Source organism: Cricetulus griseus, chromosome 4, assembly GCF_003668045.3.
Source record: "Cricetulus griseus strain 17A/GY chromosome 4, alternate assembly CriGri-PICRH-1.0, whole genome shotgun sequence".
Taxonomy (NCBI): Eukaryota; Metazoa; Chordata; class Mammalia; order Rodentia; family Cricetidae; genus Cricetulus; species Cricetulus griseus.
Window position 1 is genome coordinate 109476591 of NC_048597.1, and position 72089 is coordinate 109548679.

Sequence of the window (72089 nt, forward strand, 5' to 3'; positions counted from 1 at the left end):
CTTGCCTTTCCTAAAGGAGATTCTATCTATCCAACCAAATGTAAAGAAAATCCATGCATTTCTTTCCTTGCCTTGCCTTGTCTTGCCTTGCCTTTCCTAAAGGAGATTCAATCTCCCCAATCAAATCTAAAGAAAATCGAAGCCTTTCCTTGTCTTGAATTTCCTTGACTTCCCTTGCCTAAATGAGTTCTATCCTGCAACCATATCTAAAGAAATCATTGTCTTGCCTTGCCTTGCTTTGAATTGCTGTGCATTGACTTGCCTAAAATAGACTCTATGTCCCCAACCAAATCAGAAGAAATCCAGACCTTGCCTTGCCTTGTCTGGCCTTGCCCTCCCTTGGGAAATGTGATTCTTTCACAAAACCAAATCTAAAGATAATTCAAGCCTTGCCTTGCCTTGCCTAAATGAGATACTATCTCAGCAACGAAATCTAAAGGAAATCCATGCCTTGTCTTGCCTTGCCTTGCCTTACCTTGCCTTGCCTTGCCTTGCCTAAATGAGATTCTATCCCCAACCAAATCAAAAAAAAATCCAAGCTTTTCCTTGCCTTGCCTAATTGATTTTCTATCTCCACAACCAAATCGGAAGAAAATCTATGCATTGCCTTGCCTTGCCTTGTCTTGTCTTGCCTTTCCTAAATGTTATTCTATCACCCAAACAAATCTAAAGATAATACATGCCTTGCCTTGCTTGATTTGCCTTGCCTATCCCTGCCTTGCCTAAATGAGATTTTATCTACCCAAAAGATCTAAAGAAAATCCATGATTTGTCTTGCCGTGCCTTGCCAAAATGAGATTCTATTTCTTCAACCAAATCTAAAGAAAATCCATAATTGGCCTTGACTACTCTTGCCTAAATGAGATTCTATCTACCCAACCAAATCTAAAGATAATACATGCCTTTCCTTGCCTTGATTTGCCTTGCCTATCCCTGACTTTCCTAAATGAAATTATATCTACCCAAAAAAATCTAAAGAAAATCCATGATTTGCTTGCCTTGCCTTGCCTAAATGAGATTCTATCTACTCAACCAAATCTAAAGAAAATCCATGTCTTGCCTTGCCTTGCCAAAATGAGATTCTATCTCCTCAATGAAATCTAAAGAAAATCCATGTCTTGCCTTTCCTTGCCTTGTCTTGCCTTGCCTTGCATAAAAGAGATTCTATCTCCCAAATCAAATCTAAAGGAAATGCATGCCTTGCCATGACTGCCCTAGCCTTGTATTGACTATCTTTGTGTTGCCAAAATGTGATTCTATCTCCTCAATGAAATCTAAAGAAAATACACGCCTTGCCTTGCCTTGCCTTATCTTGCATTGCCTTGCCTTCCCTTGCATAAATGAGATTCAATCTGCCAAACCAAATCTATTGGAAATACATACATCTTTGTGTTACCAAAATGAGTCTCTATCTCCTCAATGAAATCTAAAGAAAATCCATGCCTTGCATTGCCTTGCCGTACCTTGCCAAAATGAGATTCTACATCCACAACCAAATCTAAAGAAAAGCCATACCTTGCCTTGCCTTGACTTGCCTTGCCTTGACGTGCCTAAATGAGATTCTACCTCCACAACCAAATCTAAATAAAATCTAGGCCTTGTCTTGCTTAGCCTAATTGAGTTTCTCTCTCCACAACCAAATCTGAAGAAAACCAATGCCTTGCCTGAATGTTATTCTATCACCCAAACAATTCTAAAGTAATACTTACCTTGCCTTGTCTTGATTTGCCTTGCCTATCCCTGACTTGCCTAAATGAGATTCTATCTACCCAACCAAATCTAAAGAAAATCCATGCCTTTCCTTGCCTTTCCTTGTCTTGCCTTGTCTTGCCTAGCCTCGCATAAATGAAATTCTATCTCACAAATCAAATCTAAGGAAATACATGCCTTGCCATGACTGTCCTTTCCTTGCCTTGCCTATCCTTGCATTGCCTAAATGAGATTCTATCTCCCAAACCAAATCTAAAGAAAATCCATGCTTTGCCTTGCCATGCCATGCCTTCCCAAAATGAGATTCTACCTCTCCAACAAAATCTAAAAAAAATCCATGCCGTTCCTTGCCTTGCCTTGTCTTGCCTTGCCTTTCCTAAAGGAGATTCAATCTCCCCAATCAAATCTAAAGAAAATCGAAGCCTTTCCTTGTCTTGAATTTCCTTGACTTCCCTTGCCTAAATGAGTTCTATCCTGCAACCATATCTAAAGAAATCATTGTCTTGCCTTGCCTTGCTTTGAATTGCTGTGCATTGACTTGCCTAAAATAGACTCTATGTCCCCAACCAAATCAGAAGAAATCCAGACCTTGCCTTGCCTTGTCTGGCCTTGCCCTCCCTTGGGAAATGTGATTCTTTCACAAAACCAAATCTAAAGATAATTCAAGCCTTGCCTTGCCTTGCCTAAATGAGATACTATCTCAGCAACGAAATCTAAAGGAAATCCATGCCTTGTCTTGCCTTGCCTTGCCTTACCTTGCCTTGCCTTGCCTTGCCTTGCCTTGCCTAAATGAGATTCTATCCCCAACCAAATCAAAAAAAAATCCAAGCTTTTCCTTGCCTTGCCTAATTGATTTTCTATCTCCACAACCAAATCGGAAGAAAATCTATGCATTGCCTTGCCTTGCCTTGTCTTGTCTTGCCTTTCCTAAATGTTATTCTATCACCCAAACAAATCTAAAGATAATACATGCCTTGCCTTGCTTGATTTGCCTTGCCTATCCCTGCCTTGCCTAAATGAGATTTTATCTACCCAAAAGATCTAAAGAAAATCCATGATTTGTCTTGCCGTGCCTTGCCAAAATGAGATTCTATTTCTTCAACCAAATCTAAAGAAAATCCATAATTGGCCTTGACTACTCTTGCCTAAATGAGATTCTATCTACCCAACCAAATCTAAAGATAATACATGCCTTTCCTTGCCTTGATTTGCCTTGCCTATCCCTGACTTTCCTAAATGAAATTATATCTACCCAAAAAAATCTAAAGAAAATCCATGATTTGCTTGCCTTGCCTTGCCTAAATGAGATTCTATCTACTCAACCAAATCTAAAGAAAATCCATGTCTTGCCTTGCCTTGCCAAAATGAGATTCTATCTCCTCAATGAAATCTAAAGAAAATCCATGTCTTGCCTTTCCTTGCCTTGTCTTGCCTTGCCTTGCATAAAAGAGATTCTATCTCCCAAATCAAATCTAAAGGAAATGCATGCCTTGCCATGACTGCCCTAGCCTTGTATTGACTATCTTTGTGTTGCCAAAATGTGATTCTATCTCCTCAATGAAATCTAAAGAAAATACACGCCTTGCCTTGCCTTGCCTTATCTTGCATTGCCTTGCCTTCCCTTGCATAAATGAGATTCAATCTGCCAAACCAAATCTATTGGAAATACATACATCTTTGTGTTACCAAAATGAGTCTCTATCTCCTCAATGAAATCTAAAGAAAATCCATGCCTTGCATTGCCTTGCCGTACCTTGCCAAAATGAGATTCTACATCCACAACCAAATCTAAAGAAAAGCCATACCTTGCCTTGCCTTGACTTGCCTTGCCTTGACGTGCCTAAATGAGATTCTACCTCCACAACCAAATCTAAATAAAATCTAGGCCTTGTCTTGCTTAGCCTAATTGAGTTTCTCTCTCCACAACCAAATCTGAAGAAAACCAATGCCTTGCCTGAATGTTATTCTATCACCCAAACAATTCTAAAGTAATACTTACCTTGCCTTGTCTTGATTTGCCTTGCCTATCCCTGACTTGCCTAAATGAGATTCTATCTACCCAACCAAATCTAAAGAAAATCCATGCCTTTCCTTGCCTTTCCTTGTCTTGCCTTGTCTTGCCTAGCCTCGCATAAATGAAATTCTATCTCACAAATCAAATCTAAGGAAATACATGCCTTGCCATGACTGTCCTTTCCTTGCCTTGCCTATCCTTGCATTGCCTAAATGAGATTCTATCTCCCAAACCAAATCTAAAGAAAATCCATGCTTTGCCTTGCCATGCCATGCCTTCCCAAAATGAGATTCTACCTCTCCAACAAAATCTAAAAAAAATCCATGCCGTTCCTTGCCTTGCCTTGTCTTGCCTTGACTTGCCTTGCGTTGCCTAAATGAGATTCTATCTCCCCAACCAAATTTAAAGAAAATCCAGGCCTTGCCTTGCCTTGCCTAAATGAGTTGCTATCTTCTCAACCAAATCTGAAGATAATGCATGCCTTGCCTTGCATTGTCTTTCCATGTCTTGCCTTGCATAAATGTCATTTTGTCACCCAACCAAATCTAAAGATGATACATGCCTTCCCTTGCCTTGCCTTGCCTTGCCTTACCTATCCGTGCCTTGCCTAAATGATATTTTATCTACCCAAAATAATCTAAAGAAAATCCTTGCTTGGCCTTGCCTTGCCATGGCAAAATGAGATTCTATCTCCCCAAGCAAATATAAACAAAATCCATGCATTTCCTTGCCTTGCCTTGCCTTGTCTTGCCTTAATGAGATTCTATGTCCCCCCAAAATATTAAGAAAATCTATGCCTTGTGGTGTCTTCTCTTCCCTTGCCTTGCATTGCAGTCCCTTGCTTTGCCTTCCCTTCCTTTGCCATTCCTAAAGGAGATTCTATCTCCCCAATTAAGTCTAAAGAAAATCCATGCATTGCCTTGCCTTGCCTTGCCTTCTCTTGCCTAAATGAGAGTCTATCTCCCCAACCAAATCTAAAGAAAATCCACAATTGGCGTTGACCTCTCTTGCCTAAATGAGATTCTATCTACCCAACCAAATCTAAAGATAATACATGCCTTTCCTTGCCTTGATTTGCCTTGCCTATCCCTGACTTTCCTAAATGAAATTACATCTACCCAAAAAAATCTAAAGAAAATCCATGCTTTGCTTGCCTTGCCTTGCCTAAATGAGATTCTATCTACTCAACCAAATCTAAAGAAAATCCATGTCTTCCCTTGCCTTGCCAAAATGAGATTCTATCTCCTCAATGAAATCTAAAGAAAATCCATGTCTTGCCTTTCCTTGCCTTGTCTTGCCTTGCCTTGCCTTCCCTTGCATAAATGAGATTCAATCTGCCAAACCAAATCTATTGGAAATACACACATCTTTGTGTTGCCAAAATGAGACTCTATCTCCTCAATGAAATCTAAAGAAAATCCATGCCTTGCATTGCCTTGCCGTACCTTGCCAAAATGAGATTCTACATCCACAACCAAATCTAAAGAAAAGCCATACCTTGCCTTGCCTTGACTTGCCTTGCCTTTCCTTGCTTAAATGAGATACTACCTCCACAACCAAATCTAAATAAAATCTAGGCCTTGTCTTGCTTAGCCTAATTGAGTTTCTCTCTCCACAACCAAATCTGAAGAAAACCAATGCCTTGCCTGTATGTTATTCTATCACCCAAACAAATCTAAAGTAATACTTACCTTGCCTTGTCTTGATTTGCCTTGCCTATCCCTGACTTGCCTAAATGAGATTCTATCTACCCAACCAAATCTAAATAAAATCCTTGCTTTGCCTTGCCTGGCCTTGCCAAAATGATATTCTATCTCCCCAAGCAAATCTAAAGAAAATCCATACTTTGCCTTGACTTCTCTTGCCTAAATGAGATTCTATCTACCCAACCAAATCTAAGAAAATCCATGCCTTTCCTTGCCTTTCCTTGTCTTGCCTTGTCTTGCCTAGCCTCGCATAAATGAAATTCTATCTCACAAATCAAATCTAAGGAAATACATGCCTTGCCATGACTGTCCTTTCCTTGCCTTGCCTATCCTTGCATTGCCTAAATGAGATTCTATCTCCCAAACCAAATCTAAAGAAAATCCATGCTTTGCCTTGCCATGCCATGCCTTGCCAAAATGAGATTCTATCTCTCCAACAAAATCTAAAAAAAATCCATGCCTTTCCTTGCCTTGCCTTGTCTTGCCTTGACTTGCCTTGCGTTGCCTAAATGAGATTCTATCTCCCCAACCAAATCTAAAGAAAACCCAAGCCTTGCCTTGCCTTGCCTAAATGAGTTGCTATCTTCTCAACCAAATCTGAAGATAATGCATGCCTTGCCTTGCATTGTCTTTGGATGTCTTGCCTTGCATAAATGTCATTTTGTCACCCAACCAAATAAAAAAGATGATAGATGCCTTCCCTTGCCTTGCCTTGCCTTGCCTTGCCTTACCTATCCGTGCCTTGCCTAAATGATATTTTATCTACCCAAAATAATCTAAAGAAAATCCATGCTTGGCCTTGCCTTGCCATGGCAAAATGAGATTCTATCTCCCTAAGCAAATAGAAAGAAAATCCATGCATTTCCTTGCCTTGCCTTGCCTTGTCTTGCCTTAATGAGATTCTACCTCCCCAAAAAATATAAAGAAAATCTATGCCTTGTGGTGCCTTCTCTTCCCTTGCCTTGCATTGCCGTTCCTTGCTTTGCCTTCACTTCCTTTGCCATTCCTAAAGGAAATTCTATCTCCCCAATCAAATCTAAAGAAAATCCATGCATTGCCTTGCCTTGCCTTGCCTTACCTTGCCTTGCCTTGCTTAAATGAGACTCTATCTCCCCAACCAATAAGAAAGAATATTCCTGCCTTGCTTTGCCTTGCATTGCATTGCCTTGAGTAAATGAGATTCTCTATCTCCTCAACCAAATCTTAAGAAAATCCATGCCTTCCCTTGCCTTGCATTACCTTGTCTTGCCATGCCTAGCCTTCCTTGCCTAAATGAGATTCTTTATCCTCAACAAAATATAAAGAAAATCTATGGCTTGTGTTGCCTTGCCTGCCCTTGCCTTGCCTTTCCTTGCCTTGATATGCCTTGTCTTGTCTTTCCTAAAAGAGGTTCTAACTCCCCAATCAAATCTAAAGAAAATATATGACTTTCCTTGCCTTGCCTTGCCTTGCCTAAATGAGATTCTACACTACAGACACCGCACACACACCACACTAATATACAACACTACACACACCGCATACATACGTACACTACACACACAACACACAATCACAGATATAAACTAAACTACTTACACCAAACACACACACCACACACATACACTACACAAATACACTACACAATCACCAAACGAACACACCGCAACACACGCCACAAACATAAACAACCCTACACACACCAAAAACACACTCCACACACATATACTAGAAACATACACTACACGGACATCAGACACATTCTCCACAAACATTCACTACAATACTCCCACCAAACACACGTACAACACACATGTACTACAAACATACACTACAGCAAAATAAAACACACACATACTATAAACACAAATATAACAAACACACACACAACACACATACACTACACACAAACACATCACACACATACACTACAAACACATACAACGCACACACGCTACAAACACAAACACCAAACACACACACCGCATACATACACTACACTACACACACCACACACACACTTCACAGATATAAACTAATCTACATACACCAAACACACACACCACACACATACACTACACAAATACACTACACAATCACCAAACGAACACACCGCAACACACGCCACAAACATAAACTACCCTACACACACCAAAAACACACTCCACACACTTACACTAGAAACATACACTACACGGACACCAGACACATTCTCCACAAACATTCACTACAATACTCCCACCAAACACACGTACAACACACATGTACTACAAACATACACTACAGCAACACAAAACACACACATACTATAAACACAAATATAACAAACACACACCCCACACACATACACTACACACAAACACACCACACACATACACTACAAACACGTACAACGCACACACGCTACAAAGACAAACACCAAACACACACACACCACATACATACACTACACTACACACACCGCACATATACACTACACTAAACAAAACAAAAACGTACACCACACACATACACTATACACATATACTACGCACACACAGCAAACAAACACAAATCACACATACCTCAAACATACACTAAACTACACACATCAATAACACAACCCAAGCACATACACTACAAACACACACACTGCACAAGTACACTACAATCACAAACACCGCACACACACACCGCATACATACATTACACTACACACACCGCATACACACACACACATACACTACACTAAACAAAACAAAAACACACCACACACATACACTGTACACATATACTACACACACACAGCAAACACACCGCACACATACCTCAAACATACACTAAATTACACACATCAATGACACACCCCAAGCACATACACTACAAACACACACACTGCACAAGTCCACTACAATCACAAACACCGCACACACACACCGCATACATACATTACACTACACACACCGCATACACATACACACATACACTACACTAAACAAAACAAAAACACACCACACACATACACTGTACACATATACTACGCACACACAGCAAACACACCGCACACATACCTCAAATATACACTAAACTACACACATCAATGACACACCCCAAGCACATACACTACAAACACACACACTGCACAAGTCCACTACAATCACAAACACCGCACACACACACCTCATATATACACTACACTACACACACCGCATACACACACCACACACATACATTACACTAAACACACTAAAAACGCACAGCACACACATACCCTATCCACATACACTATACACACACACCAAACAAACACACCGCACACATACACTACAAACATATACGCCGCACACTAACACTACAAACACATACACCAAACACACACAATAAAAACACAAACACCGCACCCACACACTGCATACATACACTACACTACAGACACCACACACAATCACAGATATAAACTAAACTACATACACCAAACACACACACCACACACATGCACTACACAAATACACTACACAATCACGAAAGGAACACACCGCAACACACGCCACAAACATAAACTACTCTACACACACCAAAAACACACTCCACACACATACACTAGAAACATACACTACACGGACACCAGACACATTCTCCACAAACATTCACTACAATACTCCCACCAAACACACGTACAACACACATGTACTACAAACATACACTACAGCAACACAAAACACACACATAGTATAAACACAAATACAACAAACACACACAACACACAAATACACTACACACAAACACACCACACACATACACTACAAACGCGTACAACGCACACACGCTACAAACACAAACACCAAACACACACACCGCATATATACACTACACTACACACACCGCACACACACCACACATATATACTACACTACACACACCGCATACACACACCACACACATACACTACACTAAACAAAACAAAAACACACACCACACACATACACTATACACATATACTACGCACACACAGCAAACAAACACACCGCACACATACCTCAAACATACACTAAACTACACACATCAATAACACACCCCAAGCACATACACTACAAACACACACACTGCACAAGTACACTACAATCACAAACCCCGCACACACACCACATACATACACTACACTACACACACCGCATACACACACCACACATATACACTATATTAAACAGACCAAAAACACACACCACACAAATACACAAACACACCTCACACATACACTACAAACACGTATAACGCACACAAACTACAAACACAAACACCGCACACACACACAGCATACATACACTACACACACACACACCGCATACGCACACCACACACATGCACTACCCTATATACAACAAACACACACCATACATATACACTACACATATACGCCACACACACACACACCAAACAAACACACCACACACATACATGAATACATACACTACACACACACAACACACACATACAAACACACCAAAAGACACACCACACACACAGTACAAAAACATACAGCACACCCACACTACAAACACACACCCCGCACACATACACTACAAACACTTACAATGCACACACACTACGAACACAAACACAGCACACACACACCGCATACATATACTACACTACAAACACCACACTAATATACTACACTACACACACCGCATACACCCACCACACACATACATTACACTAAACACACCAAAAACACAGAGCACACACATACACTATACACATACACTATACACACACACCAAAAAAACACACCGCACACACACACTACAAATATAAACACCGAACTCACACACCGCATACATACATACTATACACACCGCACACAACACCACACATATATACTAAACTACATACACCAAACACACACACCACACACATACACTACACACATAATCACCAAACAAGCACAGCGCACACATAAGCCACAAACATAAACTATGCTACAAACACCCAAAACACACACCACACACATACACTAGAAACATACACTACACGCACACCACACACATACTCCACATTCACTACAATACTCCCACCAATCACACATACAACACACATGTACTACAAACATACACTACAGCAACACAAAACACACACATACTATAAACACAAATACAACAAACACACACTACACACAAACACACCACACACATACACTACAAACGCGTACAACGCACACACGCTACAAACTCAAACACCAAACACACACACCGCATACATACACTACACTACACACCCCGCACACACACCACACATATATACTACACTACACATACCGCATACACACACCACACACATACATTACACTAAACACACCAAAAACAGAGAGCACACACATACACTGTACACATATACTATACACACACCAAACAAACACACCGCACACACACACTACAAACATAAACACCGAACTCACACACCGCATACATACATACACTACACTATACACACCGCACACAACACCACACATATATACTAAACTACATACACCAAACACACACACCACAAACATACACTACACACATAATCACCAAACAAACACAGCGCACACATAAGCCACAAACATAAACTATGCTACAAACACCCAAAACACACACCACACACATACACTACAGGCACACCACACACATACTCCACATTCACTACGATACTCCTACCAATCACACATACAACACACATGTACTACAAACATACACTACACCAACAGAAAACACACGCATACTATAAACACAAACACAACAAACACACAACACACATATACACTACACACAAACACAACGCACACATACACTACAAACACGTACAACACACACACACTACAAACACAAACACCAAACACACACACCGGATACATACACTACAGTACACACACCGCACACACACCACACATATATACTACACTACACACAACGCATACACACACCTCACACATACACTACATTAAACACACCAAAAATACACACCACACACATACACTACACACAAACACACCGCACACATACACTACAAACATGTACAACGCACACACACTACAAACACAAACAACGCACACACACACCGCATACATACACTACACAATCACACACCACATACGCACACCGCACACATGCACTACCCTATATACAACAAACACACACACCATACATATACACTACACACATACACCACACACACACACACCAAACACACAACACACACATACACGAATACGTACACCACACACACACAACACACACATACAAACACACCATGAGACCCACCACACACACACTACAAAAACATACAGCACACACTACAAACACACACCCCGCACACATACACTACAAAAACTTACAATGCACACACACTACAAACACAAACACAGCACATACACACCGCATACATACACTACACTAAACACACCGCATACACACACCACAAGCCTGGAGGCACACCAATCCTGAGCCTGTGCGTACCCCTAGACACTCCCCTTACGCTGCCCTATAAGATCTCTCGGGAGCCCCTAGGAGCCATCTTTTCTAGCCATCCGCCATGGCGGGTGGGTGAAAGACCCGAGCTATCATGGGGTTAGCTCGTTAAATTACAATAAAGCCTCGTGCATTTTGCAGCAAGCTGGTTATTTCGTCTGGTGATTGGGGTGACCTCGAACGTGGCCTGGGACCCTGGATACTTGAGTTTTCAGGGGTCTAACAGTCTCTCTAGCTCTTACAACTTCTATTGAAAGACCCCCGAAGAGGCACTTTCGTAGAGGGAGACCCACACACCCAGGAATCAGCGAGGCCACGAACTGGATGCAAAAAACAAGAGGCTTTATTGGAGACGCGGGTACCCGGGGCGACTTAGCCTTTGTGTGGCTAAGCGCCCCGAGCCAAGGGAAAGGGGTCCTTATATAGGGAAAAAGGCGCAAGCTAGGAGCAGGGATTCTATTGGATAATTCTAATGAGGCATTATACAGAGCTATTCCCATTGGTCAATGTATATGAGGCGCTATACAGGGTTATTCAAATGAGGCAAAGTACAGAGTTATTCAAATGAGGTGAAACACAGAGTCTTTCAAATGAGGCGAAATACAGAATCATTTCCATTGGATGGTTCAAATGAGACACAGAGCCATTCCAGATCAGCATATTCTCAAGGTCTGGTGTCTGGTACAGCAGACTCAATCCCCCCCCCTTCCTGATGGCTGACCTTGGGGGCGGAGACCTTGGGACGGAGTGTTTCTCTTCGGGCGGGGCGGGGGCTCAGGGGCAGGGCTCCAGGCCGGCTCCCTTGGTGTTCGTTCTCGTGCCGGCCCACCTGGTGCTCGCCCTCGTGCCGGCCCACCTGGTGCTCGCCCTCGTGCCGGCCCACCTGGTGCTCGTTGCTCGGCCCCAGCCTACCTGGTGCTCGTTCTCGGGCCTGCCCATCTGGTGCTCGTTGCTCGGCCCCAGCCCCGAGGCTCGGTGCCAGGCGGGGCGGGCCGGGGGCGCGAGCCCTGCCGGGGTGAAGGCTTGGGAGGCCCCGGCAGCTTCGGGGCAGGGGGCTCAGGGGCATTTCGAGCGGGTCTTTCACTATTAACCTACTTCTCTTCATCTACACTTTGCCTTTCTTACTTTCCTTCTCTATGTCCTACTTTCCTGCTTCCTCTGTGTCTGGCTGGCTAGCAGCTCCATGACCCAGGGAGTCTCTCTCTCCAGCCTCGATTCCTCCTCCTTCATATTCTCTATGACTGTCAGTCCCACTTATCTCTCTACTGTCTAGCTATTGGCAGTTCCGCTTTTTATTAGACCAATCAGGCAGACAAGGTGAAACAGCAACACATGTCTACATAGTTAAACAATTATTCTGAAACCCAAATGTAGCACATCTTTACTCTGCTACACAGAGATTCTTTTCCCAAAACATTAGCATCTCCATAATAGCAGTTAGGATATACTTTTCAGAGAGTGGAGTGAAGAAAACAGGAGGTTAGGTTTGACTACACAGTTTATGGCAAAAATACCCCGCCCCCCAATGTAACAAGTTCCTTCAAAGTAAAAGCCAGAAGACGCCCTTGATATCAGCATCTTTACAAAGGACCAGACATGCTTTCTGTTTGGAAGTGTGGTCTCTGATTTGTTCTTTTGTATAAGGATTTGTTTATTTTTCATTTATTTGCTTACTTCCAGGGTGTGGGCACTCCTCCCCTTATACTCACTACTCCCCTTATAGTCACATCTGGAAAACCTTACCCAGTAGGGACAAGGGCTGCAGTTACCACATGGATGAAGACCCCACCCCACAGCACATCCCCCAACCCCTTTTGTGGCCAACTACAAAAGCCCTGAGTGGATGCATAAACAGCAGGGGAAGTCCTAGGTGAAGGTAGATGTAGGCATGGCTTCAGGCCCAACAATGGCAAAGCCTTCTCTGGGGTGAGTCTCAGAGGAATAGCAAGGCCTTCCTCTGGAGTGTGAATGTGGACAGTTTGTACAAATCCCAATTAAGGATTAATTAGGGAGGGCCGGTTATGTGGGCAAATGCTCATGACAGCTGCAGCTTCCTCCACCTAGATGTTTACAACCTGACACTGTTCAAATCCAGACACCGAGAGTAGCTAATGTCTCCTGTTGTGTTCATAACAAGCTGAGGTTCTTGGTTGTTTCTGTAGTTGATGCCATTTCAAGAGGGCCCATGGCTGCCTGACTCCAGCATTTCAGTACATGAGTCTCTCCTTTCTTCTTTCCCTGGTTGCTCCTAGTCAGGTTCAGTCCCAGCTTAGCTGGATGCTGTGCCTTCTGGTTTTTTTTGTGCGTGATGTGTGTGTGTGGGGGGGTGTCTGTGTGGGTGTGTGCCTGTGTGTGTGTGTGATATGTGTGGGATGTGATGTGTGTGTCTGTGTGATGTGTGTTTGTGTCTGTGTGTGTGATGTGTGTGTGCATGTGGTGTGTGTGTTTGTGTATGATGTGTGTGTGTGTCTCTGTGTGTGTGGAGTGTGTATGTGTGTGTGTGTGTGTGTGGTGTGGTTTCGTGTGTGTCTGTGTGTGTGAGTGTGTGTGTGTTTGTGTCTGTCTGTCTGTGTGTGTGTTGTGTGTGTATGTGTGTGTCTGTGTGTGTGTGTGATATGTGTGGGATGTGATGTGTGATGTGTGTCTGTGTGATGTGTGTTTGTGTCTGTATGTGTGATGTGTGTGTGCATGTGGTCTTGTGTTTGTGTATGATGTGTGTTGTGTGACTGTGTGTGTTGTGTGTGTGTGTGTGTGTGGTGTGGTGTCCTGTGTGTGTGTGTGTGTGTGTGTGTGTGTGTGTGATGTGTGATGTGTGTTTGTGTGTATGTGTGTGTGATGTGTGTGGGGTCATCCGTAAACACTCCAGCACTTCTCTCAGGTCAGGTCAAGTGCAGGGTGATTTCAAGGCCAGCTCATAAACAATCTTGTGGCAGGCCTGTATGCCATAGACAACCCTGGGACCTGTCTGTCACTACGGTCTCCCCCATGCCCACCTTCCAATCATATCAGACTGTGATGTCCAGCTCCTGCCAGTGGGAAAAGACACAGTTACTGCCTTATGGGGAGCAGAGGACACACTCCCCACGTGAAGTCCTGTGTGAATGTGTGCTGTGAATTCAGGCATAGCCATGCCAAGTACCCTGGGGCTGATGGGAAGCTTCCCTTCAGGTCCACGTGTGTTGAAAGATATGCAGAACATGTCCGCAGCAACTTCTGGCCTGCCCTGTATTTGCAGCCTGAAGGCTGGTCCCCTCATAGGCTTTTCATACTGAGATCAGCTAAACCTGTCTCCTCCATCCCGATGCATCCCATTAACCCTGCCTCCCTGTTGGACTAAAGCAGAAACACATGGGCACTTCTAGAGTACAGCAGGCTTCCAACAAGGTGGCCCAGCTTTCTGTGCCTGGGTGCATCTGTTTGTCAAAGTCATTCTCAGGAATGTCTAGGGGTTACACACATCACTATCTTCTCAGCTGTCCTGCTGCTGTCTGAGGGCCCAGCCTCCAGCAGCACATGGCTGTGAATGGAATCCAAGGGCGTCACTAAGCTAAACTTTTTTGATGAGGGTGGGGCCGATTAGAAAGGAAATTCTCATGCACTCCCTTGATGGCTTCCTTCTGTGGTGATATATTGTTTAGGATTTATTAAAGTCCCTGGAGATCAAAATGGCAAAGAAGCCCTACTAGTTAACTCCAGAAGCTAGAAAATGGTGCTGCACATGTTTAATCCCAGGATTCAGGATTAAGAGGTATATGGACCTCTTTGAGGTTGAGACCATCCTGACTTACACAAAAGCGAAGAGCAACAGAGCTCACACCTTTGATCCTAGTCCTTAGCATCACGGGCCTTCAGTCCCAGCATTAGGGAGGTAGAGCCAGGATTCTGTGGCTGGTTGGAAAAAGGGTTAAAATGGGGAGGAGGAGACAAGAAGTCAGAGCCTTTTGCCTCTGATGATTTGTGGAGATGGGATTACCATTTCAGCTGGATGTAGGTAAGAGCTCTTGGCTGCTTTGCTTCTCTGATCCTCAGTGTGAGCTTGAATCCCACTCAAATCAGACTCTGGGTCTTTTATTTTCCTTATGACAGCCTCCTTTTTTATTTTTATTTTTCTAGAATAAGTTTTCCATCAAACGTATCAAAAGCACATGGGGTCCCTAGGGTCCAAGAAGTCGGTGGAAACAAAAACAAGAAATCCTTGCCAGGGAAAGCAGTCCATACAGAGAGAGAAACAGTTCCCATCCTTTCTGATGGGCTGGGTTCCGAGGGGGCCGTGGCTCGCAGAGTGGCCTGTGCCTGTCTGCTGGAGGATGCTGAGGGAGGGGTCCCCCTCACCCCCCACCCCCCACCCCCCCATCCCCGGGACAGGGAGCTGTCCTGGGACAGTCCTGGCCCACTGTGCTGCGGGGTGTCACCGGCGGTACCGGAGGCGCTTCAGTTGGAACCACAGCTGGAAGATGCCATTGGCGAACTGGCAGCGGAAGCCGCGGCGGGGAGAACAGTCCCATTCTCCGCTGACGATCTTGAAGGCAATGTCCTCGTAGGGCGGCCCGGAGTGGAAGCGCAGGATGGCGAAGTCGCGGTTGTCCTCACAGGCCTCCAGGAAGTACTCTGGCGTGGCACGCTTGCAGATGAGGTCCGGGTAGAAGATGGTGAATTTGTAGCCCTGCACCATCTTGGGCGGCGGGTTGTCCACGTCGTAGTGCGTGCGGTTGTACTGGTTCCAATGGAAGCCCGTGTGCACGCGGTTGAAGAAGCGCGGCTTGCGCGGCCGGTATTTGTCCGCCCACAGGTAGGCGCGCCCGTGCAGTGGCATCTCCACGCTGAAGGGCGCCTCGTCCTGCCCCAGGCCCTCTCGCGCTCACCGCGAGAACACGGCTTCCACACTGTCACTGTCTCTCCCGTCGTCTGTGGCCTGGAGCTGTTGGCGCCACAGCTGCAGGCGCTGCAGGTCCTCGTGCTGCTGGAACACGTGCGCGTCCACCGGCAGCTCGTGTGCCCTGAGCTTCTGAGGCCTGTAGCGGCCAGCCTTGTAGCCATCGCCGGCGGCAGCGGCGGCAGCGGCGGCGTCATCATCATAGTCTGCTGGGCTCTGCTGGATCATGTTCTCCTCCATAGGCACCTCCACTCGGTCCGAGTCCGCCCCTTTCGCTTTCGCTTTCGCTTTCGCTTTCGCTTTCGCTTTCGCTTTCGCTTTCCAGCAGGAAAGCAGGTCTTCCAGGTCCGCCACTGTGAGGCCACTGAGCAAGGTGTAGGGCTCGCGCAGCTGCACGGCCAGGTCGTCTTCCTCTGCACTGATGTAGCTGGCCAGCAGGTCGATGGGCTTAGCCCGCCCTTCTCGGATGCGGATCTTGGAGCGCAGCTTGGCCTGCAGCAGGTGGAAGCTGCCTTCCTGCTCCTGCCAGGTCTTGAAGTGCTCCGCCTCCTTCTCTCGCTGCAGCAGCTCCAGTTCCCGCTCCCGCAGGGCCTTCTCCCTCTCCCGGTCCAACCACCGCTGCTTCAGCTTCTGGAGCTCCAGCCGGTTGTTCTCCTGGATTCTTTTGTGGTGTTCCTTCAGCTCTTTTCCTCCCAGGGGACTGATGCCCTTCTTTTCCAGTGCCTTCACCCAAATAAAGGTGCCCCCCATGGCGTCCTCGCTCCAGCCCATCTTCTTCTGCCTCTTGTGCTCCTTAGCTTGCTTCTTGGCCAGTCTCCGTGCCAGCTTCTCCTCGGGCGTCTCCAAGGCCTTGAGCAGCTCTTCGTGCTGCCTGTGCTTCTCACGCAGCCACAGGCGCTCCTGCAGCTCGCTGCTCCCATGGTTCTGACTTGGACTTCTCTGCCTCTGTTCCCTGCTCCCTGAGGGCCCTGAGCACCAGTGAGTGTCACCACCCATTTGGCCAATGGCTTCCTTCTTGAGTCTCAGTTCTCTCGTGTTCTGTCTCTGTTCTTTCTGCTGGATCCTTTTTTCTACACTTTACTGCAGTGCAATCCTAATTAGTCTTTATGAGAAAAACCCGCAGTCAGATATTAGGGGGTGAAAAAGGAGGGATCGGAGAAACAGAACGGCCAGCCGCTAGAGAGACCTTTGACCTCTTCAGAATCCTCAGAGCGAAGGTGCGAAGGTGCGACCCGGACCCTGTCTCTAGGAATCGGCACACAAAATGCTCTGAGTCCTGTCTCCTCTGGCCTTATATAGGTCTGTGCTCCCAGCCTTAATTAAAGGCGTGGCGGAAACCCAAGGCCAGGATCAAAGGCGGGAGCTGTTTGTTTCTCTCTGGGACTTTGGAGGCTGTCCTGCAACTAGGTCTTTAGACAAACCAGTCTCTAAATCACAGAGATTCTCCTGCCTCTGCCTCCGGGGTGCCGGGACTAAAGGCGTGCCCCTCATGCCCTCTGCCCCGGCCAATAAAAACATTTTATGAGCACTAAAATTCCTTAGTCCTAGAAATGTAATTTCCAATCTCTCAGTTGTTGGGCCCTTCCCCCATAGGGATCTGCTGACCAGGTTGTGACTAGGAGCTTACTCCTTGTTTTCCTCCTTCCTATAAGGCCAGAACATAAGTTCCCATTATCTGCCTAGCCTTATCGCTGGAGGGACTTGGGAATGTCAACTTCTGACCGGGGTAGTTTTCCACGGTGCCTGCTGACTGGCATACAAGGCTTCCCTCCTTGAAATGAAGGGCATTCTCCTTGCACAATGACCTGCTGTCTTGTCTTTATTTCAATCCTCAGGTCCCTTGCCTGAAGCCGTGAGAAGTTTTGTAGCACTGGCGCTACAAGTGGAGGGCCCGCCAAGATGGGGAAAGAAGGCTAAACGCCAAGGATCACCTGGGAAGCCTGGCCAGCATTCTCATTAAGTTAAGGAGTCCATATATTGGACATTGGTGCCTCAACTCCTGAGAGACTTGGATTGCAAATAGAGAAGCACTGTCTCAATCAGAAAACGAAAAGTTAAAAAAAAAAAAAAAAGGACAAGGAAAAGAAAACCAGAAAAGCAGAAAATGAATATAGAAAAATAGAAAATGAGAAAAATAGAATAATAAAAAAGGAAAATACACAGAGAGTCCAGATACTGAATGCTATTATTGTGCTGTCTTTGAGCTGTTCAGTATTTAAGGGAAGAAAATTTAAGGTAGGTTTTTGTGTTTTGTCATCGGCCCCAAGGTATTTCAGGGCCCCCAAGTAGTTTGGAGACAACAATACCCACATTCCCAAATATTGTTTATAAATGTGTTTTTATTTGAATGGGGTTGGCTATAAATGGTAGTATCCAGGGCCAGAGGGCAAAGGCAAGGAAGACCAAGGCCAAACCTAGGAAACTCACGGCCTTGAGTGCTGGTGCTGCAGCTCACTCCCAGCCAAATGTATAGAAAATGTTTTTAATACAACCAGTCAAAACTGTTTAAAACCTTTGAGAGACAGTACATCAACATAGAAAAATTTGGATTTATTCAAATTTTGGATGCTCTTTATTCAAGGATTGGAATTAGCTACAGAGTTTTCAATTAAAGAAGTTTCATTTCCAGGGGCATTAGTGGCACATGCCTTTAATCCCAGCACTGGGGAGGCAGAGGCAGATGGATCTTATGAGTCAAGGCCAGCTTTGTCTACAGAGTGAATTCCGGGACAAACTCCAAACTATACAGAGAAACCTTGTCTCTAAAATAATAAATAAATATATAAATAAATAAATTTCATTTGAACAAACTAATCATAACCCAGGCAAAATGTGAGATTAGAGAGAGATGTGTGCATGTTCCTTGTGTAAGGTGTGACCACACTGCTATGTTTAGACTATGATTTGGAATGCCTGAATGTTGACAAAAGAAACTGCTTAAATTGCCTTGGATGTGAATCAAAGGATACTTAAATTGCTTTGAATATGGTTTAAAAGAGCATCCAGTCAGTCAGTGTCTTAACAGGAAAAAGGTTAGTGATTCGAGCCCTCAGACTCAGTTGATTGGAAAATAGCAGAAACTTACAGCACTGACTTCAGAGCAAAGGGCGTCTATATGGATGAATCTAGAGAGTTTAGCAGAGGAGAGGATACAGAGTTCCTCCTAAATTTTTAGGGTTCACAAAGAAAAAAAGTAGAAAAAATCTAGAAAGAAGTTAGTGCATGATTTGAAAATGGTTTTTAAGAAGAAGCCTCATGATACAGCAGCCCTGTTAGGCCCCCAATTGGAATGGTTTCAGTATAGATCAAATTAGGCCTTGACAGTTAAGAAGCAAATGAGGCCTTGTCGGGAGTGTGATCTTCACAGGTTGGAGAAAGGACTACTCGAAAACTTCAAGTAATTTTCAAAAGTTGTTTAAGACATAGCCTAAAGATATTAAGCTTCAAACATTAGAAATTAGAAAGGATAATTTGCAATCTTTGAGTGGTTTTCCTTTGTTGTGGGGAAATATTCACATGTTACGTCCTTTTTTAGAGCTCATACTGGTGGTTTAATACCTTTAAAATGAGAATCTAAAAGGAGATGGTTATCCCAGTTCGCCTAGACTGTTAACAAAAGAGGGTAGACAAGGGGAAGGGTTTCTAGGTGACCATGAAATGTATCTTTCCTTCTACAAGCTACTTCATATGTCCAGATATTATGTATCAGGGAGCAAAGGAGTGAATGCAGCTATTCTTTTAACATAATGAGTTATTCTTAAAATGCTGGCAGGTTCTGCGCAGTTCTCTGTAAAGTTCCAACATTACTTTTGCCATTGTTCCCGACATCTCCCCCTTTTTTATTTTCTTCAATGGAGAAGGAGGCAGGTGCTCAATCCTTCTGTGGAAGAGTGGTGGGCATTGCACCAAGAGGGTCTCCTGCCAAGCTGGTTGGGTCAAGCGATCCTCGACCTCCAGGATGTCTGTTTGGGATGGGAGGTGATGTTATGGACATCAAACCTCCCTGCAACGGAGCATGCACTCCAAGAGATTCAGGTTAGTTAACTTTATTATAAGCATTCCTCTGTTGTCTGTAAGCAGTCACTTTCCTGAAATGAGCTGGACGGCAGTCATGCCTGGAAAATGTCAGCACCAAGAGAGGGCCTGTTGAAAGTGTCCCCCTAAGCCTGGGTGGAGATGGGACATGATGAGTTGGAATCCTGGCCGACCATCTGAGTCCTCCATGGCTAAGCGATGATAATGGACCTGACTGGGCTTAGCAATGAGAGTATCTATCTGTTGTTTAATGAAGCCAGTTAAGCGATTAAATGCCCAGGGGCCAAAAGAAATTAACAACAAAAGTCCTATAAAAGGGCCTAAAATTGAGGGCAGGAGAGTTGTCACCCAGGGAGAAGTAGAGAGCCAGTCTTTGTACCAGCTTTTATTTTTGGCCCTCTCTCGTTTTCTTCTTTCCAATCCTTTCTAACCTCTTTCATTGCATCCTTTATTAATCCTGTCTTATCTACCTAGAAGCAACATTCTTCCTTCAGGGCAGCACAGAGACCACCTTGTTGAAGGAGAAGTAGATCTAATCCCCTGTGGTTTTGAAGGACTACCTTACTTAGGGACTGTAGGGAGTCTGCAAGGTCAGTTATTCCTGCCTGTATTTTCTGGACATCCCAGCCAATAGTGGAGCTAATTTCATCATAGCTTTTGGAGGCGAGAACAAGGGATGATATCCTTGTTCCTGCTCCAGCAGCCCCTAGACCAAGTAAGACTGCCACAGTTAGTGCAGAGATGGGTTCCCTGCGAGTGCAGAGGGGGGCAGAGGTAAAGAGAGGGAAAATTTCCTCTGAGGGGTAGTAGGAAAGTTGTGGCATCAGCTGGACAAGAGCACATATCTCACCCTGTTGGAAGAAAGGGTTATAAATGCAGGGGGTGAGGCCATCAGAACAGACCCACCAGGCATTGTTAAGAGGAATCAGCAGGGGACAGCATAGGGTTGCAGAGTTGATAAATGGCCAAGGGAATTTGAAAGTGGAGGTGCCACACAGAGTCCGGAACCCATGAGCTGGCTAAGGGTGAGTTTGCACGTGGGTTTTTAGGAGGAGGAGAGGGATGGCTATTTTATCCCAGCATGCCAGTTTTCCTCTTCTCCAGGAATCGCACCAAATGGTCCAGCAGCCATCTTGTTTTATTGTTTCCCTGCAATAAAACACAAACATTTCCTCCACCCCAAATTGGATCTTTTTTACTGTTTAGTGTATAGGTTGGTTGTTTTTATTACCTTTGGAACTCCCATGTAAGGAAAACATCATTGAATAGTTAGTTGTCATACATTTAGAAATTTAAATATCTATCAATTGCCATGTGTATATATTTTAATTTGTCAAATTTTGTAATATGAGTAACATCCATTTGCCATGGATGACTAAGAAGTGGACCTCTAGGGTTCATTCCTAAATTAGTTACAGATAAAATTGTGGGTACACCTTATTGTTTGGCAATTTTGAGGAACAGTATCTTTAGTTAAATCAAATTGTTTTCTTAGAGCCTTTGTTATTTTAATGGTGAAAGTTGTGAGACTGTAGAGTTCTCTCTATCTAAGACAAATCCACCAATTTTATAAATCAATCTATTGACTGGTTCCCTTTAGCCAGTAGGCAGGGAAAAACAATTTTATGTGACCCATGAATCATGGCAATTTTTATAGGTGACTAGCATTTTGAATTTGTTTAGATAACATTTTTAAGCTGATCATTATAGTTTTATGCATAGAATTGTCTCCATTACTTAAAGAGCCTTAAAAACATGATTATTAGTATACAAATTAAATGAATCATTTTATTAGACGGTGAAAGACCATTGTAACAGCTTGTAACTTGATGACCTGAGCTGTGGTTGGTGTAGTCTGTTCTGTATATTTTTTACCATTTATAATATAAGTGGCTATTATATTAGAAGAACCATCAGTAAAAATTGACATAGTGTTTTTATGAAATTGTTTCTTATTATTTTGGGGAATGTGAAAAAATGTACTGGCACAAACTGTAACAGTCTATGAGCTGTAATTAATTATCAATGTACCCTGAAAATTTAGCAAAAACAATTGCCCACTGAATCACTATTTAGAAACAACCAATGAATTTGTTGTTTGACATAGTAACATAATTTTTATCTGTAAGCCTTAGAATTTAGCATATGTCCCAAACAATTTTTGAAAATTACTTTAAGTTTTTGAGCAGCCTTAACTAATCCAACCTGTTAAGTTCTTATTACTCATTTGCATCTTAGCTGACATGGTCTAATTTGCATCCAACAGGCAGCTGTCTCCTGAGGCTCCTTCTCAAAAACCTTTTTTCTTTTTTAAATTAGGTATTAACTTTTATTTTTTAGATTTTTTTAATCCAATTAAAAATTTAGGAGGATTTTTGTATCCTCTCCTCTGTCAAATTTTATAGAATTATCCATACAAATTTCCCTTTGCCCCTAAGTCAACGGGGCTGATCAGATGCTCTTTTTGAGTATATTTAAGGCAATTTAGGTGGCTTTTTAACCATACCTGAAGCAATTTATGAATTGTATATATTGTATACATTGTATACAATATATTGTATATATATTATACAATTTATAAATTGTATATATTGTAAATCATATCCAAGGCAATTTAAGCAGTTTCTTTTGTCAACATTCATGCATTCACAATCACATATCATGCATTCAGCTGTGGCCACACCGTACACACAGAACAAGCACACATTTTTCATCTCTCCTTTTGCCTAGGTTATGACCAGTCTGTTGAAATGAAAAATGGACCAAGCTGGGGTCCAAGATCTGCATCTGAGATGGGCGGGCTAAGCCCTTATGGGAGAAGTAGGCTCTGGAAAAACGAAGTGGCTCCCTTGACTCTTCCCCCACACTTTGTTTCCAGGGAGAACTGAGTGGGCAGAAAGGCCTCGTGCCTTCCAACTTCCTGGAAGACGTGCCTGATGATGTGGAGGTCCACCTTTCTGATGCTCCGTCCCACTACTCCCACGACCCACCCATGCGCTCCAAGGCCAAAAGGGTAAGCCAGCCCCCTTAGCCTGCCTCCCTCTTCCCCTCTCTGAGGTGCAATCTTTGCATTGCTGCTTTCGTGACTTGGGCCCCCCCAGCATCTGCCCTGATTTCCTCCTCCCCCCTCCCCATCCTTCTTTGGGCATTGTGCCCGCAAATGCTTAGCTCCAACTTGTAATTTGGTGTCCCACAGAAGGACCCTTTGGTTTCCAAGGCCTTCCTTGGCCTCCACAATAGGTGCACAGTTTTCAGATGACAGTGAGAGAGTGAGGTTCGGGGACCCAAATGCCACTGGCTTCCCCCTTAGGGTTGTAGATGGCAGGGCTGAGACTGCATTCTCTTGAGTGTCTCATCTTTACGTTTCGCCATCACTGCGAGTTCTTATCTGTTGTATTTTACGTGTATGTTTTTATCTCTTTGCTCATCTGCTTGGACATAGAAGAAGAGTGTTCATTTCACACCCTAATCAGGCATGTAGCCTTCATGTAAGTGAACAACCAAAGCACCTTAGAGAGATACCGGCTTAAGCTACCCTAAGCAGACAGCGCGGTAGTCTTAAGACTTCAATGTGGGCTTAAAGAAAAAGAGAAAAGAAATATGTCTCAAAAACCCATTGGACCTAAAGTATTGTAGACTATCTCACCTGGTCTCAGTTGCCAGACAACTGGATTCATAGTGAAATGAATCATCTCGAACAATCATTTTTAAATATGTCCATTGAGAATATGGGAAAGGCCAACCTTGGGAACATAGTTTTTAAATTTTTTTTATTTGAATTAGAAACAAGATTGCTTACATGTCAATCCCAGTTCCCTCTCCCTCTCCTCCTCCCCTACCACTCCCCCAACTAAAACCCTACCTATCACATATGTCCCGCGCGATAGTCTTGCCGGCAAGAACCACATAGGACATTCGGATCCTTCTGCAGTAAAGCTTTAATGCGTCTTGAGAGGAGAGCATAAGCTTACCAGAGTGGAGACCCCGAGCCAAGAATCCCGTCCCCTAATAAAGGCTCACAAACTCTGAGCGATGCGTGTACAGCTGGGATAGGTGGATGCCATGGAATAGGCGGGGCTAGGCAGTGGAAAAACACTGAGCACATGGATACCAACGTTGTTTACTTGATCCGGCAGCAGATGTCAGCGCCATCTTGTAATGGCGAATGTGAGTGCGGCTCCTCACACACATATCCTTTCTCCTCCCTAGGAAGGGTGAGGCCTTCCATAGGGGGTCATCAGAGTCTGTCATATCCTTTGGGACAGGGCCTAGGCCCACCACCGTGTGTCTAGGCTCAGGGAGTATCCCTGTATGTGGAATGGGCTCCCAAAGTCCACACCTATGCTAGGGATAAGTACTGATCTACTATAGGAGGTCCATAGATTTCTGAGGTTTCCTCACTGACATCCATGTTCCTGGGATCTGGATCAATCCCATGCTAGTTTCCCAGCTATCAGTCTGGGGACCAAGAGCTCCCCATTTTTCAGGTCAGCTGTTTCTGTGGGTTTCACCACCCTGGCCTGGACCCCTTTGCTCATCATTCGTCCTTCTCTGCAACTGGATTCCAGTTCAGATCAGTGTTTTGCTGTGGGTGTCTGCTTCTACTTCCACAAGCTGCTGGATGAAGGCTATAGAATGGCAAATAAGTCAGTCATCAATCTCATTATCAGGGGAGGGCATTTAAGGTAGCCTCTCCTCTGTTGCTTAGATTATTAGCTGGTGTCATCTTTGTAAATCTCCAGACATTTCCCTAGTGCCTGATTTCTCTGTAAACCTAAAATGTCTCCCTCTATTATGGTATCTCCATTCTTGTTCTCTTCTATTCTTCCCTCGACTCAACCTTTCTGCTCCCTCATGTCCTCCTCACCCCTCCTCTTCTCCCCTTCTCATTCTCCTAGCTCCTTCCCCCCTCCTCCCATGCTCCCAATTTGCTCAGGAGATCGTGTCCCTTTCCTTTTCTCCAGGGGACCATGTATGTCTCTCTTAGGGTCCTCCTTGTTTACTAGCTTCTCTGGCAGTGTGGATTGTATGCTGGTAATCCTTTACTGTGTGTCTAAAATCCACATATGTGTGAGTACATACCATGTTTGTCTTTTTGTGACTGGGTTACCTCGTTCAGAATGGTTTCTTCTAGGGAACATATTTCTTAAAGCCATTTGTTTACACAGAATGCACCAGCATGTACTCAAAAGGAAAGCTCCCTATTGCATTGTTAGCCACCCTCAGTAAAAGCACAACCCCACAACCCGATCCACGTGTTTACTGTAAGCAAGTTTGACTCAGACTAATAGCCAAGATAAAACTTTGATCCCAGATCAAGCCCTGAAGGGCAGCCTTGGCTCTGGGAATGCCAAAGCTTGCGGGAACACCCAGCTACAGCACCTTGGTCTTAGGAGCAGGTGTTCCCTCTCCTCAAAGCACAACCATTCAGAGCTCATGGAGGTGAGAGGGGCACTGGCATGCCAATGCAATACTGTCTCCCGACTTGGCAGCTCCCATGATTGCACTAGCTGGCCCCATGGTATCTTCAGGTGTGCTTTGGGGTGAGCCCTAGGTGTCCTCCATTAGACCTTGATTTTTAAATCTAAGCAAGCTTGTGGCCCCTTTGTCTTGTATGGTCTGTATGCCCACCGAGGGCCCAGCTCTCACTTGCCAAGTTTTGCTCTGGGGAGTTAAGAGAACCAGAGGCCTGGTGATTACTGGCCATGCTCAGGTGTCAGAGTCAAGTAAAATTGGTACTCTGCCCGTGAATCAAATTCCACCCCTCCAAAGCACAACATGTTGGTTTTTTTCCACTTAAAAGTCTCTCAAAACCCACCATGTGCTGGGGAAAACAAACTGCTCTATTTGGAAATGGTCAGAGTGTTCAAGAAGGGCCTTTGAGCTTCCTTAGATTGTGATTAAGGTTCATTTCAGTTTTTTTTTTCTTTCAAACAGTGTGCCATCCCCAAAGTTTCTGTAGGACTCTACCTGACCCAAGGGCTCACTCCACTATGGCAGGGTCTTATCGACTCACCTAGTTCATGACCCATCCAAATTCCCATTGAGAGCTTTTGCTTTATGATGATTGATGGGTACTCGGCCACCTTGCCTAATCCATGTGATTGACAATAACTCCCCCTCCTTTTAGTCTGGATTTTCAGAGTAACTTATGACCTGGCTTTCTTTGCCAAAGCAATGGCCACCCTGTCTCCCAAGACAAAGACAGTGAAAGCCCATGGAGGCCAGCCTCTCTCTCAGAGGGGCCTTGGGAGCGGGCGTGTGCTTCTCATGGCATACTTTAAAAATTGAAAGAAGAAACGAACCACCCACCCTTTCCCCTGGCTGGCGGGAGATGGGGCAGTATGCGCGTTACCGAGTGAATTGTTGTTGGCACTGACACACTCAATAAAACTGTCACAATGTACCTACTAGGTTCCTCCCGAGGGTTCAGAGACAGCAAGGAGAGCTCCATCCCCCACAGCCCATCTCCATTTGGGGTCACCTACATCATCTATGGGTTCTGGTAGTCCTGGGAGAGGCAGGGAAATGTCCTCGAAAAAGAAAAAAAGGGCTGCTCTCCAGAGGCAAGAAACTGCTGACAAGGCTGGATGCGGTGAAGTGACCTGTGAGCCTCCGGACAATTCCAAATCCATGTCACTTGCTTTAATTCCAAACTAGGGCTTTCATGACTCCCAAAACCCAACCTTGACCTCCCTCACCCCCTGCCAAAGCAGTAGAGAGATGCTCTCTTACACTACCATACACATAATACCATTGGAGAGAGAAGGGAGAGGCTGCATTGTGGTCCCCTCCTTCTCCACTCCCAAGGTTCTATTCAAGGTCTGGGGCGGGAGGTGGGAGGGGCAGCTGGCTGAGCAGCAGGGGAGGGTGGGCTCTCTACAGCGCCCCCTACCTGCAGTTCCAGCCTGTACACACTTGACATCAGCTCTTACAGGATTTCTGACCTCCCCCACTTCTCAAGATGCTTGCCTCGTTATGCATTACTGTCATTTCCACTCTGGTCTTGAAATTCCTAGTTTAATTCGCCTTGATGTTCTGCCTTATAACTGCACAGTGGTTTGTACTGTCGAATAAAAACACCGTGTGTACTTCGCATGTGTTGTGCATTCCTGGGCTTCATCCTCACTGACACAGTGGCTTCACAACACAGTGGCCCCGGGCCCTACATTTTCAGATGCCTGCCTTGGTCTTTCAAAGCCAGCCAGCACCACACAGGACATGTTTACTTATCCCACCACACAAAAGAGCCAAGGAGAGCCGGAGAGACTGGCAGCATGCATGTACCCTAGCCAGCCAGAGAGCTGACAATCTTTGCGTTCAGTGTCCCATCCTGTGGCTTTTAGATTTCTGTTACTTTCACTGTTTGTTGAAATGCTTTGCCCTGATACACCACCAACAGCACACATAGCAAAGCCACCACACGCTTCATTAGTCAGACCAGGCTAGCCTAAATTGAAATCTCACAAACACAGCCCCACACTCACCTTCATCATTAGCCTTGAACAGCAGACCTCCTGAGATGCTGGCAGGTGTGTGACAGTCACTACTTTGTAATTCCTGTCCACTGTAAATGGTTATACTCTTTATACACACTTTTCAGACTGCCTTTTGAATTTCTGGAATGTTTATAAATGAATGACAAAGCTTTCTTCATTGTGTCTTCAAAAACTATATTGTAAATTGTAATATAATTGTATGTGGTAGATTGATTAAAAGGCTGTTCCTCGGGCTGGAGAGATGACTCAGAGGTTAAGAGCACTGACTGCTCTTTCAGAGGTCCTGAGTTCAATTCCCAGCAACCACATGGTGGCTCACAACCATCTGTTATGAGATCTGGTGCCCTCTTCTGGTGTGCAGATATACATGGAAGCAGAATGTTGTATACATAATAAATAAAATCTTTTAAAAAATAAAAATAAAAAAATAAAAGGCTGTTGCTCGGTGTGTAAAGTGCTGTGTGGATGTGTGCATGTGTACAGTTAGAGTGACATTTTCTAGAAATTTTGCTATTTTGTACAACGCCATGAATTCTGCATCTTTATTTTAAATACTCTTACCATGGCAGGGGAACAGAATTCCCTTCTACCCCATGTCCATTAAGAACTCCATGGGCTTGGATTTTCTGGGACTAATTAAAAATATGACCTTTGGGGCTGGAGAGATGGCTCAGCACTTAAGAGCACTGACTGTTCTTCCAAAGGTCTCTGCAGGGGTCTTCCTGCAGGCTCCAATCTGTTGGCCACATTTTTCCTGGGATGTGGTGAGATGGAAGAGCATGGTAGAGAAAAGGCTTCTCTCCTCGGTGTGGCCAGAAAGCAAAAGCACAGGAAACCAGTGGACAGGCACTCCCCACAAAGCCACATTCCCATGGATCCACTTTCCCCAGCCAGGTCCTGGCTCCTAAGGGCCTGTTTAGTTATGAACTGACTGGAAACTTTCACCCTTCCCATCCAGTCACTTCCCAAGAGCCCCTCAGATGGCAGTCAAGCGCTGAACACATGAGACAACTTTAGGTTCAATCCTCATTGTTCAGAGGAGAGAAAACCAGGATGTTTATGGAAAGATGAAAATAACAGTTCGAATCCATCACTTTAAATCTGACCACACAATTATGTAATTACAGTCACTGCTGCAATGTTATTTGTGTAGAATTATACTGTTACTTACTGCATTTAAACAAAATTCTCAAAATAGGGAAAACCAGCCAAGACCACTAGGATAAATGTTCTCTGTGCTGGTGACTTTCCATGCTGCTCTAAAGGGTTTTCTCTGGCCACAGCCTAGGGGAGCATCCATGGTGAGGCAGCTGGTCATGCCATGCTACATCTGTGCTGCAGAGAGACAATGCTATTCCTCATCCTCAGACCATGAGATGGTTCTGCCCAGCTTAGGGCGGGTCTCTTCTCCTAACACCATCACCAACAGGTCCACAAGCATTTCCATGGAGAGTCCAAATCCCTTCAGATCCACAAGGAACGGGAACCATCATACTTAACCTCTTGATAACATTTACAACCCACCCCACCCTACCCCCCCAAAAAGACCAGACAAATCAAAGGTGATAATGAGCTAGAATGAACTTTCTCCCCCAACCTCTTGCTTGAAAGTGACTCTAAGTTTCTCATGATCGAAGCTCCTCCCTGCCTAAAACAAAGGAGCTTCCACCACAACCTCACTGGGCTAAAAGTCTAAAGCCAGTATCCTTTTGGGAGATGCCATACACAGAAATGCCTTTCCTACAGCTTTAAGCTTCATCAAAATTTATCAAAAATGAGTTCATAAAATACAGACAACAGATGCTCCCACATCACTGGTTGAAGGAAGGAACACAAACTGTAACTGCACCTTCTAGCGAGGAGTCACTCAGACAAGGACAGAGGCTCCTGCAGGGCCAAGCTGCTGGCTCGACATAATACAAGCCTAGCAAGTGTGCATGCCCTCTAAATGAACTGTGTTTCCAGGACCTCAGCTCAGGAAAGGAGAGGTGTGATCAAGGGTGGATAAATGAGACACTTCCCATGGCATAGAGTGTCCACTTTCCCACACAAAGTCCTGGGAGAAGCGGGGGTCCTGAGGGGCAGGGCCCATTGGAGGGCCACAATGTAGGGGAACCTGTAGCCACGCCTGCTTAGGGGCTGGCTACAGGTCTGCCTGACCACGCCTTCAAGGGCGTGGTCAGGGTGACAGTAAGAGTTTCAGTTGGCTGGGTTTCCGCTTTCAGTTTTCACCCTTTCGGCTTGCTGTACAGACTGCTGCCACGCCGGCTGGCTAGGTGGCTCTGTAAGTAAGGCTTTTCCCTATTAAATACCCTTATATTTCTACCTGACTCCGTATTGGCAATTTCCCACTTTACCACAAACCATGCCAGCTCTGGGGAGACATCATCATCTTCTCTCCTCCTGCCCCTTCCCTAGTAGCCCAGCCCTACTTGACCTCCTTGGCCATTCACAATAGCTGATGTCTGACTCCCCCAGACTACCTAGGAAATATGCAAATAAAGGGTGATGCAGCCCTCCCTTACTCAGACACCTCCTCCTGTGTGTTCCTCAGAGGCTCAGTAGCCACAATGATGCAGTTCATTTTCCCACCTTGCAAAGTAGGGCTTCAGCCTAGACACAAAGGGATGTTTTTTATATCCCCAGTATTTCCTGGCCCCCTGAACTCCTCTCTGGCTGGGCTCTTTGTGGAGGTAAAATCCTGTGTGTCTACTATCACCCTCTCCCTGGATTCTGGGTCCCATTGGTTGGGGATGCAAAGCCTTATATCCTGGGACTTGAGAGTCCTTCCTATTCAAATAGTGTATTGTGCCTGCAACTTTTCAACCCAGGATGTACTAAAAGGCCCAGACAAGCATGCAGTAGCTGCCCGCTGGGGAAGACAGGAGTCCAGTGCCTCTTGCTTGTCTGATTGTCTGATGAGCTCTGAATGTACCTGATCCCAGAAGTGGACCATAATAATCTGTTTCTTGCAGTAGGGAGAGGGTGGAGAAGGCTGAGTCTCAGGGCACCCTACCTTTGTGCTCAGATCTGAGCCTCCCAGAGAGTCCTCCCAAGGACTGCTGAATTCATGTCACATTTGGGTAACAAGTTCTGTCTCAAGAGCCTGGCAGTCTCTGGTGACAATCTGCTCCCCTTGGAGACAGTTTCCTCAGAAAGAAAGTACCACCCTGGTCACAGATGCAGCAGCCGCTCTGCCTCTGGCCAGAGCTCTGTGTCTGTTTCTGTCAGTGTCTGACTCCATCATACCCATGACTTCTGGGTACAGCATGGAACAAGGGGAGAGATGGGCTGTCTGAAGCAATGACCACCAGGAGTGACAGGCTAGAAGAGAGGGGCTGGGCCCCCAGGATGTATTTCCCCTCTGTACCCTTCCCTGCAGGGCACAAGAGCTAGCAGGAAAAGGAAGGGTGTGTTGGGGGTCATCTGTACATATCAGGGAAGAAGAATCTAGTCGGCCCACAGAAGGACAGAGAACAGACCAAGCCAGTACACAGTGTTGTCGGTGACAAGAGCGTTACAGAGCCTTAGCTTGTGAGAGCCGAAAAAAAGGGTGGAGGTTCGGGGAGAGCAGTGAGAGAATTAAGACCCACTCCCTAGGAGGGAGTCCTTGCCTGGTATTACAGGCTGACTGCTGCCTCTTCCCTAAACAGACATAATTCTTAACTGCACTCTAAATGCTTACCCATATCTCCACAGATAAGTGTAGCTCTCACCCTCCCAGTTTTTGAGCAGACAAACTATTACAGAAAGCCACAACTGATCAAAATGCAGAGAACAAATGACCATGGGGTACCTGAACCCCAGTTGTCATCTACAACACAGCCTCTATACCCAAGGCTCAGAGAACATCAAGAAAGTGGGTGGGGTGGAAAGATTTCAAGAGCCAGAGGACCAGGACATCTGCTGTGAGAGGGTGTCTTCTATATACGACAGGGAAGCTGTCACCTAAATAAGACCTGCATGATGACATCTCCAGGTGACATGCCAGTGTGCATGGGGAAAGCTCACAGGCACCACCCCTAGATGAAAAACTACAAGTAATCATTGGCTGCTCAGAGAGGGAGAGGGGTCTTCTCCAGGAACAATCCAATCCCGATTATCCAATCCCAAGGGATCAGCCCTAAACACACACAGTCATGAAGAACCCTTTCCTACCAGGTATTGAAAGCTAGGAAACAGTAATTCAAACCAGATGCCAATATACCAGCGCATACTGTCTGACCAGTGTTACCCCATCATGGGAGGTTGGTGTGAAGCTGAGGCAGAATCACGGGTCAGTGGAATTGGCATGCTGGTGGGAAGGATGTGCTGACTGCAACAGTGTAAAGCTGCATCCCTGGGTGATTGTTTCTGTGGGTTGGCTGTGATGTGTCATGAGATTCCAGCTACTACACCTTCCTGACCCCCAGGATGCACGTTATTTGTGGGGTGCTACACCTAGTGCAGAGATGACAGATGGTTAACTGGGGCTGGGACTCCACTGAGCAATTGTGATGAGCCATCACCATGCTGGGAGAGCTTCAGGTGATGCAGCTGCCTTTGAGTCACCCGTGCACACCTGTAAGTAACACCAATACACATCCTGGCTCACCCGTGGACCCAGATGGAATGGCTTCCTTGGTCTGTTAATGGCCTTTGGGGAATGAACAGGTGTTCTGTGTGTGGCAATCCCTGCTTGAGACCACACAAAAAATTAAGGACTTGTTTTTGTTTGGAGCACAGGTCTGGGCTAGCTTTGGACTCATAGTAAATTTTCATAGCCTCAGCTTCCCCACAGCTGGCATTTCAGATATAAACCTCACATCTGGTTAAAAGTAAAAGAAAAAAAAAAAAACAATAGAACCCTGGAAACCAGAATTTGTCTAGGGAGTCTCATGGTGGGGGGAAAGAGAAGGATAGGACCCAGGTGCCAGCCAGGGGGGAGCTTGTGGCCTAGAAAGAGATTTCTGATATTCTGAAAACCTGTCCGAATACCTTGCAGGAAGAATGAGGCCCAGGCAGTGGTGGGGGCGACACTCTGACCACACAAGCTTAGCTATGCAAACCTCTTGCCCTCTATTTGTACATAAACCTTACTTCCACACCCTGAGGATGGCTTCTGGTACTGGCTCTTTCCTGAGTGGCCATACCAAGTAATTTGCCCTTTTGTGGTTTTTCACTGTAACTTGCCTGTTTCGTTGGTCTTTGGGGATGTGACTGAGCCTAGCTTGTCAGGGCTGGTAAAGATCTAGCCTCTGTCTCTGATAATTATGGTAACCGAAGGGCAGAGTCTCCTGTTAAACATGGAGGACCACTCTGGGAGGCAGAGTGGCCCTCTCTGGGTGGCTGTGCTACCCTGGGAGTTTGGGTCCCCGGGGAAACCTCCAGGTTGGCTCTCCCACCCTACTGAAGGGGTATTCTCTTGGGGTGAGTCTGACTACTTATGTGAGGGGTTCACCTACACCAAAGGCAAGGGCAAGACAGGCCAGACCCTATATACCAGGCCAGTCAGCCCCTGCCCCATTATCTCTGGACAAATCAGCTGTGCCTGTCCAAGTCCTGATTCCTAGTATAACCCAGAGCCAAGGGACAACAGCAGGTGACACTGGGTAGGGCATCAGAGAGGGATGCCGGCCAGACATCTTTGAGAACCACCTGAGCACCTACAAGCCATGGTATGACATTACTGGAAATGGTAATCAGAGTATGTTGTTGCTCTGAGGACACTGTAGCCTTCCCTCCAATCCTCTGAGAATGAAGCTGTGCTGGCCTGTCAGGCACCCAGATCTGAATTTGACTCTAATACGGTCCTTCCCTTCTGAGGGCCTGACAGTCGGAGTGTCCCCCTCTGATGTCAGACACAGGGTGAATTGATTAAGGGACACATGCCATGAGCCCAGATGGTGGCTCAGGAGCTGGCTTTGAGAACTGCAAGGAAACAAAATGCTTTTCATTTACAGAGCATCAATAAGGTCAGGTCTGAGAGGCATCGCAGAGAAAGTGAGACGGAAACTTTATTGAGCTGTGTCAGGGGCACACACATCACCAATGAGTAAAACTCAATCACGGGGTAGCCGCACTTCAAGCTGCTCTCATGACATACATAACTCCAAGCCTCCTCTTTGCAAAAGAGCCAGACAAATGGATGTGGTCACACCTCATGTGGGACCTGCCTGTCCCACCAGCTGCAGCCCTACAGACCCTAGGGACAGAGGCAGCTCTTACTCCCAAAGGTTCATGCAGACACTGGCACCCTTGGTGAAGGTCTCACTATGTAGCCTAGGCTGACTGTGACCAAAGGGTTCTCCTGCTTCACTTCCCAAGTGCAGAGATCACAGGCATGTGCCACCACTTTGACACATTTACGTTCAGGGTGGAATTTTACCCCTGAGGGATCTCTAGTAGTTCAAAAGAAAGTGGAAGTGTTCAAAAACTAAAAACTAGCCAGGCGTGGTGGCACACACCTTTAATCCCAGTACTCGGGAGGCAGAGGCAGGCAGATCTGGGAGTTCGAGGCCAGCTTGGTCTACAGAGTGAGTTCCAGGATAGCCAGAGCTACACAGAGAAACCCTGTCTCAAAAAAGTAAAAAAAAAAAAGAAAAAAACTAAAAACTACCCTGTTAAATAAAGTGATGGGCTCTAATTTTACTTGATAAGAAAATTGCAAAACAAAACAAATAACATTCACTACTTTACCAGTCTTGTCAGCCTCTTCCGTGGAGAAAAGTTTAAAGCTTTAACATTCTTTTCATTCTTTATGGCCTAACTCGTAAAAGAAATAATGAAAGGCACCCCACCCCAGCCTTTACCTGTAAGCCCTGAGGTGTCAGAGACCCACATAGCACCTGCCTACCATGCTTCGGGCATTCTTGCCTTATGTCTTTTCCTCCTTTAAACTCAAACATGCACAAAACAAAGTTAGCAGCGTATGGTAGGACGTGCTCCCAGGAACACCTCTGAGAACCTGCTGACACAGCAGCTGTAGGAAAGTCTATCTGTGGTACCAAGGGCCTTGCCACACTGCTCTGCCAAGCAAGTTGTCCCAACACACTATGAGAAACAATGCAAACATCAAACCTTAGCTAAATCTATAGCTGCTACATACCAACACTAGAAACAAAACTGGCTCCCCAACCCCCTCCAACATCCCGCTAGAAGAATAATTGTTTGAAAAGTAGAAGTGGAAGGATTGGCAGAGTTCCAGTAGGAAGCCAGCACGCAGGCCCTTGCTGCTGGTTAGAGGTAGTAGAGGCGGTTGGACAGGGAACGGTCCGGTTCTCTGTGGATGCTCTGGCCCACAAGGAAGGCCAGCTTATGTGCATACTGGCAGGGTGCAGGGACTCGGATGACTCCCTGTGGGGAGAAAGAGGGCCGTCACTGGGTTGAGCTGGGTGGGACTCCCAAGGTCCCTACCACAGCAGGCTCATCAAGGCAGGTGGTCCTGAATAGGGCCCCAAGCAGTTGTGCACTCACAGGCCAATTGTAGTACACATGGCAGAGCTTGTAAGTCAGTTGCTGGATGTGGTCAGGCTTCAGGCCACTGGTGTCATGGAGGACATTGTAGTGTGTTGGGGACACACTCCCACACCTTACTGCCTGGCTCACGATGAAAAAGTCATACCTGGAAAGGCAGGAAGAGCCAGGCAAGGCAAGGACATGCACTTTTTATGAGGAAAAACCTTGTGTTCTAAACGACCTCATTTTTCCTCCAGCCCTAGTGTGTCTGCAATGTCCAGGACAGGCTCCTCATGAGCCACCGTGGCAGCGTGTACAGAAGACTGTGATGGTAAGACTGTTTCCATATGTGTCACCAAGCCAATGCCCCAGAGTATGCTGTCCACACTCGTGGGCCTTGTGTCCCTGCATGCTGCAGAGAGGGAGGGAACTCCCACACATGGACACATGGCAGTGGCACAGAGAAGGCCAGAGCCAGTTTCCTCCCTGCTGTGCCCCCATCTTAGCAACAGCAATGCAACAAATGTAATCACTAAGGACTCAGAACACATGTGCAAGAGTCAGAGGTAGAGCAACTGTACAGTTAGTAGAGGACCCAAGCTAAGGCCAAAGCTAAACTGCACACTAGGGAAAAACTGGACATCCAGAGAGTTCTTTGTTCCCTGGCACCCACCAAAGAGTGCCAGTCAGGAGGCTCCTATGATCTGGCCCTATTGGAAGAAGGAAATTAACCCTGCAATCCTGACGTTACCTAACCAGATAACCAGAAACCAGAAGTAGTCTACACTGAGTCTGTCTGGGAGAGAATGAGGGTCAGAGACGTTCAGTGATGTGCCCGCCGGGAACAGAGGAGCTCTAAGAGGGAGGTCTATGTGTGTAGCACCCAAACTGCCACCTTCAAAGATCCCTGCCATTGGCTCCAAGGACCTGAGTGGCTCTCACAGATGCAGAACTCGAGTGGCATCTGGTGAGAACACATGTCTTCTATCTTAATTCACATAGGTGTTGTCCTTGAGCTCATGGGCTACCAACCCTCTTCTTGTCTAGTGGCCTGAACACTAGGTGGCAATACCAGGTTCTGTGAAGAGTGAGAGAGGCCTCAGACAAAGTTTGGCCCTTCCTGGGCATCGACCTTATCTGTTTGCCCACTTTTCTCCTGAAGTCACAGAACTCTCCTCCAGAGCCAATTCCATAGGCAACCTCTGAGCAAAAGAAAACCCCAAACCAGGTGTCGTGGTGCATGCCTTTAATCCCAGCACTGGGGATGCAGAGGCAGGCAGATCTCTGTGAGTTCGAGACCAGCCTGGTCTACAGAGTGAGTTTCAGTACAGCCTCCAGAGCCACAGAGAAACCCCGTCTCAAAAAACAAAAACAAAAAAAGAAAACCCAAAAATTGTGTACTTCAAAATAAAACCCCTAATTCAATCATATAGCTCAGAAGAGAGCACCAAAACATTTTGTGGCCATTTCTGTCTTTGGGATGCCAGGGTCCACAAACGCTTCAGAGTTCAGATTTTGGAGCATGTGCCTAACCCTGTAGAGTTAAGCACCCAAATTGGTTTTCAGATCCATGATTCTCTACCGTTAGCAGCAGCTCACCCACCCAAGTCAGGGAACATTAAGGAGGTTCCTAGCCCTCACCTGCAATGCTGGAAGCCTTCTATAGCTTCATACTCTAGAGCAAAGGGGGCTTCAGACTAGGTGGTGAACTGCTATGCCCCAGGGACAAAGCTTACCTGCTTGGACAGCCATCCCAACCCCAGAAGAGAGCTGGTAAGGAGGTCACCAATGATGCACATCTGTCTACCTATATGGTTGAACCTGCATGCTGTGACCAGCCTAGCTCCCTCTTGCTTTCTTACTTTGGAGTCAGCTGCAGGCTGCAGGGCTGCTGACACATAGACCCTTTCATCACCTTGGCCCCTGGAGGACTGTGCAAGCATCACAGATCTAAAGATCTAGTAGGAACAATCTATGGATAGATTATATATCTCAAAGTATAGATGCTGCCTGCAGAAGGGTCCAAGAGTCTGAAATGCCACACACAAAAACCTTTCAACTATCAAGGAGCCAGTCAGAGGGTGTTGCCTCCCAGGGTCTCAACACTGAGAATCCTGGCCTTTAGGGAGCATGTCAGACCAGCTTAGCTGAAGAATTTGGACTTCTAAGAAACAGTGTCAGGAACTGGAAAACAAACAAGCTAACATGATAGTCATGAGACCCCAGAACTTACCACTCTGGCCTAGTGACCTCCACATCGATGACTGTCCCCGGAAGAGGGTTCTGGAGTCTTCCCCCAGACTGAGCAAAAAACCTGGCATTGACACGCTTCTTCACCACAATCACAGTCAGTCTTGGGTTAAGGAAAAGGAGGAACATGGCCACACTGAGTTGGTGGCCTGTCTAGGTAGGAAGTCACATGCTCTCACATCCCTCAAGGAAGAGCCCCCACCCCCCTGATACATCATCTCCCTGCATGCTGGAGGAGGGTCAGCACCTGTCTCCAAGACAGACCAAAGTCCAGGAGTGACCTGGAAGTGGACAACCACATGTCTCTTGTGGGCCCCATGACAGGCTACTCAAATATGGGCACAGACCGAATCTACTATGCTTGTCACATCAGAACACTGGCTCTGGTGTGTCCTTGGTGTCCGTACCACAACAGGCATTTTCTACTGTGAGACCTGTCTAGGAGAGTGGGTTCAAAGGCATGCGCACACCACCACCAGCTTCCTCTGCATTTCTCACAGCCAGAACACGAGGCCTGGAGGCATTTCTTCTCCCTAGCGGCAGTGAGTAGTCTTTCAGAAGACTCACCGCCTCAGCCTCCAACCTCTTGAGATGTTCCTCTTGAATTCCTTGGGACCATCATTTGTGCATACACAATCCACATGGAAGTCAGCCCTGCCTCCAGCACCCATCACTACCTTCAGCCCAATTGCTATGAAGTCCATGTACCTTTCTCCTTGCCATTGAGTGGCACTGACTTCGGAGTGGCCATCCATGTCTGACCCATGAACTTACTTGCAACCTATCTTGTCTGACTTGAAATGCCCCAGGAACTGTGAGACCTCATGTTCGAACAGGGTCTTCAGCTGTCCATCCCCTACACCGTCTCGGTACACAATGATATGGTTGGGCATACATTCATTGCAGCTACGCCAAGCCCTCAGAGCAGCTGCAAAAAGTGTGTGTGTGTTGGGGGGAGTGTTCATACACAAAGTCTGTTTCTCCCAGTTCCCAGACACTTTCAGGAATGGCCCAAGGGCTCCAGTCAGGTTACAAGGGTACACAGACCCACCTTGCAAGCAGACCCTGAGGCCATCTACCAGTTCCTGTCCACAGTCCTGAAAGATGCAGCAGGAAAACCAGCTGTTGAGAAAAAAAGCAAGGCCGTGAGGACATGGGTCGGCCAGGTGCAACTGCTCCAGGCTTCCTAGGACTCTTTCTATGAAGTTTCCTGCCATCGGCTCCACTTCTCCAGGAGACCTCAGCTAAGCGGAAGAGCAAGAGACTGTTCAAGGCACCCATGACAGTTTCCCAAATTCTAACTCAGTGTAATTTCTTCAGCAGGGGACAAGTGAGTGACCAGAGGTGTCACCAGGGATTGCCACCTCAACAAGTGCTGGCTGCTCTGTTCCTGACAGACCATGTCGTCTTCCCCAAGCCCAAGGCTACAGCCATTGACATCTACAAGTAGCATGTGGCCAGGCTCCAGGATCCAGGATCCAGGCTCTGCCACTGTGGGCTATTCCCTCATTCCATAAAACACAGTCCATAAACTAACATTGAAAAGCAGAGGACTGAGTGAACTGGGCTGTTACACTGAAAGCATGAGTCACACACATCCCAGGGGCCAAGGCCTGCTAACTAAACCAAGGTGCTTTCAGAGCTGGCCATTTAATGAACCATAGGATCATAGTAGAGAGCAGAATGATGATGCTGAGTGTGGCAGGACAGGGACAATGAAGGTTGGTCCCATGCTTCATTGGTACCACTGCTGCTCCCTGGCTCACCGGGTCATCCCTTCATTGATGCTGGCAACGAATCCTGCGATGGACCTCCGCCCCGCTGTGGTGTCATGGTAACAGTCGATGCCCACAATCATGGCCTGCTTCAGCTTTAGTGAAAACAGGGTCATTTAGTTGTGGCAGGTTTTGGCAGCCATAAGCAAGGCTCCTTTCCCTAAAGGCCCACCCTGTCTGATGAAAGACTCACAGGCATGTCCACCCGCCAGAGTTCCCCACCCATCTTGCAGTTCATCTGCAGGGCAATCTTGGTGGCAATGGCCATAACTGTTTGCTGCTTGCCCAGCGTCCGGGCTACCACACATTGACTTGGAGTGGGGCAGTCTGTGCACAGGTACTTTTTGATGGCATCATATTTGTCCTTCCGATTACTTGACAACAGACAGACAACCTGAAAACAAACCAAGCACCTCATTAGAGAACCAGGGTGTGGAAGACCAAGAGCAAGGGGAAAGACTGTGGTGCAAAGGACACTTGTCACTCATGACACCAGTCAGCTCTGCCATGTGGCTAATCAGTGGGGCAGGAGTAACATTGTAATGCCGCTTGTTTATTCTAAGTGGCAAACGAGAGGCACCGCACAGAAACAAACCTGGGCGATAAAACAAAGCCATTGCCACCTGAGACCCAAGCATGGCACACTATCAGCTCAGGATAAAACAGGGAGTGCCAGCACAGCTTTGCCTCATGGGTGAGCAGACATGCTGCTCCCTGAGCCTTAACTCACAGCTCCCCGAGAACCATGGCTGTAAACCCTAAAGCTCTGGCTTGGGAATCTGGTCAGAAAGTGAACTTTCCCAGGAAGAATGTGCCAATTCTGAGGACAAAGGGTCCCTGATCAGAGTGTTCCCCTTGCCCAAACTCTGAGGGTCCACAGTCAAGCTTCTGAAGCCAAATCTAGCTTGTGACTCACAATTGCAGCCCCCAGTGTCCACCCAGACTCTTGCTTTTCAATTCTCTCTTGTCCCCCACGAATTAGGTTCCATGTGTTGTCTCCATTACTCTAGGTAGCATGGCAGCAGTCTATCTACCTGTGCCCTCTGAGAAGGACACGAAGACAAAGAATAGTAGGTGGGACATGGCAGACCACTGTCCAGGTCTCCAGCCTTGTGGACAACCTGCTCTTGCACCTCCTGAGCCAGGAAGAACACACTGAGGGTATGAGGCACTCCTGTGCTCTTCACTGTTTCTGCAGGAGCCAGACATAAGTTTCCAGCTGGTTAAGGTAGCTTGCTTTGGCTTAAGGTTTGGATTCTGCCGCACCAGTGTTCAGAGGTAGGATCTGGGTACATGACTGGACATCAAGGGCTGTGACCCTATTGGTAGTTTGTCTACTGAGCTGCAATGCCTTAGTGACATTGGGAGATGGTGGAAATGCTAAGAGCCGAGGTTGGGTGGAAGTAGGTAGGGTTACCAATGAAGGAAGTCTCTGGTCCCTTTTCTCTCTGCCATGGGGCAAGCAGCCCTGAGTCTCCACATCCTCCCTGCTGGGATGTCCTGATTCACCAGTCCAGAGACGATGGAGCCAAATGATCCTGGGCAGAAACTCTGAGACACGAGCTACAGTCAATCTTTCCCCACTAGGATATGTCTCAGTGATAAAAGTCTGACCAGTGCACGACTAGACACACTCCTGTCAGCAGCTGGCTGTAAGACAGCATAGTGCATCCCCACTCATGAACTTCTCTTTACCACAGCCACAGAGGATGTGTCCCCTTCATTGTGGCACATTCTCCTGTTTGTTTTGCTCATCACGTGCAACTCACAGGCTCCCACTAAGGTGCAAAGGCAGTGAGGGCTTGTGGAACTCCACACCACTTGCTTCAGGTCACCATCACAGCCTTAAGCCTGAACAGTGAGTGTCGTCACAGAAACTCTTTTGCTTCATTCTTGAAGGCCAGCGACTTTATAAGCCATTGCCACCAACTCCCAGGCTAATAAGGTTTGCAGCGGTGGCCTCAGGATTTGAGGCGACAGAGATCAGCAAAACACATCAAAATGTGGGGCATGTTCATGGGAAACTTGGAGATATTAACTGGCTAATTTCTAAGTCCAAGTATGCAGAACCCCCCCACACACACACGGCTGAGGGTGTGGAAGTTAGGGGAGTGGGTGGAATGAATTTCCCAAAGTGTTTCCCTTGCAGTCAGTCTCCCACCTTTAGCCTGCTGTGAGGGCATTAACAAAGTCACACCAGGCTGGTTGCTGCAGGAGCCCTGACCCCACCCACATCGCTGAGGTGCTCAGTGCCCTCCCCCACTCTGTTTATGAAGGCCTGATCAAGCAGCAACCAGATGAGCAGCAGCATGATCACAGATCACGGACGGCGGACCAGCCTTCTCGAAAAGCCTTTTCTGGAAACAAACTTAGACGTGTGCCTGGTGTGAGCAGGAGCACCAGCTGATGGGATCATGGGCCCCATCACAGTGATGCCACAGATAGCATGCCTGGAATTAGTGGCCCATGGGACTGTCCACACTTCCAAGACCAGCTTAAAACTGTGACAAAGTCAGTGGTGGGGAGTTGTGAGGGTGGGTGGGGAGATGCTCTCCTCAGTGGTAACCCAAAGTACCTCAACCTCCATGTTCTCTCTGGGTGCACCTCACACCACTGTGAGGACTCCTGAAGGCACAAATGGGACCGGCTGCCACCAGCCTGTCTCATCACCATTCCTCTACCAAGTCTCAATGACAGAAAGATGGCACTCACCAATGTCAAGGCACCCCCGCTCAGGAGAGGTGCCCATGGCAGCATGCTCTGTACTCAGCAGCCTGTGCACACTGACCTCACCCTGGGATCTGCAGTCTGGCTGCTGACCTCGCCCTGTGACCTCCCCAACTTCTAGAACCAGAGCCTTAAGGCCAAAGGTAGCCTTCTCCTCACCTTGTGCAAGGCACACACCCACCCAGGCATCAGCTAAGCAGCCTGCCTGAGGTCAAAACACCTGAAGAGGAGCTCAAAACCTCAGTCCTCTGTCCCCGGAGCCCCATCCCACCCCATCCCAGCCTGCATCTAGCAGTTACTCACCATTTGAGTGTTTGGTGTCACCTTCTGCTGCAAGACTCTCAGGTAAGCTTCTGTTCTGTCGTCCACCTCAATCCTAGGAATTACAGTAATGATGGGCAGTAGGCAACCCTCAAACCTTAGCACAGTCAACATCCCTGCACCAGTCCCAAATGGTACAAAGCACAGATAACAGGAGGGACACTCAGTGAAGGGTGTGGCTAACAAGCTGTGCCACCATCCTGGTTTAAAGAACCTATCCCTAGAACATCCCTGCCTGATCTTTCCTCCCATCCAATCCCTCTGTGTTACACAGAGCCATGGACGATCTTAGAGCTGTCATGAGCTCGCTGGTGCATCAATTTGGAGCATGCACCCCCTTCTGATAACTGCCAATCACTCTGCAGACTGGAGAGTAGATGGCCCCAGACACTCACATGATTGCCCTTTGCATCCTGATGCCCATGGCCGGAGTCACTCTGAAAAGGTTCTGTATCAGGGAGTTGGCCGCTTCATAATTCCTGCGGGTATAGATCAGCAGCCAGTTATCCAGCGGCTTCACACTGATCAGCCGTGTGCCTCTTGTTTCTTTGGACCAATCTGCAAACTGTGGGTTGTAATCAAACTAGAATAAAGGGCAGAGATGCTACTGTCAGCTGTGATGAAGGCACTGGTCTTGCACAATCCCATCATGCATCTGGAACCACAGGCTACCACACTTAAGTTTGAATCAGAGTAACAGATCAAAAGTCCCCAGTGGAGAGAAGACAGAAGAAGCTGGAGGATCTTCCTATTCCATACCCTTCTGCGTACCCAGGACAAACTCTCCATCCTTCCAAAGACTTATTGAAACACAAGTGCCATTTTCCTTATGGTAAAGGTAAGACTCAAACTTGGGGTGGTGGCTCATGGTTTTAATCCCAACAATCAGGAGGGAGAGGCAAGCAGATCTCTATGTGGTAGAGGCCAGCTTGGTCTACACAGTCTGGGTCAGAGAAGGAAGCTAAGCCCCTTGATGGTGGGTAGTGTCCTGTGCCAACAGCAAGTTCAGGAAAGAGCAAACACCATTACAGCAAACACCCAGAGCTTCTAAGTTTCCGTGAGTCTTCTGGCCCTTCACCTGCTGGACTGTATCTTTCAGTCCTACCTGGGGGTCAGGAAGGCATGGATTGCTAGAAACAGCTAAAAAGAGTAGGTATTTGCAGCATTTGATTTCATAAAACTATTTTGAGAAATCACGTTTTTCCTTTTCCTGAGGACAAAACATAAAAGCACTCTAAATATTTAGCGTGACTCCTAAGAGATTCGTGGCCCAGACAGAGATAAAGCCAATCTAACGGGCTTCTTGGCAGGACTTTCTACACCCTAAGTTTTGTTGCTTACTTCAGTCTCTCTCCTTTCCCCTGTCCCAGGGTTCTGGAACTCACTCTGTAGGCCAAGCTGGCCTTGAACTTATCCATCTGCCTCTACCTCCCGAGTGCTGGGATTAAAGGTGTGCCCCACCACCTCTCAGCTTTTTAGTCCTTTAGCAGATCTTCACTTGTCCCGAGGGCTGGGACTTGATAGTGGCTCTGGTGATTTTCCAGAGTTTGCAAAGAGCAGTCTGGTGCATGGTGGGCTATCTCCTGCCCCTGTGGGATTTAGCTGGACACCATCCCACCAACCTTACCGTCTTCCCACCCTGGTGGATCTTCTCAGATTGTAAGATTCTTCCTGAGAAGGACAGCAAGTTTGAGTCAAAGCTCAGGCCCCAGTCTCGAAGCTCCCTCTGCACATCGTCATCCCTATGAATTGAACACATGTACCCAGCACTGCTGAGCAGGCAGCAGCCAGACTGACAACCCACATTTGGGTGTACAGAGTGCCACTGTGGCTTGCAGCACACTTCAAGGCCACCCTGGGCCTAGAACACACAGATAAGTGTCTCTCCACCACTTGAAGAGTCTCAGTGCCCAAACTGCTGCCCCAATGAGTGAGCCACAGTCTACACAAGGCCACAGTCTACACAAGAGGGAAATGCGTGTCTAAGAACTGCTTGCTCTGTTCCATCCCGCTGCCTTTTCCCGACAGAACTGGAGAGGACACATCTGTATATGAAGTTTCGTTTCTTGGCTCCCTGAGAAGAATTGGTATCAGGAACTCAGGACAGCCCTCCACAGCCCTACCAACACAGAAGGCTACACTTCCTGCTTTCCAGACCCCTCCCAGACCCATAGAGAACCCCAAAACAGAAGATGAAAGTGTGGAGCTGGCCTACTTCTGGATGTAGTCGATGAGGCGGCCCACCTCCCGCTGCCGCTGCTCAGGGGTCAGCCGTGTGTGCTTGGCCAGGTCCTTCATCACATTGAAATCATTGCGCATTTTATCAGTCAGACCTGCAACCAAAGCAGTGCCAATTAGCCGATCAGCAAGACTGCATAGCCCCCAGTGGGTGTGAACAGGGATGAGTGAAGAGAAGAGGGGAGCACTAAGCACCTGTGAGGTAGCAGAGCTCCGGGATGAGCATGACTGGGCCAGGCAGTGTACCTCCGGGGCCTCTCCTCCGCTTGGGCTGGCTTACCAGCACTGGCTGCCTCAAATCCGTGATTTCCAGGTTGTACTGCTGCTCAGGAGGAAAGGAAGGGATGCTACACACCAACAAGGGAGTGTGGCACATGAGTGGGTGCAGTGGATGCCTAGTTAACAACGAAAGCCAAGAACTAAGCTGGGCTAGACAGTGTCACACCATCCTGAGGGGTGAAGTGTATACTCCAGGAGCAGTTGTTCTTTCCACCCACTGAGGGTCCAGGAGCAGGACAGGTCTAACCCAGCTCCCCCAGGTAGATGAGCTCCATGTAGCCAAGTCCTCAGGACTTCTCTATGGAGACCAGACCATACACAGAACAGACTTCTCAGGTTACTGTCATGGTGCTCCAAACCCCAGGGTGTGAAGGCTCTTTCCTGTCATCTATTGTCCCACAAGCTGCTTATTCTACAAACATTTTAATATTTAATTTGGATTAAAAATATTTCCACTAAGCACATCAATGAGCCCAGTTATACTAATCTAGTCTTAATGCCCACCTTAGGACAAAATGTCACCAGCCAGCCATGCCATTAAAGAATCTGATACATGTCTTTTCTTACTCTGTGCCTTAAAGAACTAAACACTAGAATTAAAGAAAAAAAGTTAATGTTCCCTCAGACATGGTCCTCACACACCACTGAACATGCATGGCTAGTATGGCAGGAGTTTGAGGTCTCCCTGTCCCCATTTCCTTAGAGCCCAGGCCACAGGATCCACAGGTGCTGGGATGACCCTTGATCTCCTATCATCTGCCAGGAGCAAGCTACTCCTTACTGAGACCTCTCTAGGATCTGGACAAAGAGACCCTGCTGCAGCAGAGCTGGCTGGCAAGGGACCGGGAAAAGCTCCAGAGCAAGGGACCACAGCAAGCTACTTGCCACCACTGGCAGTACCTGTCTGTCCCCAAGATACACTATCAAATGCAACCGTTCTGCTGAACAAAGCTGCTAGGGCAGGGTGCTTCTGACAAGGGGGATTTCTTGGTGATGTAGGCAAGACTAAGCAGGGCCTGTGTGCTCCTGCACACCACCCAAGGGATGACCTACCTTCCTATAGTACTCCAGGAAGCTGACCTCTGAGCCGTCTGCCTTCTTGAAGGTGCTCTTTGGATTCTGATCCCAGTCAATGCCATCCACCCTGTAAGTCTTGTTGTTGTACCTGTGGGCATCTGGGACATGAGGCCCCAGCTCACACTCCCAGTCCCCTGGAGATGTGTGATAGGGGAGGGCAGGGGAAGGGACTAAACAATGGCTGGAAACAGAATGGGGAAGGGTGAAGAGCAGGAGGCCCCTGTCCTTTGTACATGACCACAGGAAAGACAACAAGTACCACACAACCAACACATTTGTCCCCCTTTTGTTCACCTCTGCCTGACTCCCCCAGCCTCACTGTTTTCTAGCCCCCAGCTCTTGAGATGAAGTCTTACTTGGTGAGGACAATTAGACCTATAAGCTCCTTTGACACTCGTTCCTGGAACTTGTGCTCCTCTGTCTGCTGGTACAGGTTGAACATGAAGTCCAGAACGGTCTCACTGCGGAGGACCTTGTGGCTGACGTCCGTGCAGAGCATGATGCTGTTCTCATACTGAAGGATGGAAGTCGTGAAGCCAGGCCAGATCACCAACCTGCCAACACAAGGTGGGTCAGGTGCAGCCTCATGCTCCCTCCATTCCCTGTGTCTGAAGCAGAAAGTGCTGAGCCAGCTCACTTCCTAGTACAAGATTCTAGACAGAGGCCTGTCTTTCCCACAGCTTCAGCAGCATTTGCTAATTATACTCTGACCTGATTAAGCCCACCCTTACTTTGCGCTAGCATCCTGAGCCACCATGTCTCAGCTGCTGCCGCTGAGGACCGACAGCAGTGTACACACATGGTCGGTCCGTGCTGTTGGCTCAGATGGGATTCATTTTTAATGTACGCAGTCTGGTATGACTGCATCGTTCAAGCCAGGTTATATACTCCCTTAACTCTTTAGCACCAACAGGCTGTTTCTAATTTATAGAACACTGCAAAGTCTGTACAGCCTAAAAGATGGTAGAATTTTCTACAAACCTGTGATTTGGAATATCAATCGGGTCACTTGGGTTGTAATAATTCCGTCCAATTTGTTGCAAATTCATGATTTTCAAGAGCCTACAAATTGAAAGTTGGAACAGTTAGCACGGCAAATCCTAAGGACTACCTGGAGCCATATACAGTCACAGCAGGGCTGGTAAGCTATCACCCCTAGCCAGGCCAGTCATTTCTAAACTGCCTAGGAGTTAATATTCTTAAAGTGTCTAAAATTTGGGGAAAAAAATTCAAGACACATTTGAATTGCGTCAGTTCCTTTTTATCGTTGATGCAACAGGAAAACCCACTTGCATGCTGTCTGTGGCTGTGCCTAGCTGCAGAAGCAGGGATGGACAGCTGGATAGTACTAACCGGGCAGCTTTCCTTTGAAGACAAATGCACCAAGCAAATGCATTCCCTCAGGCCAAGTGAGCTATTCTTCCACCAGTGAGCCATCTACAAGTGGAGTAAATCATGAACCCAATGCTGCCTCATTTAGATGGTTTCTCACAGGGAGGGGGGTCTTCTGTAGGACATGTCCATGGGTGTGGGTGGGTCCGTGGGTGTGGGTGGGTCCTTGGGCGTGGATATTTTGTATCTGTGGGGTTTGTGTAGGTGTGTGTGTCCAATGCATAAGTGAGGAGGGCATCAGATATCCTGTTTTATCACTCTCCATGCCTCACTCACCCCCTTGCAGGGTCTTACAGTGAACCTGGAGCTAGGCGGCTGGTAGCCAGCAGGCCCAGTGACTCTCCTGTCTTGCTCACCCCCAGCACTGGGGTTACATGCAAATGGCCATGCCAGGCTTTTTGTGGGTGCTGAGGATTTGAACCCAGGTCTTCATGCTTGCACAAGTGCAAGTGCCTAGAACATGTCCTAATTTGGAAAGTGTACTATGTGTACCAAAAGCTAGCTGCTTCCCACGTGGTTGCCCCCTGCCCCAGTAACCACCCACCCATCCTGGGAAGGAAAAGTTGAGGTGCTGTCTTAACAGCTAAATAGTATTTCCAAGGCATACTGTCAGCACTGCTGGGGAAGGGGCAGAATCCTGGAAGCAGATAAATTAATTTCCTATCAGAAAACCACATTTGAAAATGACCACATAGAGCAGAACTGCTAACACCTCCCCACCCAACACAAACCACAGTGCATGCACGCTGCCATGGCACGAACCTTCTGAAGATGATGTTATAGAATTGCAGGCAGGTGGGCGAGGTGGGCGGCAGCTCGTTGGTCAGGGTGATGGTAATCCTCACATGCTCCCCATTCCGAGTCTGGCTGAAAACTTCCGTGACCTAAAGCCAAAGAGGTGCGAACCCAGCTCTTACCTTCTGTGGAGAAAAGCATGTCCAGGCTCCTGGGGCCCCTGCTCTAAGACAAGTCCCCCTGAGCACAGACTAAGAAGTTGGCCAAGTAGCTGAGAGCCCTCATATAACTCTCCACAGCCCTTCTGCCCGACTCCAAGGACACAGTGAGTCATAAAGGACCTCGAGGGGCCCTATGTCCCCTGCCAGGAGACCCTTTCTGAGCTTTGCTTTGAGGTGGGCATCAGATACCCCTCTGCCAATGGGGGCATTTGAAATAACCTTGTGCTGTAGTCTCTTAGGTAAAAACAGTATTGTCCCATCGAACGCATGACACCTTCCAATAAGGTCTTTGTGCTGGAAGAGCAGTGCAGAGCGCAGCCTGCGGGCCTCCATCAGGGGATTATAGTCGATGTGGTACTGGTACAGGGCCCACTGCGGGCGTGAGGTCAGCCGGAAGTGGTTGGTGCTTAGCTTCACGATGATGCCCGAGGAGCCTGAGGGGCCGCCACACACAGTCAGCCCCTGGCATGGTTATGCTCTATGAGAGCTTTCCTTCAGACACAGCAGAGCTGAGGACAGTGGTCGGCACTTGCCTTCAAGACAGCTGGCCCTGGGGAGCTTCAGGAGAGACCACTCGTGCGAGCGAGCGTGCGTGTGAGAGCGTGTAACAGAGAAACACACACACACACAGACAGACGACACACCCACGACCCCAGACCCACGACCCCAGACCCACGACCCACGACCCACGACCCACGACCCACGACCCACGACCCACGACCCAGACCCACGACCCCAGACCCACGACGACGACCCAGACCCACGACGACCCACGACCCAGACCCACGACCCAGACCCACGACCCACGACCCCAGACCACGACCACGACCACGACCCACGACCCCAGACCCACGACCCACGACCCCAGACCACGACCCAGACGACCCCAGACCCGACGACCCACGACCCCAGACCCACGACCCACGACCCACGACCCACGACCCACCCACGACCCACGACCCACCCCCCACGACCACGACCCACCCCCCACGACCACGACCCACCCCCCACGACCCAGACCCACCCCCACGACCGACGACCACGACCCGACGACCCACGACCACGACCACGACCCACGACCCACGACCCACGACCCACGACCCACGACCCACACCCCAGACCCACGACCCCAGACCCCACGACCCCAGACCCACGACCCAGACCCACGACCCCAGACCCACGACCCCAGACCCACGACCCCAGACCACGACCCCAGACCCGACCCCAGACCCACGACCCCAGACCCACGACCCCAGACACGACCCCAGACGACCCCAGACCCACGACCCCAGACCCACGACCCCAGACCCACGACCCCAGACCCACGACCCCAGACCCACGACCCCAGACCCACGACCCCAGACCCACGACCCCAGACCCACGACCCGACACGACCCCAGACCCACGACCCCAGACCCACGACACACAGACCCACGACACACAGACCCACGACACACAGACCCACGACACACAGACCCACGACACACAGACCCACGACACACAGACCCACGACACACAGACCCACGACACACAGACCCACGACACACAGACCCACGACACACACGACCCACGACACACAGACCCACGACACACAGACCCACGACACACAGACCACGACACACAGACCCACGACACAGACCCACGACACAGACCCACGACACAGACCCACGACACAGACCCACGACACAGACCCACGACACAGACCCACGACACAGACCCACGACACAGACCCACGACACAGACCCACGACACAGACCCACGACACAGACCCACGACACAGACCCACGACACAGACCCACGACACAGACACACAGACAGACACACAGACAGACACACAGACAGACACACAGACAGACACAGGGGAGGGTCTGGAGAGACTGCAGTTGCTGAACAGAGCATCCCCTCCTCCCTGAGCCAGAGCAGCACGACAGCCCAGTGACATGAAGAATGCCCCCTGAAGAGGTGCTTCTGTGAGCCCACCTGTCTTCGACTCTTTGACATGGTCAAGTTTCTCTCTGGTGTTCACACCAAGGTCATGGATGTCTCGGCGACGCCCACCTCTCTCTGCCAATGACAGCTCCTGAAAGCCAGCTGAGATCTGCTGTTCTTCAAGAGAAAAGAAAATCTCACTGATTGGAGTGAATGGGCTGGAGGACAGCAGTATCCCCACAGTGGCTCAAGGTAGGAGATGCAGCCCACTCTTGTCCATCTTGTGACCTCATCCTTCGCAGAGCTGTCTACCCTGGTTCTGGCCACTCTAACAGGCCAGGTGCCTGGGATATGATGCCAGGATCTGAGGCATGGATTTGTTGATTGGGAAATAGGTTTTCCTAATCTCAGTCTCACAGCCTTCATGTCCTCTGTAGGCTGGCATGCTGTAATTACGGTTTCAGGGAGCTAGGGGTTAGGGTTTTGAATCTATAACCTGGGTGAGAATATGACATGAGTATGACAGGTAGCCTCCTGACTTCTCAGTTCTGCTTACAACCAGCAGTAGGGGCATGTACACTCCCATACTGGGTCATGCTGGTCACTAACAGTACTAACCTATCAATCTTTGCTGATTGTAAAAACAGTCCTTGGAGTCTAAAGTTACCAGACCATTCCATGCACAGTGTGTGTACAGCCAGGCACCTGAAAACAAAAGCATGCCACAGGACAACCTTGGCTTTGTGGTCTGGTGGTAGCGTTCTAGCTGGAGTCATGGGCATGGCTCTTACAGCAGTACCTACTAGTGGACTCCCAGAAACCAGTCTCCCCTCCTTCAGAGGAGAAAGACGTATGTGGGGAGAAATGTCCCTCCAAGACAAGACTTCCCACTCTGCTGGCAGCCGGGCACACTTTGGCTGAGAGCTGGCAGTGGCTGTGCCGATTCTCTGCCCAGCCCAACACAAGAGAAGACATAGTAAGTCAAACCCATAGTAAGGCTGTGAGGGAATCACTACAGATGCCAAGAAAGCATGCTAAAAATGGCTAATTAACACAGAATAGGCATACCGAGGCCATGTCTGAAATTTAATTTTGTGTTGCTGAGACGGCCCTGGCAAGCTGCAGTCTCTCATTTCCAGCCTGCACGGCACGGCACACAAGCCATCACTCTGCAGCTTGGTGATGGGCCCTTGCAGAAGCACCCAGAACCCTGCACGTGGCAGCCCTTCGCTGTCCCCCTGCTTACCTTGTGATTCGGACGTAGCTCCCACTACAGTTCTTCTCTGTTGTCCTCGGCCACCCAAGTCCCCCTCTGCGGGTGACTTCTGAGGTCTCGGTGGGATGTATCCAGGCTGCTGGCTCTGCTCATGCACAAACACAACTGAATTCCCTTATGTCGCAGGTGGGCACCAGAGAACTCATCAGCCCTAAACTGGTCCCCAGCATTCAGTAACTTAGTCATGAAGCATGTGATTGTTAAAAGGAGATCTGAGTCAGGCAGTGGGTGATGTACACCTTTAAACTCAGCACTCAGGAGGTAAGGCGGGTGGATCTCTGTGAGTTCAAGGCCAGCCTGGTCTATGAACAAGTTCCAGGAAAGCTAGACCTGTTACAGAGCAACCCTCTCTTGAAAAAACAAACAGGGGGAGGGGGCAGAGGATGGATCTGAAGTGAGAACCACCAAAAAAAAAAAAAAAAAAAAAAAAAAAAAAAAAAAGTGTTGTCGTCTCCTCCCAGCCCCCAGGTTACATATGCTGTGGATGGACCTCAGAGCCTCCTGCATACTAGACAAATGCTCTACCACTGAGCTCTAGGACAAATCTTTTCATTCCCTGCCACATGCCCCATTGGATGGGTGTCAAGACACGACTGAGCTGGAAAAGGTGGGTACTCACCGCAGCAGCCCCAGCATGCTGTACCGTCTCCTGACCACGGGCCTGACCATGGGCTGGGGTTCGGGCTCGGCTTGTCATTTTCTGCCAGAGATGTAATACCTGTAGATAGTGCTCAATGGGTCCATGTGTATTCAACCATTTTGTCACCAGTATTTTAAGTCCCAAATTCTGTATGGTTGAATCTTTCCTATTAAGGACTTGCCTCATGCATGTAGGGCTAGCATCCCAACACAGCTTTCTTAGGGAAACCGGATACTCACTGGGGACTGTCCACTGTGCTAGATGGCAAGGCTCAAGTGGAAATGTACTATAATAAAATGTTTTGTTTTCAAGGGGCCTAGAGGTGGCTCAGCAGCTAAGAACCCTTTCTGCTTTTGCAGTGGACATAGGCTTGGTTACCAGCATGGCTCACAACCACCAGTTCTGAGGGATCTGATGGCCTCTTCTGGCTTCCACGGGCTCCAGGTACACACATATACACACAGGTAGGCAGGCACCTCACATGTGCATATCAATGATACATAATACATACATAATAAATATTTTGACTTAGGGAGCCAGTGTGTAGAGGATTATGGTGTTGGGATGGGTTCCTTCTTTCCCAGATGAGTCTATGTATCACACACACCAATATAACTCGAAATGAAGAGGTGCATTTGTACCATTTTTCCAGGTGGCTCCTCAGAGAGCCCTTCCTCAGACCCATGGTTCCTTCCAAATGCTTCCTCAGTTCGAACCTCATCTTGAAAAGAACCCAAACCAAAGGCACCCCACCTCCCGTGTCTTTCAGATTTCTGTTCCCACACGTGCATGCCTAGCCATGGTCTGTGAGGAGAAACGATGGGGCTGTCTCTCTAAACTGCTCCTATGTCCTGGGGGGGTGTGAGCAGCAGGCTCATCACTCACCACAGGGAGGAAGATGAAGGCGGGGTCATCTGGGCTCCAGAGCCTGAAACTTGAGCAAGCACCATGTGGGCCAGCTCTTTTCAAAGCATGCCACACATGGTTATGTCAGGTGCAGCACACTATAGCTAGTGTCAAATGTCATGCTAAGCACAGGTACCTACTGCCAACCTCATGACTCGGGATGTCACAATGCCTCAGCTGAGGAGCTTTCTGTTCTGTGAACTGGAATCTACCTCATCCTTTAAGGGCCAAGCCAATGACTGTCTAGCCTCATCTTTTCCCCACAGCTGCTTCTACCGGCAGATGTGCCCAACTTCAATTCCACCCTGGATGTTGTCAGTTTGTTCCTTGCACTGGGTCCAGTGTTTGGCCTGCTGGCAATAACTACCTGACGTAACATTAAACATCTCTCAGGGGATGTCCTCAGAGCTGCCTTTGACTGGCAGGATGTACTGCATTCTGGTGATGCAAGCTTTATGGAGAGGGAAGTCTACTCCTCTGCTGCCCCAGACCCCTGTGGCAACCATTGCTGTAGGGCTGTCTGAGCAGCATGCAGAAGTTGGTCCCACAACAACTGCCCTGGGCTCACCTAGTCAGCTCAGCTCAGGTTTTCAGGTCGGCCTCCTTCCAGTCCCACAGATGTCCCAGTCTGGATGCTGGTGTGGTTACTCCTGAGGGAAAGAGCCCGAGGTCTAGCCAAGTGAAAACAGCTTAAAACACATCTTTCATATATACCCAGCAACACAGCTCCGACACTAGCTTAGAGACAAAACTAGCTCCAGCTAGCAAGAAAAAAAAAAAAAAAAACACTATTGCATGGAGTGCTTAAGGCTGGCAAAGATGCTAACTTCATGGTATGTGGGTAGTTTGCAGCAAGAGAAAGCAGAGGGGATGCTGCACACTGTTCTGCCTAGCATCAGAATAGAGGACCCACAGAGGATGGCAATAATTTAAGGTGCCAATTTTCTTCCATCCCAAAGCACTCCCTGCTTTCCCTCCAGCCCCCCATATCTGGGGCCCTCAAATTCCTGCCTAGAGGTCTGTGTCCCCAGTCCACAGGACTATTCAACTCCAACACCTACCAGCTAACTTTTTGATGCTAAACCACTTGCTCACTATTTTGTGGTTCCCTGGCTCTCATCCCCGTAGTGCCAACTCCAAGAGACATCACCTTTTCCTTGAATTGATCCCTTTACCTCCAGAGGTCTGGACCCCACAGGGAGATGGATACTTGGGTAAGAAAGACCCTGTCACTTGGTCTCCAAGGCACCCTGTGAACTCAAGAGCCCCCCATGTATGCTAGCCAGCTCTCTATGGATGTGGTAACACGAGCAGTGGTAATTTACTAGAGTTATGATGTGGAAGACAGGTAGGCAGGTGGAAAAACCAGTTATAGAGACAGGGAGAGGGGGCTGGGGACTGAAGCAGGTAGGGTTACAGGCAGAAATGGGATTATGTGCTTGGTCGAGGAGATGGAGGGACCAGTCTCAGACACAGACACGGGGAGACACATGGAGGAGGCCCAAGAACAAGGACAGGGAGGACAGGCAGGAGGAGGGACATGGGCCAGGCATCCGCACTGGGAGAAGAGGAAGTAAGGCCTGGGAACACGGAGAAGCAGCGAATGGGCCCTGAACAGAGAGGAGAGGGCGAGGTCCAGGCCGAAAGGAGGTACAGATGGAGCCCAAGCAAACAGAGATGTAGGAACCACAGACACAGGGAGAGAAGGGATCAAGCCCAGGGGACCTAGTGGGGATAAGGCCTGGACACAGGTCTGTCGAGGCCAAGGCACAGGTGGGCACAGCTCAGTTCCAGACCCTGATAGTTGTGGTCAAGCAGAGTCTCAAGCAGAGTCCAGTCCTCTCCTGCCCACGTGCTCAGCACACCTAGGTCCACAGCCCCTGAGCCCCTCACACAGCAGGCTTCTCGTGGGCGCCCGTCTGCCACCGCCTCGCACTGCTGCAACACCTCCCACAGCACCTGCCAACAACCCCAACTGCCAGATTCCCTCTACACAGGCCCCCAGGGACTGCCACCTGAGACTTCTGGGTTAAGGGGCGAGGCTGACACAAGGTGGCAGTTTTGTGTCGGGCGGGGCCTCGAGAGCCCGCCCCAAACCCCCACCCTCTGGTCCTTGCTATAGGTGAGAATCCTCGCTCAATGGATGAGATTGCACCCAGGTGGCCTTCCAGCATCCTGCAAAGAGTTGGATTAAAAGTCACAAGTCATGCTGGGCGGTGGTGGCACACGACTTTAATCCCAGCACTCGGGAGGCAGAGGCAGGAGGATCTCTTGTGAGTTCGAGGCCAACATGGGCTACAGAGCAAGTTCTAGGACAGGCTCCAAAGCTACACAGAGAAACCCTATCTCTAAAAGTGGGATGCAGGGGAACACAGCCATTACACTCCCTTGGAAATGTTCACATGTCACAGATTCAGTAATATGGTAAGGGAGAAAGGAATTTTTAAAACAGTGCTGGCATTTTTGGGGTATGTGGGAGCTTGTCAGTTAAAAACAGTGTTGTGGAGGCTGAAGCTATAGGATGAGAGGTGGGGGCTGGGACAAAATTAATCTGATATATGTAGGGAAAGAAAAGACAATTTCCTTCATTCTTAGAAAGTTAATAAGAAATGCCAAGGCACTTGAAGCAAAAAGCAGTTTGAAAAATAGGATAGTTTCATGATGGCTTTCTTCCTCCCCCTCCTTCTCTTCCTCCAGATAGTGTCTCCTTATGTCTCCTCTGGTTGAATTTGACCTCATTATGAAGGCCAGGTTTGCCTCGAACCTGCAATGATCCTCCTGCCTCTGCCCCCAAAATTCTGGGATTATAGACCTGTGCCAGTGTTACCAGCCTTTGCACTTTTTTTTTTTTTTAAACACTAAAAGTCATAATTTGAAAAACAGCTCAACTTCTTCATTGGCAACAAGCAAGCTATTCCACAAGGGTGCCAGTAGATGGTACAATAAAGCAAGAAACTGATATTTACATCTCATCCAGGAACAATCTGGTCCTGAATGGACAGCAGTGGAAGGAAGTGATGGCAGCATCCATGTGGATTGTGGAACAGCTTGGTACATGAAGCACCAAATGGCCAGCTATAAATACCTGGGAAGTGTTACCACAAGCTGCCAGCAATGCCTTGGCTCTCCCAATGACGCATTCGTCTGATGTCACAAAGATCACCTCAAGTTTTAAAAATACCCAGAGAAGAACTAGGGAAGCATTGTAATTTTAACTTTTTTCTATATTGACAGCTAGAAGTGTCAGTTTTTAGGTACAACTATACCTTCACAGGCATGGTAGCACACACCTGTAACCTCAGCACTTGGGAAGCTGAGGCAGGAGGATTGGCAGTCCCAGGCAAACAGGGGACTACATACTTGTCACACAAAACAGGAAACAAGTCTGGTATGCTGGTGCATGCCTTTAATCCACACACTGGGGTGAGGGGGCAGGGGCAAGCAGATCTCTGTGAATTCAAGGCCAGGCTCATGTGCATAGTAAGGGTTCAAGGTCTAAAACAGCAATAACAAAATGGATTTTTGTTGTGGAAGCTAACAAGCAGAGATGGAAAAAAGACCTTAGTCACCATAGGTATAGGGGCGAGACTCAGATGGAGAATGAGTTGCCCATTAGAAGAGACCCTGTGGACTTAAAAAACAAACTATGATATTTTCACAAATGCATTTGAATTTTATCACACTTACATTTGTGAATGCTATGTATGAGGCTTTTAAAAATGTTTCCTTAAACGTGGCTACATTCTTATTATTCCTCTCGTTTCTTTTCTGTGCTAACCATTTTTTTTACTCACTGGAGACTTACTATTTTAAATGAATAAAAAACACCCTGACGAGCTAAGTAGATACAAGGTAGGCATTAGATGTCTGCTTACTTTTTCTGTTGCTGTCATATGACATCGTGACCAAAAACTACTTAAGAAAGTGCTCATTTTGGCTTATGGTTTCAGAGAGAGCGAGTCCTCATGGAGGGGACCATGGCAACAGGCAGTGAAAGCATTGTGGCAGGAGCAGCAAAGTGGCTGGTCACATTTTCATCTGCATCCGGGAAACAGAAGAGAGAGAACAGAAAAGTCCCCTGTTGCTGGCCTCTAAACCCTCAAACCCAGTGACACACTTCCTCCAACAAGACTCCACTCCCTTCAGGTTCCTTAACCTTCCTAAACAGCGCCACTCACTGAGTCTTTGGGCAACATTTCTGTGCAAATCACAGTGCCCATCCATGAGTGCCTTTCAAATTTGGCTTTCATTAATCCCATTTAAGGGCAACTGTGCCCATCAGCCCCCAAGGAAAAAAGAATTACGGAAAGCTAATGTCAGGAAAATAGGCTGAGTGGCAACCACAGAAATACCCAGTTGTGTGGGCATTGCGCAAGTTAGTGTAAGTGATGGTACACGCCACAGCAATTTCATTAAAAAACTGCATGTCTTTATGTCTGAGAGGTAAACACAGGACCATTGTTTGACTGAAGAGAGGCTGGAATCCCAAACTGGGGAATAAGTTTCCTGAGAAGGATGTCAAAGACTGTCTGGGCTTTCTTGTTAGTGGTAGGAAACACCTCTACCCAACCCGGGAAAGTATCCACTAGTACCAGGAGGTATTCAACTCGTCTGACTGTGGTCATGTGGGTAAAGTCAAGTTGCCAGTCCGTCCCTGGGAGAGAGCACCTGGCTTGGTGGGTGTGAAAAGGGGAGCTACTATACCTGGAGTTAGGTTCTGACATCTGACAGGTTTTTACAAGAGGCAGTGAAGGTTTAAGAAATTTAAGTCCTCAGAAGTAGGTTGGAGGTGAGCCTTGACAAACAGAGAAAGAGCCTTACTGTTAGGGTGGAAGAGCTGGTGTAAGTCAGACAGAATTTGTCAAATGTCAGGAGGTGGCTGCAAGGATGTGGGCTGTAGTGTAAGAACTCCTAGCGGTGAGTGAGGTAGATCTGGGCCTCTGAGAGCTGCAGCCCTAGCTGCTTCATCAGCTCAGCTGTTTCCCCTAGAGATAATGGAGCAGTCAGTCTGAGGAGACCGGCAGTGAATAATTCCTATAGCTTTGCGGAGGGCCAGGCTTCTGACCTAAACTCTCACCTCTCCCTGACCACCTGCTTACATCTTTACTTCATCATCTCTGTTTCCTCCCATGGGAGTTTGCTGACCACTCTCAACCTTGACCATGCACCACCCAATTAATATTGGGGATCAAGTTTCTCATCCAGACCAGTGCCCCTACCCCCGTCTCCTAAACGGCAGGGCCCCTTCAAGCTGATTCTTGTCACTCCAACAGCTGCTAAGCTTGAGGGTCTCCCCACTGGATTCACTTATCCCACCTCAAGCCCTTTACTTCTCCACCTGAGACTCACCCCTCATACAGTTTCTGCAACAGGACCCTGTTCCCTTAAGCTTCGGGGCACACCGGGATCAACTATTTTGCCTCCCATTTCAGAAGAATAAGGACCCACTCCCACAAGGCTGATTCAAATTCTCCTGCTTCTAATTACAACCTGCTCATCAATTTCCTAGGTACTCCACAATAACTCACTTAGACCTCTTCATCCAACTGATTAGCTAAATGCCAGCCTAAAAGCCATGGATCTAAAGATGCAAGGACCACCCAATATTTGTGCCTTCTGGGTAAAGGCAACCAGAAGGATTCCATACAGCCTAGATATGATCTAATATGTCTAATATTTATGTTTTCACAAACTTTAAGGATTCTTGTAAGTTCCAGGGAGCCGAATCTGACCCAAACAGGTCAGATTCATTCCAGGTATTATTCAACCTTTCCCTGGTCCCAGATTCCCTTCCCTCATCTTGGGACCCCTCAGGAACCCCTCCCTCATTTTACAATCTTCCCCTCAAGTACCAGGACCTAAGAAAATTTTTTTTTCTAAACTTAACCATGTCCTCTACTGTGACAACATCTTGAGATGCCAAAGTTCCATACAGCCCGGACTACGATGAAACAACCAGCTACTCCAGGATGTGGCAGCACCCCAACCTTCTCAGCCCCTCCAAAGATGATCGACACCCCCCAGGTCAGCAGGAAGCAGCCTTGAGAACTCTCGGTCCCAACTTCCCTAACCTCCCACGCCCAGTTCCCCACTTTTTTATGATAAACAAGAGCCGGAATTGTTAGGATGTACACCTGGCTGACCCTGCCCACTAACGATGGGTGGGCAACCAAAGGAAACTTGCTACATCATCGCCACATCACCCGCCACACATTACGACCTTCGTGAGGACTCTCTGTGCATTCGTGAAACCTCAGTGTGCATGGGTGGTCTTCCCTTTAAAAGGTCCACCCTCCCCATCCCGTCGCTCTCTGGTCTCCTCAGGTTGGCTGAAAATTCAACCCCATCTTCCCCCCTTTTCTTGTCAATAAACTCCACGTGGGTTGTTCATTTGTAGTTTTCTTTTTCTCTACCATAGCTGCAGCAGAAATCTAACCCTGGTGCCCACTAAGCTTCGGTCCCAAGTCCTGTTCTTGCAAGCACAAGCTCAGGGCTTCATTTTCTGCAAGGAATGAGGACCAGAGAGGTCTATCAGAGGAACGGAATGGCCCATTCCAGGTATAGGGGAAAGAGGAAGTCCATCAGGTCTGTTTCCGAGCCTTTGACTAGTCTAAGAAGCAAATATTGGGATTCTCTTAGAAATGGCAAGGTCATCCAGGGATAGCCATTCAACATAAAGTCATTAGGGGATTGTAAATAAATTTTTTTATTATCAAATGTTATATACATGTACGCACATGTATATACATGTATATACATGTCTGTATGTATGCACATATATGTACAGGTGCCTGGGAAGGCTGAAGGAGGACAACAGCTCTCCCGGAGCTGGATTTGTGAGCTACACAAGGGAATTAGGACTTGAATTCTGGTCCTCCATAAGAGCAGCATATACTTTTAGTCATCTCTCAGCCCTGGGAATGGCAAATTAAAACAGTGAAACATACTGTGCAACTATTAAAATACCCCAGGTGCAGAACACCAACCACAGAAGATTGCTGAGGAGGGCAGAGAAACAAGGAATTCAACCACTGTGGTAAGGGTGTTAAGTACTACAGCAGCTTCAAAGAGTCTTTTGCAAACCTCAACGTATACTCCCTGCAGGCTTAAATAATTGTGTTGTTCTAGGTGGCTTTTATTGCCCTGAAAAACTAAGACCAAAAGCAAGGGAGGCAAAGATTTCATTGACTTACACTTCCACACCACAGTCCAGGGAAGTAAGGTCAGGAAGTCAAGCGGGAACCTTGAGGCAGGAACTGAAGCAGAGACTACGTAGAGTTACCGCTTACTGGCTTGTTCCCCATGCCTTGCTCAACCTGCTTCCTTATATAACCCATGATCACCTGCCCAGGTGTGGTGCCACCCACAGTGGGCTGAGACCTCCTACATCAGTTAGTAATCAAGAAAATGTCCCACACACTTGCCCACAGGCCAACCCGATGGAGGCAATTCCTCAACTGAGGGTCCCTCTTCCCGGGTGACTCTAGCTTGTGCCAGACTGACAAAAACTAACCAGGGCGCATTTCTTGATGTTTACCCAAAAGATTTAAAAGTTTACATGAAAACCCAACACAGATGTTCTGTAGCAATTCTATTTATGATGGCCCAAACTTGATGGCAACTGATTTGTCCTGCAGTGAGTGAATAGATGAAAAGACTGTAGCCCAGCCTGACAACACTGTTGTGCAGTAGGAAAGTCATAGGGCCACACAGAGACATGCGAGAAACCTAGATGGCCATTCCCAAGTAAAAGAAGCCACTCTGAAAAAAAAAATATCCCATGATATTCCAGGGAGGCAAAACTATGGGACAGAGAATGATTCCAGGTTTCCAGGAGTTGGGGGAGGGAAAGATGGATGAGCCATCAGAGAGGGATTTCAAAGCATTGAAACCTCATGTATAATGCAATAGTAGAGTATACATGAGATTCAGCAGGTCCAAACCCATGGTACGGGCAGGGTACCATGATATGAATAATGGTGTTTGGGTGGAAAGTTCTGTGCCTGTAGTCTTGTGGATGTTGATGGTAGGAGAGGCTGAGTGTGTGCGGACAGGGCACAGAGGATATTGGACCCCTCTGTACTTTCTGTTTCATTTCGCTGTAAATGAAAAACTGCTCTAAATATTCTACTAGTTAAAGAGAAAACAGAAAGAATAGATTATACTGTATGTTTATTTTTGAGAATCTGAATTAGCCACATCTGAGTTCAAGTGAGGCTGTCTATGATGTTTCATTTCCATGTGTTTTTATTAAGAATCGGGACGTGGTGATGGCATTGTTGTTATTCTGCTAAACAGACATGGTAGTAAAATGACTCCTAGTGAGTCTTCGATACACCCAGTGATCATCATGTCCTTCAGCCCTCTTTCTAGAAGCTTCTTGTAGCACATGGCAACTAACATAGAGACCCTCAGGTGGTCAACATGCAGAGCCCAAGAGGCTACAGAGTGCACTGCCCTGAAGGGAATATTCATATCACAGCCCTATTCCTCCCCCCTTCAAGACTCAGTAATCTCTGTAGAAGACTGTTAGAGCCAGAGGCAGTGGATAACTACAAGGAAGCTGTTTGCCTGGATAAAAGCTCATATGAACTCACACCAGTTATGACAGCATATACTTGCTGTCTTGCAAGCCAAGCTGGATAAAATATCAGCATGGAGGGGGGATTAGGGCACAAAGTCTCGCCCCACCCCCAGCTGAGGAGCTAGCTATTGGCAACTGATAGCTGCTGGAGAGAGAGGGAGGGAGGAAAGGAGAAGGAGAGAGAGATACAGAGAGAGAGAGAGAGAGAGAGAGAGAGAGAGAGAGAGAGAGAGAGACAGATTTAGCTGTGACCCTTGGTAATTCAAACACACTCCAGGGAAGCCCCCACTCCCAAGAGCAATTGGGCAACACAAACTAGGAAGGAGAAGAAGAAAGATGGGGAGGAGGTGGTGGTGGAGAAAGCTAGGTGGACAGGAAGGTAAGGGTGGAGGAGGGTGGAGCTTGGGGAGCTATGATCAACATATATTATATGAAAATTTTAAATTAATAAAATACTATTTAAAAGGAGGGGGAGGGATGGTATGAATGCATGTTTTTATTTTGTTTTGTTTAATTTTCTGAGACGGGGTCTCATGTAGCACAGGCTGAACTTGAGCTCACTATGTAGCTGAAGATGACCTTGAACTTCTGATTCTCCTGTATTCTCCCAAGGGCCGGGGTTACAGGTCTGCCACCACACCCTGCACCCTTTAGTGGTATAGTCTGTAAATATATTTCAAGGCACATAACAGCTGAAGACCCTCACTTTTTTGGTGCCCACACTACCCAGTCTTATAGAGATTTTAAGTTCTGTCTGTGAGTGCCTGAGCTGCTTCCTGGGGCTTATGTTACAGCATTTTGCAATCATCCCCATAGCCACTTAACTTATACTGATTAAATGTCCTTGAAATTATTTTGTATGTGGTGTATGCATACATGTTTGTGTGTGTGCCTGAGTCATGACACATGAGGGTAAGTCAGAGGATACTTTCAAAAGTCAGTTCTTGCCCTCTACTATGGGGGTTTCAGAAATCAAACTCAGGTTGACAGCCTTGGTAACAATCACCTTTACCTACTGAGCCATCTCGTCAGCCCTCCACCTGGAGCTCATCCTAGCTGCAGGTCAGCCTCAAGGATCCACCTGTTTCTACCTCCTAGTGCTGGGATTATGGGTGCTCTCTGTCATGCCTGGCTTATTACACAGATGCTAGGAATCCAAACTCAAGTCCTCATGCATGCATGGCAAGCCCTTTAGTAACAGAGCCATAGCCTCGGCCCCTAAATATCTTTTGATACCAGAGGAAATCAAGAACACAGTTGCACGTGGAGTCTGTTGAAGATCAGAAGTCTCAAATTGCTGTTTTATTACATAGTGTAATAAAACACCATGACCAAGGTAACTTAGAGGAGAAAGGGCTGATTTAGACTTACAGTTCCAGTGTGGTGAGAGTCCATCACCATCATAGTGGGGAGCCATGCAGCAGGCAGGCATGGCTGGCGATGGCAGCAATAAGCTGATAGCTCGGATCTTAAACCACAAGCCCAAAGCAGAGAGAGCAGCTGCAAACGACAGTGCCTTTAAGCTCTCAAAGCCCACCACAGTGACCTGTTTCAGTAAGATCACACATCATAAGTGCTACAAACTGGAGACCAAGTGTTCAAATACATGAGCCTATGGGGGACAGTCTCATTCCAATCCTATTTGGTAAAGATTCGAATGTCTAACAAGCTAGTGCAGTGTGTGGGGGATTGGGCAAAGCAAGGTCCATGGACCCTTGCCATTTGTAAATCTCCTTGTTTATAGAAAACCAAGCTTAGGGAGCTGAGAAAAATTCCATTAGAGGATTTCTCGGGTCCAAACCCCGGTCTGCATTGTATTGCAGATGCTAGCTGAGTTGCTGTTGAGTGGCATAGCCTCAGTGGAGAATGTCCCCTAGTTTTGCATCTCTACAGAACTAAGCATTTGAATAGGCCTGCACCTGGGCAGAGACTGGAGGATTCTGTTGAGAGGGCCTAGAGAGAGAGGTTTGGAGAATAGTCTCTGCTATCAACCTGATAAAGGTCAGAAAGCAGTTGAGGAAAATCTTAGAATAAATGGAAGTCTCCTGTTCACAGCATGGGACTGAGAGCTCTCCAAAGGTGACAAGATGCCCCTGTCTGGTCTTTATAGCCTTTGGGTTACTAGGAATTCCCAAGTCCACACTCCCCCACTCAGGCGGGACCTCATGGCTTCTGTGGTTTGGTGATGAGACATGACGGGCCACGACAAAATGGTGCCCAAACTCGGGACCTGAGAATGGGGGAAGAAGCCATGGACACCACGAAGAAATGGACACCAAAGCAGTAATGGGCATGGCAGAGGTGTGGACACTCCGAAGAGATAGGTGTGGCGGGCGAACTGGTCAGAAAAGAAGCATGCGCAAAAGAAAGAAAAAAGAAGTGGTCGAGTGCGGTGAGTGAACAGCGTTAAGTCAGGAATAAACTGTGTATAATTTTAGAAATAGGAAACTGGATATTTGTAATATAAAATAGGAAGATGTCAGTCAGCAGCTGACAAAAGAGTGAAGTAGGTTATTTAACCCTAAAAGTAGAAATATGCACAAAAGTATATATAAGCCGAAAATGTCAGCCAGCAGCTGACAAAAAGGGTAAAGTGGGTTACTTAACCCTAAAAGTAAGAAGGTGCACAAAATAGATGCGAGACTGAAATGTCAGTCAGATGATAAAGAAGGAAAAAGTAATGAGTTAGACTCCGGAGTGAAAAATGCAGGTAATTGTGAAAGAGGAATATTAGCCAGATGATAAAGAGAAGTAAGTTAACCTAGAAAGTCAAAATGTATATAGTTAGATTGTTAGACCCCCCCCCCCCCGGAAAACTCAGGTATCCGGAGTCCCAGGCCACAACTGCGGTCACCCCAATCACCAGACGGATTCGAGAGCTTGACATAAACTTGTAAACTTGCCATAGCACAGTTTACAGTTTACATTTTTCTGACTTGTAACAACCTATTTTCTGACCTTTAACAACTTTCCTCTGACCTTCTACGACTTGCTTTAACTTTCTATAACCTTTTAGTTCATTTCTCTGACTTTTTTTTAAGACATTCTTAGACAAATTTCCCTTTTTCCTTTCCCTCTTTATTACTTAAGTCTCCTACATTTTTTTTCTCATTTCTCAGTCAACATAAAAATTTTTATCAAAGTCCCTTTTACAGTTCTTAATAATTTTAAGGCCTTTTTTTTTTAGAACATCCGGATCAGGACAGATGGTTCACCCGCCTGAGCTAGCTCCATGTGCTCAGGGAAGAGACCTGGGGGGGCGTGGTGATGCTAGTAATCCCAGACCCTCGGCCAAGGCAGGGGTGGCGTGGTGGATCCTGAATTGAAAACCAATGATAACACAGAATAGACAGGAAAGAACAGACGCCAACCCAATCTGATCGCTTATAAGGCAATGGCGCCGGGAAGACGGGCAGCAGAACCCCGCCGCTAACTGAGGGGGGTCCAAGTGTCCTTGGCCTGCGTCCATACCTCCTGGGTCCTGGGTGTCCTTAGAGCAGCAGTCTGTCCTCCGGGCGCATCTGCCGATCACAGTTGAGGTGGCGCCATGTGCTCAGAGCATCAAGAAAAGACCCCTGACCCCCTGACCCATGCATGCCATGTGTGTGGGCAGTAGGGACAGAAAGAGATGCTTAAGAAACACACAACACAAATATGAAACGTGGACAGATATTAGACAGGACAAACCGAGGCAAAGAAAAGGTGCCCCAAACCAAAATTACAAACAAACCTTGGACTTTCGTTCAGAGTAGAACCAAGAGTTCCAGAAACACGTCTGTTTCTGGGCCCGAGAGTCTGCTTACCCTATGGTTCAAATCAAACGACCCTCGAATTTTCGGCCAGGGCGGGACTTCAGGCACTCGAAACACGTCTATTTCCCCTTGAAGTCCAAATTCCAAATTGGCACCAAACCAAGAAAACAGCATGGCACCAAACCAACAACAAACACACAACACAAATATAACATTGAACATTTTAGTTGCGAGCTCGAATCATCTCACCTCCAAGATCGAAGCCACTCAGGTGAAGGGGGGTGGCAAATCGCAGACGAGCCCCCAAATGTTAGACCCCCGAAAACTCAAGTATCCGGGGTCCCAGGCCACGTTCGAGGTCACCCTAATCACCAGGCGGATTTGAGAGCTTGCTGCAAACTGCACGAGGCTTTATTGTAATTTAACGAGCTAACCCCATGTTAGCTCGGATCTTTCACCCACCCACCATGGCGGGTGGCTAGAAAAGACAGTTTGAAGCCACTGTGCACAGATCTACCGAGAGTAGCTAATGTCTCCTGTTGTGTTCATAACAAACAAGCTGAGGTTCTTGGTTGTTTTGTAGTTGATGCCATTTCAAGAGGGCCCATGGCTGCCTTACTCCAGCATTTCAGTACATGAGTCTCTCCTTTCTTCTTTCCCTGGTTGCTCCTAGTCAGGTTCAGTCCCAGCTTAGCTGGATTCTGTGCCTTCCGTTTTTCTTTGTGCCTGATGTGTGTGTGTGTGTGTGTGTGTGTGTGTGTGTGTGTGTGTGTGTCTGTGTCTGTCTGTGTCTGTGTGTGTGTTGTGTGGGTGTGTGTCGGTGTGTGTGTGTGTGTGTGTGTGTGATATGTGTGGGATGTGATGTGTGTGTCTGTGTGTGTGTGATGTGTGATGTGTGTCTGTGTGATGTGTGTTTGTGTCTGTGTGTGTGATGTGTGTGTGCATGTGGTGTGTGTTTGTGTATGATGTGTGTGTGTCTCTGTGTGTTTGTGTGTGTGTGTGTCTGTGTGTGTCTGGTGTGGTGTGGTGTGGTGTGTGTGTGTGTGTGAGTGTGTGTGTGAGTGTGTGTGTAAGTGTGTGTGTGAGTGTGTGTGTCTGTCTGTGTGTGTGTGTTGTGTGGGTGTGTGTAGGTGTGTGTGTGTGATATGTGTGGGATGTGATGTGTGTCTGTGTGTGTGTGTGTGTGATGTGTGATGTGTGTCTATGTGATGAGTGTCTGTGTGATGTGTGTTTGTGTCTCTGTGTGTGATGTGTGTGTGCATGTGTTGTGTGTTTGTGTATCATGTGTGTGTGTGTCTGTGTGTGTGTGTGTGAGTGTGTGTGTGATGTGTGTGTGTCTGTCTGTGTGTGTGTTGTGTAGGTATGTGTCTGTGTATGGGTGTGATATGTGTGGGATGTTATGTGTCTGTGTGTGTGTGTGTGTGTGTGTGTGTGTGATGTGTGTGTGCATGTTGTCTGTGTGTTTGTGTATGATGTGTGTTGTGTGGGTGTGTGTGTGATGTGTGTGTGTCTGTCTGTGTGTGTGTGTGTGATGTCTGACGTGTGATGTGTGTCTGTGTGATGTGTGTCTGTGTGTGTGTGTGTGTGGTGTGTGTGTGTGCATGTGGTCTGAGTGTTTGTATATGATGTGTGTTGTGTGTCCGTGTGAGTTATGTGTGTGTGTGTGTGTGTGTGTGTGTCTGATGTGCGCGTGATGTGTGTGTGCATGTGGTCTGTGTGTTTGTGTATGATGTGTGTTGTGTGTGTGTGTTGTGTGGGTGTGTGTGTGGTGTGGTGTCCTGTGTGTGTGTGTGTGTGTGTGTGTGTGTGTGTGATGTGTGATGTGTGTTTGTGTGTATGTGTGTGTGATGTGCGTGGGGTCATCCGTAAACACTCCAGCACTTCTCTCAGGTCAGGTCAAGTGCAGGGTGATTTCAAGGCCAGCTCATAAACAATCTTGTGGCAGGCCTGTATGCCATAGACAACCCTGGGACCTGTCTGTCACTACGGTCTCCCCCATGCCCACCTTCCAATCATATCAGACTGTGATGTCCAGCTCCTGCCAGTGGGAAAAGACACAGTTACTGCCTTATGGGGAGCAGAGGACACACTCCCCACGTGAAGTCCTGTGTGAATGTGTGCTGTGAATTCAGGCATAGCCATGCCAAGTACCCTGGGGCTGATGGGAAGCTTCCCTTCAGGTCCACGTGTGTTGAAAGATATGCAGAACATGTCCGCAGCAACTTCTGGCCTGCCCTGTATTTGCAGCCTGAAGGCTGGTCCCCTCATAGGCTTTTCATACTGAGATCAGCTAAACCTGTCTCCTCCATCCCGATGCATCCCATTAACCCTGCCTCCCTGTTGGACTAAAGCAGAAACACATGGGCACTTCTAGAGTACAGCAGGCTTCCAACAAGGTGGCCCAGCTTTCTGTGCCTGGGTGCATCTGTTTGTCAAAGTCATTCTCGGGAATGTCTAGGGGTTACACACATCACTATCTTCTCAGCTGTCCTGCTGCTGTCTGAGGGCCCAGCCTCCAGCAGCACATGGCTGTGAATGGAATCCAAGGGCGTCACTAAGCTAAACTTTTTTGATGAGGGTGGGGCCGATTAGAAAGGAAATTCTCATGCACTCCCTTGATGGCTTCCTTCTGTGGTGATATATTGTTTAGGATTTATTAAAGTCCCTGGAGATCAAAATGGCAAAGAAGCCCTACTAGTTAACTCCAGAAGCTAGAAAATGGTGCTGCACATGTTTAATCCCAGGATTCAGGATTAAGAGGTATATGGACCTCTTTGAGGTTGAGACCATCCTGACTTACACAAAAGCGAAGAGCAACAGAGCTCACACCTTTGATCCTAGTCCTTAGCATCACGGGCCTTCAGTCCCAGCATTAGGGAGGTAGAGCCAGGATTCTGTGGCTGGTTGGAAAAAGGGTTAAAATGGGGAGGAGGAGACAAGAAGTCAGAGCCTTTTGCCTCTGATGATTTGTGGAGATGGGATTACCATTTCAGCTGGATGTAGGTAAGAGCTCTTGGCTGCTTTGCTTCTCTGATCTTCAGTGTGAGCTTGAATCCCACTCAAATCAGACTCTGGGTCTTTTATTTTCCTTATGACAGCCTCCTTTTTTATTTTTATTTTTCTAGAATAAGTTTTCCATCAAACGTATCAAAAGCACATGGGGTCCCTAGGGTCCAAGAAGTCGGTGGAAACAAAAACAAGAAATCCTTGCCAGGGAAAGCAGTCCATACAGAGAGAGAAACAGTTCCCATCCTTTCTGATGGGCTGGGTTCCGAGGGGGCCGTGGCTCGCAGAGTGGCCTGTGCCTGTCTGCTGGAGGATGCTGAGGGAGGGGTCCCCCTCACCCCCACCCCCCACCCCCCACCCCCCCATCCCCGGGACAGGGAGCTGTCCTGGGACAGTCCTGGCCCACTGTGCTGCGGGGTGTCACCGGCGGTACCGGAGGCGCTTCAGTTGGAACCACAGCTGGAAGATGCCATTGGCGAACTGGCAGCGGAAGCCGCGGCGGGGAGAACAGTCCCATTCTCCGCTGACGATCTTGAAGGCAATGTCCTCGTAGGGCGGCCCGGAGTGGAAGCGCAGGATGGCGAAGTCGCGGTTGTCCTCACAGGCCTCCAGGAAGTACTCTGGCGTGGCACGCTTGCAGATGAGGTCCGGGTAGAAGATGGTGAATTTGTAGCCCTGCACCATCTTGGGCGGCGGGTTGTCCACGTCGTAGTGCGTGCGGTTGTACTGGTTCCAATGGAAGCCCGTGTGCACGCGGTTGAAGAAGCGCGGCTTGCGCGGCCGGTATTTGTCCGCCCACAGGTAGGCGCGCCCGTGCAGTGGCATCTCCACGCTGAAGGGCGCCTCGTCCTGCCCCAGGCCCTCTCGCGCTCACCGCGAGAACACGGCTTCCACACTGTCACTGTCTCTCCCGTCGTCTGTGGCCTGGAGCTGTTGGCGCCACAGCTGCAGGCGCTGCAGGTCCTCGTGCTGCTGGAACACGTGCGCGTCCACCGGCAGCTCGTGTGCCCTGAGCTTCTGAGGCCTGTAGCGGCCAGCCTTGTAGCCATCGCCGGCGGCAGCGGCGGCAGCGGCGGCGTCATCATCATAGTCTGCTGGGCTCTGCTGGATCATGTTCTCCTCCATAGGCACCTCCACTCGGTCCGAGTCCGCCCCTTTCGCTTTCGCTTTCGCTTTCGCTTTCGCTTTCCAGCAGGAAAGCAGGTCTTCCAGGTCCGCCACTGTGAGGCCACTGAGCAAGGTGTAGGGCTCGCGCAGCTGCACGGCCAGGTCGTCTTCCTCTGCACTGATGTAGCTGGCCAGCAGGTCGATGGGCTTAGCCCGCCCTTCTCGGATGCGGATCTTGGAGCGCAGCTTGGCCTGCAGCAGGTGGAAGCTGCCTTCCTGCTCCTGCCAGGTCTTGAAGTGCTCGGCCTCCTTCTCTCGCTGCAGCAGCTCCAGTTCCCGCTCCCGCAGGGCCTTCTCCCTCTCCCGGTCCAACCACCGCTGCTTCAGCTTCTGGAGCTCCAGCCGGTTGTTCTCCTGGATTCTTTTGTGGTGTTCCTTCAGCTCTTTTCCTCCCAGGGGACTGATGCCCTTCTTTTCCAGTGCCTTCACCCAAATAAAGGTGCCCCCCATGGCGTCCTCGCTCCAGCCCATCTTCTTCTGCCTCTTGTGCTCCTTAGCTTGCTTCTTGGCCAGTCTCCGTGCCAGCTTCTCCTCAGGCGTCTCCAAGGCCTTGAGCAGCTCTTCGTGCTGCCTGTGCTTCTCACGCAGCCACAGGCGCTCCTGCAGCTCGCTGCTCCCATGGTTCTGACTTGGACTTCTCTGCCTCTGTTCCCTGCTCCCTGAGGGCCCTGAGCACCAGTGAGTGTCACCACCCATTTGGCCAATGGCTTCCTTCTTGAGTCTCAGTTCTCTCGTGTTCTGTCTCTGTTCTTTCTGCTGGATCCTTTTTTCTACACTTTACTGCAGTGCAATCCTAATTAGTCTTTATGAGAAAAACCCGCAGTCAGATATTAGGGGGTGAAAAAGGAGGGATCGGAGAAACAGAACGGCCAGCCGCTAGAGAGACCTTTGACCTCTTCAGAATCCTCAGAGCGAAGGTGCGAAGGTGCGACCCGGACCCTGTCTCTAGGAATCGGCACACAAAATGCTCTGAGTCCTGTCTCCTCTGGCCTTATATAGGTCTGTGCTCCCAGCCTTAATTAAAGGCGTGGCGGAAACCCAAGGCCAGGATCAAAGGCGGGAGCTGTTTGTTTCTCTCTGGGACTTTGGAGGCTGTCCTGCAACTAGGTCTTTAGACAAACCAGTCTCTAAATCACAGAGATTCTCCTGCCTCTGCCTCCGGGGTGCCGGGACTAAAGGCGTGCCCCTCATGCCCTCTGCCCCGGCCAATAAAAACATTTTATGAGCACTAAAATTCCTTAGTCCTAGAAATGTAATTTCCAATCTCTCAGTTGTTGGGCCCTTCCCCCATAGGGATCTGCTGACCAGGTTGTGACTAGGAGCTTACTCCTTGTTTTCCTCCTTCCTATAAGGCCAGAACATAAGTTCCCATTATCCGCCTAGCCTTATCGCTGGAGGGACTTGGGAATGTCAACTTCTGACCGGGGTAGTTTTCCACGGTGCCTGCTGACTGGCATACAAGGCTTCCCTCCTTGAAATGAAGGGCATTCTCCTTGCACAATGACCTGCTGTCTTGTCTTTATTTCAATCCTCAGGTCCCTTGCCTGAAGCCGTGAGAAGTTTTGTAGCACTGGCGCTACAAGTGGAGGGCCCGCCAAGATGGGGAAAGAAGGCTAAACGCCAAGGATCACCTGGGAAGCCTGGCCAGCATTCTCATTAAGTTAAGGAGTCCATGTATTGGACATTGGTGCCTCAACTCCTGAGAGACTTGGATTGCAAATAGAGAAGCACTGTCTCAATCAGAAAACGAAAAGTTAAAAAAAAAAAAAAAGGACAAGGAAAAGAAAACCAGAAAAGTAGAAAATGAATATAGACAAATAGAAAATGAGAAAAGTAGAATAATAAAAAAGGAATAAAATACACAGAGAGTCCAGATACTGTATGCTATGGTGCTGTCTTTGAGGTGTGAGTATTTAAGGGAGGAAGATTTAAGCTAGGTTTTTGTGTTTTGTCATCGGCCCCAAGGTATTTCAGGGCCCCCAAGTAGTTTGGAGACAACAATGCCCACATTCCCAAATATTGTTTATAAATGTGTTTTTATTTTAATGGGTTGGCTATAAATGGTAATATCCAGGG

At 47.7% G+C, this 72089-nt stretch overlaps 3 protein-coding genes across 3 annotated transcripts; all 3 read right to left on the reverse strand.

Moving 5' to 3' along the window:
• Positions 1 to 16302: 16302 nt before the first annotated feature.
• Positions 16303 to 17763, reverse strand: LOC113835698 (cactin-like). The gene is given in 1 exon segment (XM_035444186.1): positions 16303 to 17763. A coding segment is annotated over 1 exon segment (1461 nt).
• A 17736-nt stretch (positions 17764 to 35499) lies between these two features.
• Positions 35500 to 52655, reverse strand: LOC100756712 (piwi-like protein 1). Its single transcript, XM_035444379.1, has 20 exons — positions 52578 to 52655; positions 51929 to 52043; positions 50734 to 50859; positions 48973 to 49187; positions 48560 to 48681; positions 47387 to 47467; positions 46762 to 46959; positions 46382 to 46493; positions 45245 to 45371; positions 45027 to 45144; positions 44439 to 44553; positions 43207 to 43394; positions 42794 to 42866; positions 39957 to 40157; positions 39755 to 39858; positions 39040 to 39110; positions 38767 to 38916; positions 37972 to 38101; positions 35757 to 35904; positions 35500 to 35636 (listed from the first exon to the last, which is right to left on the reverse strand). Exons 1-20 carry the CDS (start codon positions 52653 to 52655, stop codon positions 35520 to 35522), a joined length of 2589 nt encoding a protein of 862 aa, XP_035300270.1. The 3' UTR covers positions 35500 to 35519.
• Positions 52656 to 69266: 16611 nt separating this feature from the next.
• LOC103158656 (cactin-like) lies at positions 69267 to 70709 on the reverse strand. The gene is given in 1 exon segment (XM_035444187.1): positions 69267 to 70709. A coding segment is annotated over 1 exon segment (1443 nt).
• Between the last annotated feature and the right edge of the window lie 1380 nt (positions 70710 to 72089).

Bases quoted from the DNA above. Each gene is read 5' to 3' on its own strand.
- LOC100756712 (XM_035444379.1), bottom strand. From the start codon at position 52,655: ATGACAAGCCGAGCCCGAACCCCAGCCCATGGTCAGGCCCGTGGTCAG. The intron at 52,044-52,577 runs GTGAGTACCCAC...GTGCATGAGCAG, and splicing joins AGCATGCTGGGGCTGCTGCG to AGCCAGCAGCCTGGATACAT. The intron at 38,102-38,766 runs GCAAGTAAGTTC...TCCTCCTTTTCC, and splicing joins CAAGTCAGACAAGATAGGTT to TTAACCCAAGACTGACTGTG.